The following is a 72,089-nucleotide window of genomic DNA, read 5'->3' on the forward strand; positions in this document are numbered from 1 at the left end:
GTCCCCTCACATCTAGTCTCTTAGAGGAGGTTCCAAGGTTGTGAGGGACCTGGTGTGAGAGGTTCTTCAGGGGTCAACTGTAGCCCAAGGCCGGAGATGTCTAAAATTGTAGCAGGCGGAGTCAGCCTTCTGCTGTGAGATTAACTAATATGAAGGTCAACCCTGCTCTACCTCAAAGGGAAGGCGTGGGCTTCATCTAGACTCTGCAGGATGAAGCAAGGCCTATCAGTGCTCATGGAGGCCTTGTGATGTCCAGAGTGGCAGAGTCTTCTTGGTATTAGGGACCCCACCCCCAGTCACTAGGCCCCAAGAGTATTTGTCATGGCATTAACTTCTGCGTCTGCTGCTTCTAAGCTCCTTGACAACCTGGATCAAGGGCTAATCTCTGACCTGTGCCCATAGCAAGAGAACTGGTCCCTAGAGTCCTCTGTTTGATATCTGACCCCCATACTCTCATTCTATGTGCACAGGCCTCCTGAACACCTGGCAGACAGAGTCTATGGTGTGGTCCATAGAGCCTGGACTGATTAAGGAATTCTTCCATGGCAGTGTCTCAACCTGGGTGAACATTTTCTTTGTACCTACCATCTACAGGGAACATTGACATTCCAAAGAACCAACAATAGGAAAAAAGAGATAGTGCTATTGGAGACAAATATTGGAAGAGAAGATGTAGGCTCTGCCACCATCTGCTTCATACCTCAACATAAGGGAACACAGTAGAGTCAGGCTCCTGTCTCTTTCTGCCCCATGCAGCCGCCTCTAGCCTTCAGTCACTGTGAAAGCTGACAGAACCTCTTGGGTTCCACTCTGTTGAAATGTACATCTACCTAAACTATATTAGAAGTCTCTGGTTTCTCCCCACCCTGCCCCTGCCCAGGGAGAGGCTTCAGGTTCTGTTCTTTGGGGATGAAGGACAGATGCTTTCTGATTCGGAACCTCCCAATCTACTCAAGGGTAGCCATGCCCATGAACTCAAAAGACACCTGCCACTGCTCACACGACAGGGAGAGGAGCATAGGAACACTTCACATGCAAAGAACCCAGTCCCAGACAGGTGAGACGCTGTCAGTCACATGACAAATCAAGCCACCCTAGGTGTAAGTCATTTGGACAACTGGCCACTGGCCAGATTTGGGCTGTCTTATCCATCCACTCTCCTGAAATGTCCCTTAGGGTCATTCTGTGGGCACTGGTTTTCAGAAGAATCTGATTAAAAATTGCGTCCAAGTCTGTTTTCTCACAAAAGCAGGCCACTTCCTAACTTGTGGTCCCCTTTCAGAAAGATTTGGTACTGGTCCATGTTTGTTCTCAGTCGTCTTCCAAAGCAGCTGTTTATTAAAATGCCAACAGCTATGATTAATTTCTGGTGCTATGTGGTGCATCTGTTTGGGGACTGGTGACATCAAACTGACCCCAGATGATTCTTACGGTGGGGGCTCTGCCTGGACACCCAGTCCCTGCATGTCTTCTCTAAGGCACATTTATTACTGTTGAATAAAGCCTGTCCTGAAGTCCAGTATCCAAATAACCACCCTTTCTGAGATTAATGAACGCATGGGCTCTTAGGAGGAAAGAAGCGCCAGGGGCCTGCAGGCTAATGGTTTGTAGCGCCCTCTCCATGAGGGCATCTGTTCATGGCATTCCAAGTGGAACTTGATTCATGGAGCCCCAAATCCCATCTGTAGGGGAGGTGGGTGGGAGGGGAACTCTGGTGAGAACATCTGTTTCCAGACACATGTTGACTCATGGCTACACAGCACGGGATGCAAAGTGACGTCTGGGGTTGGAACAGAACAAGCAGGCCATGCTTTTTGAGTGGCACCGGAAGAGGCGGGGTCAAGGTTGTGAAAGCGTCTCTGTACAGCTGGGTCTTTGGAACAATTTTTACTCGGGGGGGGGGTCACACGGTCATCCTGCACATTGCTTCGGGCAACGGAATGAGGGTCACTGTCTGAGTTAGGGTTTCTACTGCTGTGACAAAACTACCAAGACCAAAGAGCAAGCTGGGGAGCAAAGGGTTTATTTAGCTCACACTTCCATGTTGCTGTTCATCACTAAAGGAGATCGGGACAGGAACTCAGGCAGGACAGGAACCTGGAGGCAGGAGCTGATGCAGAGGCCATGGACAGGTGTTGATTACTGGCTTGGTTCACACTGCTTGCTTAGTTTGCTTTCTTATAGAACCCAGACCCACCAGTCCAGGGGTGCACCCACCCACAGTGGTCTGAGACCTCCTCGATTGATCATTAATTGAGAAGAAGCCTTACAGCTAGATCTTACACAGGCATTTCCTCAACTGAGGCTTCTTCCTCTCCGATGACTCCAGCTGTGTCAAGTTGAGGCACAAAACCAACCAGCACACTCACCAGATGCAGTGGAACTGATACTCCTAGCAGAGGGCAGAGAAGCTAAGGTCCAGAGAGGAAGGCTGGGGTGTGTGTGTGAGGGGGATCAGCTTTGGGTCTGGTGGGTTGATTGGCAGCGGTAACTTGCAAATTAATCCATCAATAAATACTCTGCTCCAGACCAAATCCCTGAAGCTGACATAATTTACTGAAATCAATTTTCAAATTTATCAATTGGGTATGTTGTCTATATGTTAAAATATGTTTCTATTAAAAGCTAATAAGATACGTTACAATTCTACCTGTGGGGACTGGCTTAAATGGTGTTTGGAGATATTTCAAAATGATTTGGAGGTGGGAGGCTAGTTTGCTTTCTGTTGTTATAACTGAACATTGCAGACTTAGGGGGTTGACTTTAAATAGTAGAGGTTCTGGGGACTGAAAGTTCAAGAGCTTGGTGTTGGTGTCCGCTTGGCTTCTGCCAAGGGCTTCTTGCTGTATCTGACTTGGTGGAGGGAATCCTATGGTTTAATTGTAAACGTGTGCTCAGGTTTCTCCTCTTAAGCCGGATGCCATTTTCCTGCCATCATCTGATGTTAAACTTCCCCCCCTCCAAAGCTCTGCTTCCGAATCTTTCTTGTGTAATATTTTTTTCTTAGATTTCCTACTGTGTCAAACAAATTGCACCATGTGAGTTTGGGGGTGTGGGTATTGAAATGAAAGTAGAAATATCTTTTACAGTTTGAATTTGGGGCATTATCACATGTTTACCTAAATGCAGCCATTCCCTTTCCAACTTCTCTCAATTCAAGTGTTTGATCCTCAAAACGGAATAAAAAGGGTTGACTTGTAATTCTGGAAACATTTATATTCAAATATGGCAAATCAGAAACATGTGCTTCCTCCATTGGATTTTCCTCAAAAGCAAATCTAATGGGTGCATGTGTAAAGGGCCCAGCAGAGTGAGGACTCCAGCCAAGTTTGTGTGGTCTTTCCTTTAGCCCAGCTGTCTGTAGCATCTTTTGGTCTTCCAGCGTCCCACCCAAGATGACTATGACCTGCCTCTGCTCCACACCTGTTCTTCAAGGGCCACTCCAAGCCTACGCTTGTCACTTGGGGGAGTCCCCACCCCCCACATTTAAAACAAGGGAGTTATTGCATATTCCAAAGGGTTGTGTGTCAGCTGGAGATCAGAACAGACTTTGGACCCTCCCCTAAAACTTGGCTTACATGCTCAATCTGCTCCTGAGGCCATGACCTAGTCCACATCCCCACTGGTCCCAGAAGATGCTCCACTTAGGACTAAGGCAAGCACCAGGTCCTGCCCCTCTCCCATGCTCCTGGGCTAGAGAACTCACTCTTTAGCTGCTAGCCACTTGTAGGATGTAGATTCAGTATCTATAAGTCAACTGGCAGCTAATCTTGGCATATGCTGTCCCAGTCACCAAGTGGCAGGGTGGGTGTAACCATGGGTCACTGTCCGAATCTGTGTTTCCAGGTTCTTGGTGCCTTATAAAACTGATGCAGATTGCTTGTAACAGATTGCAAACCCTACACACCAGTCGTGGACTCCTTGGGGGAGATACAACGGACCCCGGGTTATTTCCCAGGCCTTTCAAGATGGTATGCAGGAGGAGAATCTGGTTGCTAAGAGAAGGGTGTGAGTGCTTCCTAGATGGACAGGCTTGGGTTATGTAAGCCTGAGCTCACTGCTCATGTTCTTTCCCATGATGCCTCTGGTTTGAATCGTATATACATGCAGGTGCACATAGGCCTAAGATGGTAAGAGGGGCTTTCTCTAAAAGGTCACTCAGCTGACAGTTTGCCTCACTATACCCAAAACTAGTTCCATCCAGACCTGCCCCTTGACTCTCATGCCTGGATACGTTCCTGAATACGGCTGAATGGAAACTGAGCACAAAGGCAGCTGATACAGGTGTCTAGGGGAAGAGAAACTGAGTCCATGGTCTGAAGTGGGGTGCACAAACAGCTTCATGCAGGTGGGCCCTAGGTGCCCAGGTGCAGTATAGGCAAGGGTGTATTCGCAGGACAGGGAGGTGCTCTAGGTAGGACTGAAAGAAGACACATTTAAATTCATCTTTTTTTTAAAAACTGTACCTTTTTCAGTGTATACTAACTGTGCATAGTGTTGGGTTTCATAAAGACAATTTCTTTCAAATATATCATATAGTTTTTAAAGCTTCATTTATTTATTTTTGTGTATATGAGTGCTCCCTTGGCACATATACCTTTATGACAGAAGGGGGCATCAGATCCCATTATGGATGACTGTGAGCCACCATGTGGGTGCTGGGAATTGAACTCAGGACCTCTGGATGAGCAGCCAGTGCTCTTAACTGAACCATCTCTCCAGCCCGACAAATAAATCATATATTTTTACCAGAATGTTGGTTAGTTTTTGTCTGCCTGGCACAGGCTAGGTAGAGGGAAGCTCAACTGAGAAACTGCTTCCCTTAGATTGTTCTGTGGGCAAGTCTGAGGCTTTTATTTTTTTAATCAATGATTGATATGGGAAGGTCCAGCCCATTATGGGCGGCACCACCCCTGGGCAGGCGGGCCTAGGTTTCTTAGAAAGGCAGCTGAGCAAGGGGGCGGGAGCAAGTCATTAAGCAGTGCTCCTCTATGGTCTCCACCTCCGGGTTCCTGCTTTGAGGCTCTGTCTTCCCTCAGCCATGAACTACATAATCTGTAAGTCAAACCAACCCTCCCTTCTTCAAGCTGCTTTTGCTCGTGGTGTTTATCACAGAACAGAAAGCAAACCTATACAACGGTGTCCACTCCTTCACCTTGCTCTTTCCCTCCCCATCTCCCCTCATGTTAGATACCCCTCATGGAGGGCTGTGGGGGGAGGGGGACCCCAAACCGATGCCTCCCTCCTAGTGTGAGTTCATTTACATCTAAGCTGGCTAACCACATGTCCGGTGTGCTCCTCAGAACACTGGGAAACTGGAGTGAGGATGAGGTGAGACCTTGCCGTGGAGGACTGAGGTCCTCTCAGCTGCCATTCCCTCCAAACAGCAGGAGTGCACAGGGCCTGGGCAAGCTTGAGCCCAAGCCAAGTCCTGGCAACCCTCTACTTTTTCCAGGGAAACCAGAGGACAACAGTGTAAGTTTTGGAAATCGAAGGGTTCTTTGCCCTCTGCCTGTAGTCCTTCATGCTGTTTCTCGGAGGGCCCTGCTGTGTTCTCGCTCAAGCACAGAGGACAGGTACATCCCCATCTGGGTTTCATTTCCTGTCGAGTGATAGACTACCTGACAGAAGCAACTTCAGAGAGAAAGAGCTTATTGGGTGTGAATCCCAGCTCCGGCAGCAGGAACTTGAGGCAGCTGTTACATCACGTCAGTTGCCATGAGCAATGGATTAATTCATGCAACTGCCCAGCTCGCTTTCTCCATCCGCATCTAGTCCAGGATCCCCGCCCCAAGGAGGATGCCGCTCACAGTGTGCAGGTCTTCCCGTATCAATTACAATTATCACAACAATCCCGCACAAGCATGCCGACTGTGCAACCCCCGATCTAGACAATCCCTCATTGAGACTGTGCCTGGCAATTCTAGATTGGATCAAGTTGACAAGGCTGGGTCTTATCTAGCATCAGGTTGTTGTCACAGCTACACAAAGCATATTTTATTCTACACATTTGCTTGTGTAGGAGCTGCCAGGCAAGGGCAGATGGTGAGTGTGCCATTGTTGAGGACAATCGGGAAAGGCCTCAGGGTGCTGACTGGGTGACGTCACCCAGGCAGGTGGTGGGGACTCTGGGAGGCACTCTGTGCCTTTAATTTCGAAGTCCCTCCTTTTACATCACTGCGGGAAGGGAAGCCGGTGTCCTTTAAAGATGTCCTTGGATTTGAAATTTCACACTGTTTTTATTGCTTCATTAGGAGACCGTCTTCTGACAGTATTGGAAGACAACGCAGCAGAACTGGGAAATGTCAGCGGGCCTCCTTCCCGCCCTACCGTGTTTTCAGTTATGCAGATGGGGTTTACACGTGTGCTCCCAAGATAATTAGTCAGACAGGGCTTGGGGTTTGCCTCCACTTTTCTCCTTGATGGGGTGTTTATCTCTTAGGCCTCGGTTTCTGGGGAGCAAGGGCTTTAGGGAAGGCAGCCAAGATGGGTAGAGGACACACACTTTGTGGCTGCTTTCCCTGACAGAAGCCAATTTAGAAGCCTGTCTGACATTTTCTGCGAGCTTTGAAGGTCACGGAGGGGTTTGTAGGTCATGGAGGGGTGTTCTTCTGGGATGGGGGTTGGGTATAGCTGGAAGTTGGCCTCGCTCTTGTACACATAACTCTAAAATGTGCAGCCCTCCACGAGCAGCCACACAGTGATGCCTCTGCTCCCACAGCACTGATGGGATCAGGAGGAAGGACCTCGTCAAGGGCACTCCTGCTGTGGCGTGGTGCCCGGCGGCCATAGGCTCCAGGAGGAGTCAGATGCTAACGGTCACGGTCACTAGACTCCTGTGCTCTCATCAGACACACAGGGAGCCTCAAGTTCCCTGGAGCCTACGTGAAAGGCCAACAGAGTGAGGAGAAGAAAGAGAACAGAAGAGAAGGAAGTATTCGCCAGCTATCCACCCAGAATACATATGGAGCTTGCTCCACCCAAAAAACAAATAACATGATCAAAAATGTGGGGAAGAGATTGGGGTACACATTTCTCCAAAGAAGGGGTACAAATGGCCACGGGTGTGTGAGGAAGCAATCAGTATCCCTGATCACCTGGAGACTGTGGGGCCAAGAAGAATGAGCTGTTGCCTCACACCTGTAAAATGGACACTATAAAGCCACAAAAGATTGCAACTGTTGGTGTAACAGAGAAGTGGGGGGCTCTTGGGTGCAGCTGGGGGGTATGCAAATTGGTACAGCAATAATGGGAAATACTATGAAGGGTCTTTTAAAAGTTAAAGTAAAAAATTAAAACTGGATTACCTAAGACCTGGTCATCCCTCTTCCAGGCATATACCAAGGTGAGTAAATCAACACCAAGGAAAGACACTGTTGTCTCTATGCTTAAATCCTGCAGTATTGGGCATGCTGGGCAGATGCAGAAGCAGCCTATGTGTGCAAAACAGATGGATCAATAGAGAAGGAATTGTGGAGCATCTATGTGTGTGCACCTGAGTGTGTGCATAACTTCATACCATTCAACTTTCTGAAAAGGAGTTTGCCATCTGTATCACTCTGCTTTTCATAGCCACAATAAAATGATGAGGCAGGGGACATTATATTATAAAGCTTATTTTTTTCTTTTAAAAAAAACTGGAGCCGTGAAATCTAGGGATCTAGATGGCAATGGCTTTGTGGGTGGCAGTACCCAAGTTGCAGAAAGTGTCATGTAGGAAGAACCTGTAGTATCCTCCCTGGTGCCTCTCTCTTCATTCAAAGCCACTGGGACCTAGTGACAGGGCTTGACCTTGATGACCTCATCAAGCCCTGGCTCCCTCCCAGAGGCCCAACAACATCCACAGGAGAGCTGAGTTTCTACTCTCTCCACACCATTAGCCCCTGCGTCTATCCATCCCTAAGTTACAACATGCTCAAGTCACAGCCCTGGCACTCGCTCCTGCATGGAGGGGCTTGTATAGGGCATTACTACATTATTAGGCTGACACCAGACACAAGGCTTACACCACCTCACTCCTGGGAACAGCCTAGAAACAGTGGCATACAGACACAGAGAAGGACTGGTTCTCAGGACAAGGCTAGGGGAGAAGATACAGGTCAAATGGCATTGAAGTTCCATCAGTAACATGATCTGGTTCTGGAGTTCTATGCCTAGGAGGGGCCACCGACAGGGTCGCAGCGTTGTATGATGAAGAGCTGACCTTCACGCCCCCTCAAGCCGTGGGTACACAAAAAGGGAAGAAAAAAGTCAAGGACCTGTACCATAATGGGTCTCCCTTGGCTATCTAGAGAAACTGGAAAAAGAAGGAAGCGTTTAAGCAGGGTCGATTCTGTCACAGGTCAGGAGATGGACTCTGTGGTCACAGTGAGCTGGGGCCTGAGCCTTGCTGCCTTCTCTAGCCTCCCAGGCCACAGGCCTTCCAGGCTCATGCATTAAACCAGGACTTCTCAAGCATTTCCCTTCTCGATGCCCCCTTTCACTATGGGAACTGACCTCACTGACACACCAAGAGGCACAGCTGTTTCTGGTCATGAGCTCACCTTCGTGAGCTGCTCAACCCCTGTACCTGAGTGTATCCTCTTTCCGTCCCTCTAGCTAACTGGAGACCGTCAGTCACCTATCATGGCTCATGGTATAACTGGTATTCATAAAGAAGTCAGTGCAGGTTAAATTTTATAACAGCGTTAGTGCTGAGCACACTGCAGTCTAATGCCTTGAGTTGCTCATCAGCGGATCCTAGATGAGCTGACACCTGAACAGGTCTCCTTATACCTCCTTGGATACATGCTCCAGTGTGACCTTGGGATGCACACACCAGTGTGACCTTGGGATGCTATTTTATCTCACCTGCAGGGACCCTGTGTGATGGTTAATCATGACTGTCCCTGTGATAAGTTTGAGATCACCTAGGGGTTAGTAAGCTACGCCCCTGAGTGTGTCTCCGAGGGTGGACTGTGGAGAAACAAGATTGTAAGAAGCCCTGGGCTGACCGATTCTGAACAGGTTGTTGAGCAGTGGACTTAGGGAAGGCTGGGCCTGGTTGAGGAAGCAGTTATGGGGCCATGTCATTTGGGATTGTGTCTTGCCCTTTCCTGTCTCACTCTGCTTCCTGGATGCCACAGGGGAAGCAGCCTCCTGAAGCACACACGCCTACTGCCATGATGTTTCATCTCAATGTCAGTCCGTCATAATGGAGACTGTAGGTTGAAGCCTCTGAAGCTTTGACCCAAGCAAATCTCTCCTCCATTTAAGTAATTTCTGATTCTTTGTAAGTACTAACACACTCTTTTCCAAATAAGGTCAGTGCTTGAATATACATGTTGTGTGTGTGTGTGTGTGTCGGGGGGCGGGGGTGCCTGAAGTTGGAGATGACGTGGATCTCTTGAGGAGACGGTGTATCCATGTTCCAGGATTTTGACCAGGGGGAGTTGATTATGGGAAGGGGGCGCTCACTGCAAGCACTGACCCCACTCTGTCCTCTGCCAGACTCAGACGGTGGGCAGGCTTCTATCTAGGACAACCAGGAATGTTTAAGAGGTTTCCCTCAGCGGGTCTTCCTACATCATCTCTGACACACCAGTGAGGAAGTTTCAAAGCATTAGACTATAATGCATTTCACACTAATGGCGTTTAAAGTTTCATTTACACTAACCTTCTTGTGAATATCAATCACACTGCATGCCAGCATGGTCGGCTAATGAGGACTCTAGTCAGGCGAGAGTCAGCTTAGCTGGCTTTCTTGCCGCTCAGCTCCAGGCCACACTCGCTGGAGGGCTGGTTACTCTGTGTGTTATCACCAGCCAGAGCTTCTGAGGATGCATGCAGTCTGACTTCCCACCAGAGAGCTGCTGCTGAACTGTGACCTGTAGGATTGTGGAGAAAATAACTCATGCAGTCCTCGGGGTCCTGATGTGTAACACGGACGTGGTCCCTACACCATTACTGAGATAAGGGAATCTGATTTTGTAGACAGAGCTGGCATGTGTGTACTGCTCACTTGAGGTCCTTTCTTTGATGTGAAAGACGCTGCTGCACATCACGAAGGAGGAAAACAAAGAGAAGCCACACCAGGAATGGGGCTCTCAGCAGGAGAGATCCGCTGTGACCCCAGAGCTTCCCAAACTTCCCCTAATAAGATACACATTAGGTCCTGTCCAGAAGACAGATGACATCACCCATTAGATAAACAGCCAGTGAGAATAAAATAGCCGGCGGAGAACCTCCAGGAGATAGCTCAGCGGCCTGCCCTTCAACCCAGGCAGCCTGAGGACATCACCAAGGAGGATTGGCAGCGAAGACCAAGGGCTAACGAAGGGCACCCGGGTAAGTCACTTAAACACGTCTCACAGCTCAGGCCTATGCTGTGATCGAAGTCCTTTCACTGAGGCCTGTCCTGCTTTTTCTGTTTTTTTTTTTTTTCCTTAAGCTTGTGTTTCCATTCTCTCTGTCCTACCTGCTAAAATTTTGTTCGTTTTATTTGTCTTTTAAAAAACAAACATGCTTGTGATTTTTATTGATCAGTTCTAGCATTTGCTTTCCGGTTTTAGTATTTGCTCATTATCTCCTCCAGGCTTGGTGGAGATTCCTGCACACGCTGGTGGAGACCGACTCCTGGGGAGGGGGAGTGCTGTCAGCTATGGAGAGGTGAGGAAGGTGGCGGGGCTCCCTGGTCCCCAAGGCAGGTCCCCTTGGCCGCGAGCCCGGGACCTTTGCACACTTAGCCTTGCACAAGTCAGTGAGCCCCGTCCTATATTCTATATTATCTCAATTTTTAAAAAAATTATTTATTTTCTTTTTCTGTCACTAATTCCTTTTACTTTCCTTGGGGGTTCTGCGTGGGATTTGTCTGGAGGCAGCCTAGAGTCTACTGAGTAGGGAAATCCTGTGACGCACTGGCTGCCTGGTCGCTCCTAGGGCCAGAAGCTTGGGTTGGGCTCCTCAGCCATTTTGAGCCTGTTTCCTGTCTGTAGAAGCAGCGACAGACCTCGTTTCTAGATTAGGCACGAGATCACAGAGTTAGCAAAGGTAAGAACAGGAGACAGGACGCTTATGGTTCTTAGTCTTTTGAGTTCAAAACTTAGCTCCCTTCTCTTTAAGATTTTTATGCAAATTGTGTACAAAGGCTTACCCGAGGCTCTGGAAACCCCGTGGGAGGGTGCAGTGTAAGGGAAGCCCCGTGGGTGGGGTACAGGGCAAGGGAAGCCCCGTGGGTGGAGTGCAGGGCAAGGGAAGCCTCGTGGATGGGTGCAGGGCAAGGGAAGCCCCGTGGGTGGGGTGCAGGGCAAGGGAGGCCCCGTGGATGGGTGCAGGGCAAGGGAAGCCCCGTGGGTGAGTGCACCGCAGGTGATGGGGCTCATTTCTTTCTCTGAGTGCACATAATGGAGACTGTCTCCTGAGTTCCAGATCGTCGCCAAGTGCTCCTCTTCACGTATGAACTGAACCAGAACCCTCGATTTCCAGACACAGAAACAGACCGAGACAAGTTTAGTGTCTCCTCAAACTCCTCTAGTCTACAGGACCTGAGCCTCACTCTCTCCCCACTGGCCCAGCCCGCAGCACTTCTGGTGTAGTGTCTTGGGATCCAGGGTAGCTGAGAGCAGCTCTGTGTATCTGACTAGCATGCAGGAGTCCTTGGGGGAAGGGCAGGGAAGTACCCAATGTTGTTTTCAAGGTGGCATTCCTGTAACCCATGAAAGGGTTCAGATATGTTTCAAGAGTAACAGTTTAAATGCCTTGCTTGGAATTAAACTCTCGAAGTTCTTAAAACCATTGGAAAAACTGAGCATTAGTTAGGTGTTTAGTTGCTAAGAGACAGTCCTGAGGCTGGTGGCCCCATTCCAAGGATAGTCTGAGGTGCCGTGTGTGCTGCCGAGCTTGGAGGGCCTGGGCACAGAGGTGAGCACCCCCTCCCACCGACAGTGCCTTCTTAAGCCACAGTGGCCTCCACTGTTTCCTGTGCTAACTCCCTTCACCCTGTCCCTCCCACACCTTCAACCTGTCCCACCTACAGCTTCGACCTGGCCTCTGGAGAGATGAACTGTTAGAGTGATCCTCTCTCCCCTGGTTGACCACAGCTCTAGCCATTTCCTATTCCTTGCAAACAGCAAATCCTAACTAATCTCCTTCCATTACCGGGCACGCACTCAGAAGCACATTCATATCCTGCCTCATCCCAGGGGATACTCACAGTCAGCATCCATGTCCTCTGCCCCCCTGAGCTCTAAAACCTGGACTCCGCCTCAGCGCCACTTCCCCTTAGGGATCTCAGAAAGCCCCCCAATCCAGCAGACCTCTGGCCTTCCACACCTCCTAGGTGGAGGAACACAAGCTCTTGAGTGGAAAACAGGCACAACCAGCTGGACCTTAGAAATGAAGGCAGCTTTTAGCTCAGGGATTTTTGGAAACCTGGAAAAGTGGGCCCTTAACTACTGGAGATTAAGCAGGCAAGAATCTGCTGCCATCACCATTGCTGGCCTGCGGCCTCAGGCATGTGATTGACTATCCTTCTGTTCCACTTTCCATACCTATGTGTTGGGAAGGATGTTTTTGTGTTGATTTTATAGGGTGGCTGATGTCAGTTTTAACTGATTCTCGCCATGCTCCCAAAGTCACATGCTGTGTTAGCATCAAGCTTGACTTTCTGTGAGGGTGAGATCCCTACCAAGGTACAGTGAGGCCACAGGGTGGGGTGCAGTCTTCATGACTAGTGTTTGTGATAAGGGGGTAAGTCATATGTAGTCTGTCATACAGGGAGATAGAGCTGACACTCCCTAAGCTGTGGGGCACCAGAGACCAGCAGCTACAGGAGACTGTGGGTCTGTCCCTCGGAGCTCAGCAGGTGCCCATCCAATTGACATTGAGATGAGAGGCTTCTGCCTTCCAGAGTCAGGAGGAAGTAAGTCCCCACTTGCATAGATCCTGGAACAGATGCAGGCTGCAGAAAGGGGATGCTGGTCCCTTTCTGTCCTCATCCCCAGAGGCCAGGGGACAATCTCTTCAGTTCTTCATTCTTACCCCTGTAAGATGTAGCCCTGAACTGCTATGCCTGAAGACAGTGTCTTTTGAAGGAGGGGAACATGAAGCCATGGAGGGCCCCTAGTATATACTTCTGGAGGTCTGGCTGAGCCTCAGGGCCTTCTGTGCAGGTGACTGAGGGGTCCATGAGGAGCTATGGCCAAAGAGTCAGAGCACAGACTAGAAGAAACTCCAAGCAGTGCACTTCTGCTAAGGAAGTACTTAGTGAAGTTTGAAGGTGAGCACGCAGACGGGGTGGAGCATCATTGCAGGCTCTTGCACCCAAGGGTGTACCAAGCCTAGAGGAACAAAACCTGAAGGCCGTTGACACAGCAGTGTTGGGGGCTGTGCAAGCTTGGTGGAAAATTCCATCTCAGTTGTTGGGGAAGGGGCGCTCATTCCATAGATACTGTGCTGTGCCTCCGGCCCCACTGTGGCCACTCCATCCATCATGCAGGACAAACAGAGGACAAGAGACACCCTGAGCCTGAAGGCTCTTCTTTCGAAAACATGGCACCCCAGGAGACTAGCAAAGGGGAGGCACCAAGAGAGACAGACTGAGGAGAGAGGTTCAGACAGAAGGTGCCAGAGAAACCTAAGCAAGTGGTACAACTTGCTTGCCCCTGCATTCCAGGGGTGGCCCCACCATCTATTTCTCAGATTCTTTTTCATTTCTTTGGTGATGACATAGCTGCTTGACCCTTTTCAGGTTTGTGGCCTCAGTGGGGCTGCTTACCACAGGGAGGACCCTGGGACTCTGAGTTCACACAGAGAGAAGGACAAGAAATGGGATATCCTGGACTCATGGCAGCCCTGGCCTGGGGGACACCCTGGTATGTTCTAGTCCGAGGAAGTGCCCATTGGGGCAGTGGATTCTGTAACAAAGGGGCTGTTTGACACGTACACTCGAGACTTGGAACTTCAGTGGGTTTTCTCTTATCCCACGATACTGAGGTCCCGGCTGGAGGGACATGAGGGAGGGCCCATTGCCCCCAGGATCCTCTGCCTGCCCCTTTCGCCTCCAACTGGGACAAAAGACAGCCCACGCCTGCATCTTTGTACCCCCTTCCCATCACCCTTCCGCTGCAGCCCTGCTGGTCTCCTCTTCCTGGCAGCACATCACACTGAGGAGTTAATGATGCTTTGTGCAAAGGGTTTCCATTCCAGAGAGGCAAAGCCGCCATTAGACAGGCTGTTCCCATGGAGACAAGATAAACAAGGAGCTTTTCCCTAATGATCACTCTTTGATCAATGACACTGTCTCTGGGGCAGATGGTGTGGGAGCCAGCAGCACTGCTGAACATGCACACACATATACAGACATCACACACACACACAGCACACATACACATATACACACACAAAATACACACACACACAGCACACAACACACACACATATATACACAAAACACACAAGCACACATGCACAGCACACTATAAAAGGAACTCAAGTCTACCCTCCTCCAATGTGGCCTTTGGTCCAAGTGATTTCACTAAAGAATTTTGGAACTAGAGAGAAAGTCTAAGCCCAAAAGTATTCTCTGACATCGGAAAAGAAAATAAAATCGATTTAGGGATGTTTCCTAACACTTTCCACTTCACTCAAACAAACACTGGGTCCTTTCTTTGTTGTGACTGCTGTGGAGTTTGGACAAGGACAGGGTGGGTTCTCCTGTCACAGGGTGAGCATCTGAGCATGTCCAGACGTGCGTTTTCAGTTAACTGGTTCAAACAGCCTCCGGTCAAGGTAGTGACGTGAATGACAGCTTTCAAAGATGTCCGCAGCCTCATCCCTGAGACCTATGGGGATGCGAGTCACCCACGGCAGCAGGGACTTCGGGATAGGGTACGGTCCTGGATGAGGCTGATGTGGCCAGTTTAGTTGAAGGGCCTTAGAAGAGGTGAGAAGAGGGGTCAGGGTCAGAGAGAGAGCCTTGAAGATGCTACGTGACTGGCTTTGAAGATGAAGGAGATACCAAGCCGGGGGCATGGTCAACAGGGGTGGGGACAGTCACTAGAAGCTGAAGAAGTCAAGGAATGGACTCTTTCAGAGTCTCCACAGGAAAACAGCTCTCCTGGTGTCTGGATCTGGGACTTCCGACCTCCAGTACAATGGGAGGATGAATCCGTGGGTTGGGGAATTGGCTGGGTAAACAGCGTACTGGGCAAACTGAGGACCAGAGTTTGAGCCCCAGAGCATGTGTAGAAAGTCAAGCATGGTGGTACATGCTTGTCCCTCAGCACTGAGGGATCCCCAGGACTTGCCAGCCAGCCAGCCTAACCTGGCAGTGAACACCAGGTCTCATGAGAGACCCTGGACCACTCCTTAGGAATGATGCCCAGTGCTGACCTCCAGCCTCTACACACCCATAGAGCCAACACAGAAAAGAATGCGGTTTTGTTTTGGTTTGTAGCTATGTTTGTGATAATTTGCTGCAGAACATACTTTACTCGCACTGTCAGCAGATGTGTGGCACCAGGTCTGCCTTATCAGGAACATATTCAGTGACAAGAACCCAGCCAAAGCCCTTTGCATGGATTTGGATACTGCAGGCCCCTGGGCTCACTGTGCCCACAGATGCTGAGGGTGTGAGCCCTCACAGGAAGGACTGGGGTGCAATGAGAATTCTCTTTGCAGGGTTTCTAAGCCTGCTGTAGAGTTTCCACCCCATTTTTCCTGTTTGCTCTCAGAGCATAACAGATATGAAGTATTTCTGGGAAGAATGTGTAGGTTGCAGGTGCCGAGGGTCAGGACACGGGAGGCAGAGGGGCTGAGCGGGAAGGGTGGGGCACCTGGAGCAGGTTCTCTCTTAGCCACAGCCGCGCTGGAGTGGGAAGAGTCAAGGTCAGGAGGAACTCAACCTGTGCAGGGCTCTTACAGACATATTCACAGTAGTAGCCAAACTTAACATCTCAGCGACTGAAGGACCTTGTTATTAAATATAGCTTCTGTAAATATTAAATTATATAAAATACAGTTAAGCAAACTGTATTGGAAAAGGTCTTAAAAACTTAAAATACATAACTTTCAAATTATTTTACCACTTTTTGTAGCTGTACCTGTCTAAATGGTAAGGTGTACGTGTGCTTCTCTGCTGCGGATTCCCAGCAAGAGCCTGGTGTGAACTTGCTGGGAGATTTTGAGGTTGCTATTAGGGTCTCAGAGAAGTCCCACCAAAGACCACCATGCACGTCTGCAATCAGCAAGAGCGTTTTTACCCCAGCAGGCTGGAACCTGCCGTCCCACACAAAGGGAAGATGGCGAAGAGCCTTTAAAGCACAGCCGAGGGGAGGCCCTAGGGCAGTTCAGTGGAATCCTGTTAGCACATTCTAATGGGCTAGGGCTAGTTAGGGCTGGTCAGGGCTACACTTTTCCATTTTGGGACAGGCCTAGATTAGTTCCCGGCTTTATCCTTATTTGGTTACCCGCTGACTGTGGCTCGCTCAGGCCTCCTGGCCTGGACTGGCCTGGCACTGCCTGTACCAGGCCTCCTTCTTGCTGTCGGGGTGTTGGAGATTAACTATTTTTTGTTCATGGCTGTTCCTCAGAAACTGCTTGTTTAGTCTCGGGAAACTAAAATGGGGGCCTGATCTCTGAGAGAAGACTGAGCATCCTGTAATGGTGTCTGCTCAGTTCTTATAGCTGCCGCACGGAGCTTGCACTGGCACCTTGATTTCCATAGCCATAGGGATGATTGTGGGAACATGCTGCCATGGGTCCTGGTGTGTGATAGACCCTAAGGAGCATGTCCCAGGGTGAACTTGCTGGGTTGTTTGTCATGAAGAACTGAGTGAGACCTCTCCAGGTCATTTTGTGTGTTCTATGTATTGAGAGATATGGATGCCCTGGGGAGCCCAGGAGGGAGCCAGTAAAGACAGCCCTCACCTTGTGACACCACGAACAAGGACAAGATCATGGGGTGTGAGTGAGATCCAGGAGCTGCTCTTCTTGTCTTCGCTTTTCAATATTGGGCCACATGCCAGGAGAGCCCCGTGCTCCTCCAACTGCCCTCCCACCATCGACACGGGGTCCAGTTGCCAGCTACACGACATCAGTGAGGGAAACTGGAGGCCCAGAAATGGTCAACCATTTCTGTAGGATTACCCAGGATTGGAGCCAGGCCTTGAACTCACTCAGAGAGGTCATGCCAGGTGATAATTCTTTCTCATTCGTGGGTTTCCAGGCCATGGGCATATCAGGAGGTTGAACCTGAAGAGCTAAGCAGCAGAGGAGAAAAGAGAGGAGCCCAGGGCTCAGAGAGCTCGAGGGGTGGATCAGAGCACAACCCTGGAAGCAAGTGTATTCAGCGCATCTGAGCATGGCCTTGCTCTTTAGCCACGGCCCCGCTGTTTGTTTCTCTGTCTGCTGTCACAGAATAGCCTGAGTTGGACAGGGGCGACTGGCAGGATCTCTCCTCACTTTCCTCACCCCTGCAGGACTGCATGGTGGAAAGTTCCTGTTGGAAGCACAAGGCTGGGAACCTTGGGGAACCTTGAGGAGCCTAGTTCCTGGAGCCCAGGAAAAGCCATTTTGTGACCACATTTGGGGAGAAAGACACAGCTCCCCAAGCTCTGAAAGCACTTGTTTCCTTCCTTTGAAAAAACAGAATAAAAATGAGAGCTGATTCACTAGCAATGATTGAAGTATTTGTGCGGGTTCTGAGTCCTTAGGGAACTCCCTGGCCAATTGAAAGCATGCTGTAAATTATGGCTCCTCATATTAATTTTTAATTACCCCTGTGATCATTAAAATGAACTCTAAGACCAGGACTCTGGAATTTGAGCATCGGAGAAACAAAATCCAACGGATCAAAATGACTTCCAAAGTCTACTTTTCTTTTGATTACTGAGCGGAGGCGGAGAGGGAGCCCCAGGGGAGCCAGGGCCAATGGGTTTGTCCTTTAAAGCACTCATCGATATTGGATGGCCGGGCTGTCTGGCTCCAGGCTGCTCTTGGGCCAAGCCACACTCAGCTAGTGCTTCTCTGTGATGGAGAGACTCTTTGCCCTGAGGAGACCATAGCAGTTAGGTACCCAGGCAGCTGCCTACAGAACCACCCCGCAAAGAAAGGCATCTGCTAACCGAAGACCAGTGCAATCTAAGATCTAAGGGTGGGGCCGCAGAACCAAACATTCGAGGGGAAAGTTCTCTGAGCCTAGAGTAATCTGTGCATGCATGCATTCATTAAGCAAATGTAAATATTTATTGAGCCCTACTGGGATGGAGGGTTGTGATAGCATATGCACAACAGCAGAAAAAAAATCTTCTTCCTAAAGGAACTTAAGACAGGAGAGAGCAGAGAGTAGCGCTGGGATTAGATGACACACAGATTCAGTCGGTTATAAGATTAAAACATGTTCTCATCGACTGGCCTGGTGGTGTAGGATGCTGCGGCAGGTGGGTCAGGAGCTGGAAGCTAACCTGTGTCTCATAGTGAGTTCTAGGGTCACTGTTGAATTGAGTGAGAGAGAACATCCTTCCACTCCTGGCCAGTGGGAGGCTGCAGCAGGAGGATCACAAGTTCAAGCTGGCTGGGCTGAAGCAGGAGGTCAACACCAGACTGGACAACTTAGTGAGATGCTGGGAATCATGGAGCTGGCCGGACAGAACTGCCTAGAGAGGCGGACATCATGGGTTTCTGAGGTTTGAGTCCACGGCTCCTAGAATGCTGTGTGGCTTTCAGTTCGTGAGAACCTGAGGCACTCCCTCAGACAGTGAAGTGTTCAGGCCACTCGTGTTTTTCTGTGTTCCTGAGAAGTCAGCCAAACATGCAGAAGCCTGGCTAAACAATTAGTATCGGACATTAATCTTGCACACCCGGTCTAGTGTGCAACTGCCAATACATCCTGGCAAGCGCCCTTGTAATCTGCTTCGGTAAGTGTACAAAAAGTGCAGTTGAGTGAAATAAACTTGTCTCGGTCTCAGTTCTGCAGAGATCCCGTCAACCTGGCTTGGTTTTAATTCCCACCAATCATATCGAGAGACGCTGGTTTGGTAAGCACTGGCACTTGCAGTGAGACCTTCTCTCAAAATTAAAAGCAAAAATCGGGCTGGAGAGATGGCTCAGTGGTAGCATGCTGGTTTAGTGTGTACAACGTCCTCAATTCGATCCCCAGTACTGAAAACCAAAGCCAAAAGGCTCCACTAAGTGTTCTGTTAGCTGTTGTGATGCTTAAAGTAGGGTCCTGGGGGTTTGGTTTCCTTACCATATACACAGAGCATAAAGAATGGCCTTAGGGGTCACTGTTGAGGACAGCCACCTACCTGCTTTCTGTCCCCACCACAGACTTGTGTGCACACACAGTCCACGTGTTGGACCTGAGTACTCTTCGTGTATATGTGTGTGTGTGCTTTTGTAAAATTTCATTTAAAAAACATTTTTTCATTTATTTACATACCAACCAGTTTCCCCTCCCTCCTTTCCTCCCATAACCTACCCTTTCCTATCTACCCCCCCTCCCCATCCACGGGCTTGTGCAAAGCATGCCGTGTCAATTGGGGCAGAACCAGGCTCCTCCCCTTAGTTGAGGTAATCCAGTATGGATTGGGAACAGGTTACCAAATGTCGGCTAAGCACCACGGAGAGGTCCTGCTCTCACTGTTAGAGGCCTTACTAAGAGATCAAGCTACAGGACTGTCACACACCTGGTTTGGTCCGTTCCATGCAGGCTCCCTAACTGTTGATTCAGCCTCCATGAGCTCCTGCGAGCTCGGGATCTGGGTTCTCCTAATGTGATAGAAGACTTTGCTTCCTCTGAAGACATGATGCTGTGTTCTGTCTCTGCAAAGCTCTGGGAGCAGGCTAAAGGGCATCTGGTGCCCACTCAATGCCAAGGGTGAATTTGCAGTGTCTGAAGATTCTGATCCATGCCCTCAGTGCCCAGGGTGTACAGAGGCCTGATCAGAGCATATTTATTAATAAAATTTGATCTTTGGTACAGAAAGATTTGACAGTCTTAAGCAAGTCCCATGTATTCTGGATACTCCCCTCCTCATCCTTTCTTCTCCATCCACCACTGCCAGCTCCCCTTCTTCCTTACAAATCTCTCTCCCGTATTTACTATTTTTGCTTTGTTTAGTGTCCCACAGAGTTTAACTAGGGCCATCTGGGTGACTGTGGGTTTGGAACTAACTGGCAGAGCCTGGTGGGCTCATCAATGGGTGAACAACTGGATACTGCACCTCCCTCTCTCCCAGAATCTGCTAGCTGCCAATAAATCAGCAGTAAGTGCTTGGACCCTGCGAGGCCTTCTCTCTTCATAGCTGATTATTAGGTGGGCCTGGCTTGTGTGGGCCTAGTGCCAGCAGACACAGCTGCTGTGTGTGCGTGATTGCCATGGCCACGTCCTGCATGCAAGATGACACCGTGCAGCCCTTCTCTCTATCCTGGGCTTGTGTGTTCTTTCTGACCTCTCTTCCACAATGTTTCCTGAGCCTTAAACGGGCATTATGCATGTCTTGTTTAGGACTGAACCTTCAACCATCCTTTCCCGCAGCATCGTGTGCAGCTCTGGGTCTCTGTATTCATCTCTTTTCACTGCAGAGAGGCATTTCTGACTAAAGTGGAGAGAAGCCTTTGTGGATAAAAACACAGATATTTCAAAGGTGATTTGGTGCTATGCCTATTTTTCTAAGCAGTCATATTAGGTTCCTGCAGGGTTTGAGGCCTCTTTAGCCATGGGCTTAGGACTGAGCATGGATTTCTTCTTGTGGAGTGAGCATTTAATCCAGTTAGGGAATGGTTCCTTCCATATAACAGTTCTGTCTTTATTGTACCAATGGACATATCATGCCTGGCAGCTTGGTGTCATAGCATATAGAGTTTACAGCGTGGGAAAGACCAGGATGGTTTTCCTTGCACCCACCCATCCTCGGCAGCCTCTGTGGCACCATCTGGCACTATGAAAGTCAACCAGTTTGGAGGAAGCTTCCAGTGCAGCTCCAACTTGATTTCTCTACACTGTGCATCCAAAGTGTGTGGTGTCTTCAGAGTCTTATCAGACAGTCCCCATGGGCAACCATGAGTTATTTTAGGGTTCTGTAAGATCCTACAGAGGTATCCCACACCCGTCACTGGGGCTTTCGCTTTGTGGCCTGTTTGTTCCAGGCTGGCACCGTCTACCCATACGGGCATCTGTCTTTTAACTCTCTTATGCTCTACAGCTGGGATACCAGATAGTGTTTCTGAAGAGTCTCCTTGTGCCCCCCTTTGTTTTGATTAACCTTTTGGAAGTGAGAAATCAGATGGAGTTATTTGATAATTATCCAATTACTATTCCCTCATCCCTAGCAAAGTGCCCATACCTCCAAACTGAGGGAAGGAATGTAGAACGGGGAGATACATTATCTCGCTCTGGAAGCAAGGCGGCCATATGCGTGTGTTTGTGGAGAGCCTGCTTCGCTGAGCAGTCTCAACCGCACATCATTTCCTGGATCCCGTTGGTTCCCCTGGGAAACCCTTGCGGGTCGCTGTTTAAACGAGGAGAAAATTGGCTATAAATCAACTTAATTTTCAAAGATATTAATCCAAGGAGAACCTGATTTTCCGTGAGGCAGTGGCTCCATTAAGAAGAACCAACTGCTTAAGAGAAAAGAAATAAATGAGTCTCTTAAACCAGAGTCATGGAAACGTGTTCAATTACAGTAATAAAGATTTGGGAATGTTTTCCTCAAACCCACTTCTTTTCCATTTATTTCCCCAGTTTGGCACAGCAAGGAAATATTTTGGTGGGAGAAAGGGCAGGGGTGGAAGTTTCCACAGGCTTCTAAGAACCCAAAGGACCTAGGATCTGTGTCTTCCCGCACCACGAGGAGATGCAGGCTGTGGGGAACAGGGAACACAGGAAAGTAGTTTTGGTCAGAAGAGATGGAATTAAATGCAGGTTAAACTAAAACTGAGTCTACATTTTCAAGATCCGAAGACTTGAAAAATAGACACGCTCATTTGAGTCAAAGGGACCTTAATAGTGAAAGATTGAAGTGACCCAAGGGAGTTGTGACCCAGAGATTGTGTCACAGAGACATTTTTACCCCTAGCCTGAGTGCTCCTCAGGTGAATTAGTGATTTTTCTCATTCCTGGTGCCTAATGCCTGGGAGAAAGCTGCTTGGGGAAGGAAAAAAGAAAGGAAGGAGGGAAGGAAGGAAGGAAGGAAGGGAGGGAAAGAGGAAGGGAGAGATAGAGGGAGGATTGGAGAAAAGAAGGAAGGGATGGATGGATGGATGGAAGAAGAAAGGGAGGAAGAAAGGAAGGGAGGGGGAGAAAGGAAGGAAGAGAGAGAGCGAGAAAGGAAGAAATGGAGGGATGGATGGATGGAGGGAGGGAGGAAAAAAGGAAGGGAGGGAGAGAGGGAGAAAGGAAGGAAGGGATGGAGAAAAGAAGGGAGGGAGGGTTTATTTTGGCTCAGAGGTGGAGTACAGTCCATCACATCTGGAAGACCACAGCGGCAGAAGCAGGAGACAGCAGGTCCCAGTGTCCACAGTCAGAAAGCAGGGAGAGATGGATGCAGTTGCTCAACACCCTTCCTTCTTTTTATTCAGTCAGTGTAGACAGAGGCTGCTCGTTTGTTCCTGGCTGCTGAGACTAGAAACAATCACACAGACACTGTATTAATTAAATCACTACTTGGTCTATTAGCTCAGGCTTCTTATTAACTAACTCTTACATCTTAAATTAACTCACTCCTATTATTTTATATCTTACCAAGAGGCTCATGGCCTACCAGTAAGGTTCCTGGGCATCTGTCTCCTTCGGCAGCTACATGGTGTCTTTCTGACTCCGCCTTCTTTTCTCCTCTATCTCTGCTTGGAATTCCCCACCTTGTTCTATTCTGTGCTGACCTAGGCCCAAAGCAACTTCTTTATTAGTCAATGGTAATAAAAACATATTCACAGCATAAGAGGGATATCCCATATCAAGTCAAGGAATGAGACTGTGGAATGGTGTTGTCTATATTGGAGTGGGTATATCCACCTCAGTTAACCAGATCTGGAAACCCCTTCTGGCCATGGCCAGAGACTGGTCTCCTAGGTAACTCTAGATCCATTAAATGGACAGAATCCACCATCTATCTCTGTCTTGAAGTCTGTGGACCTGGCAGGCCTCCTCAGCACTCCTTTCTACAGGAGGCCATTTCTCAGACAGTACCAGTTCTCTTGTGGTGGCCAATGGTCAACTTGACACAACCTCCCATCCACCTTGAAGAATTACAATTGTGTTGGCCTGTGGCATCCCGGTGAGGGGTTGCATGGATTAAGTTAATCGAAGCAAAGCCGCCTATTGTAAGTGGCACCAGGCACAAGGCAAAGGTTCCTAAACTGTAGGAGCATGGAGAACCCCAGCACAAGGAAGCTAGAGAGCATAGCTATGTTTATTGTCTCTGCTCTTGACTATGGATGTGGTGTCATGAGCTGATGTTCAGCTCAACATTGCTCAGTGATGGACAGAAACCTGGAACTGTAAAGCTGAAATAGACCCACTTTGGCCCCTAATGCCATTGCCCAGGGTATTCTGTCACAGCAGCAGAAATGGGACCAGAACATCATTGTACACCGTGTCCCATGACGTGAGAATCCACGTTCCTGTGTCTCTGCAGAAATGGGACCAGAACATCATTGTACACCGTGTCCCATGACATGTGAATTCACATTCCTGTGTCTCTCAAGTGCTTCTTCTTAAACAGGGTTCCTCAGTACCTGAGCTGATCCAAAAATTTAGAACTGGATCTTCTCAGTGCAAGGTACTGGTGTGGGGGCAGGTAGCCTCATGTTGCTCTTGTTGGAGAGACCTTGGAGCCGGGGGGGGGGGATGAGATTCTGTGTCACACCAACCAGTCTGAGTTTGTCCTAGTTACCATTACTACTGCCACCACAAAACACCATGGTCCAAGCAACTTGGGGAGAAGAGGGTTTATTTCAACTTATACTTCCAGGTCACAGTTCATCACTGAAGAAAATTAAGACAGGAAGTCAAGCAGGGCAGGAATCTGGGGGCAGAAGCTGATGCAGAGGCCATGGAGGGGTGCTGCTTACTGGCTTGCTCTACCTGCTTTATTATAGAACCCAGGACCACCGTCCCAGGGATGGCGCCATCCACAATGGGGGCTGGGCACTCCTCCATTGATTATTAATTAATAAATGCCTTACGACTGAATCTTATAGAGGAAGTTTGTCAGTTGAGGCTCCCTTCTTGTTAACGACTGTAGCTTACATCCAGTTGACACAGAACTAGCCAGGATGACTGACCTCTTGCCAGCTTCACACACAGACATATCAGCTTTTAGTGAGAATCTTCCCTTTCTCATTTATCCCCAAGATAAAACATTGGTATTAATATCACAATGTAAACCATACATAACTTTAAACGTCCCACAGTCCTTACGAATTCAAACACTTTAAAACTTCATCCTCTTTAAAATACCCAATTTCTTTAAAAAACAAAAAAATTCAAAGTTTTTCAGCTGTGATTCCTATAAAAACCAAAATTAAGTCAAATAATTTCTTCAAGAGAGAAGAACCAGGTCACAGTCACCCAAGTTCTGTCGGTGTAAATATCTCAGGGTCCAGTTGTCTGGGGTCCACTCCTGGCCTTCTGGACTCCTTCCACGGACTTGGATCACTTCTCCAGGTCTGCCATCTGCAGCATGTATATAGCTTGTCTTTTAGGCTCTGGCTGGGTGACTCTTACACACTACCAAATCTAGCCGTCAGCACAAGGTACGACCTTGGCCATATCTGGGATATGGCTTCTGGATGCTGGCTCTCAGGAAACACTTTCTAGAAGGTTTCACCTCAGCAATGCTGGTCTCTTCTTAACCATCACTGACTTCTCAGTTTTATCCGACCAGCATCGAATAACAAAGCCAAGGCTTTACTTTAGTGGGTCTGGGGTCTCACTAATGGCAGGTAATTCCTCAGCCCCAGTTAACCAGAACTATAGATTCTGCACACTGAAATCTCAGTAGAGTCTCTGTTCTGAGTGACAGGGGTGCCTCTGACCTCAGAGCCTGAACCTCGGGCAGCATGACCTGGACTGCCTGCTCAGAGAAGCGCTGCCAGCCCCATAAAGGTGTCTTGCTCCCGGCAGTGGGAATGAGGCTACAGAGGGAAAGGCTTTCTGGAAGGCTTCTCACTGCCTGCTCTTACAACCCTCCCTTTGGGATGAGCATGGCGTTTGCTTCCAGATCAATACAGGCTTCTCTGGTGATGCAAATCTTAAGAATAGGTTAGGGATGGCGCCATTGATTTCTAAGTGAGAAGAATAAAACAACCTCGGAACACAGCCTCCCGCCACTCCAGACGCCAAGGCTTTCTCTGTGGTGTGTGTGCACAGAGGGCAGGGCAAACCAAAGTAGAAGCCTGAAGGGCCTCTGTGGGTGGAAGCCCTAAGTGCCCCTCCCAGATCCCAGCGCCAGGCTGCCTGACTCAGCCGTGTGTGGTGCAGGCTCCTGCCAGTCCTGGAAGAAGGAAAGGACCCCAGCGCCAGGTTGTCCGACTCAGCTGTGCTGGGTGCAGGCTCCTGACAGTCCTAGTAAAGGGAAAGGACCCCAGCACCAGACTGCCGACTCCGCCGTGTGTGGTGCAGGCTCCTGACAGTCCTGGAAGAAGGAAAGGACCCCAACACCAGGTTGTCCCACTCAGCCGTGTCAGGTGCAGGCCCCTGCCAGTTCTGGTAAAAGGAAGGACCCCAGCGCCAGGTTGTCTGACTCAGCGGTATGTGGTGCAGGCTCCTGTCAGTCCTGGAAGAAGGAAATGGATCATTTAGTGTCTGAGAGGACAAATGTCATGGCTTATGAATTTTGACCCCAGATTTCTGGGACATAGTTCTTGACAGAAATACTGTGTCAGAGCAAGGTTGAGCGACTCAGCATTAAGCCTTGGTGGAGGGATTCCCAACGAGTAGCTTCCAGCCAAGGGGGCATTGTTCAGCTGATTTTGCTAGGACTCATCCTTCGGGTTGGGACACACTGTCTGAGTGACTTGGGTATGAAGGACAAGCAGATGGGGGGTGAGAATAGGTAGTCACCAGGGTCCCTCCCTGCTGTTGAACTCAGCGGAACTGTGCTAGAACTGAGGCATGTCTCTCCATTTCTCTCACCCATGCATTCCTGTGCTTTTCCATGTGTTTGGGAACAAATGAAACCGGATTAACAGTCTCTTCTTCATCTGCCACCAGATCAGGCGACTGGCAGACGCTGAGCACACATGTTGACTCAATTTCTTGCTCTTTGGGAAGACACTTGTGTGGGCTTGACTTGGACAAGATGTCTCTCTACACTAGTGACTTTCTCATGGCTCTGAGAGAGTCACTGGCAGAAGCAACTGAGTGGAGGAAGGGTTTGCTTGGCTCATGGTTCGGAGGATTACAGTCCGTCATGGTGGGGAAAGTGAGGGCAGCACGCTGAGAGAGTGGAAGCTAGTCATCAAGCAGGAAGAGTTCAGGAAAGAGTGTGGATTCTTCTGCTGGGTCAGCAGCAACTGACATGGGCTGTTTGGTCATGCTTCCAAATGAGAGACACGGCTGCTCTCTTCCAGAGTGTGTCTGAGAAGCGGAGTCACCTGGCTTTGAGGAGTGGCACTTAGGTAAGGTACCCACACCTCAGTGGAAGACCCCACCTCCATACACATGTGGGCAGCAGCCCTGGTTGGACTCAGCAATTATTAAAAGATAAGAAGGGAGTGAGGTTGGGAGAGATATGTGCTGGAGGGCCAGGAGGAGCTGGGAATGCTGGGGGGTGGGACGATCAAGATACACTGAACACACGTGTGGCATTCTCAAACAATGCATGTAAGACAGTATTTAAAAATATTGCTCTAGTGGTTTCTTACTGCATTCTTGTAGCGGCGTAAACGAACGCAGACAGATTGTAAAAATATATATACAGCTTTAATGGAGAAATAGACTTACAGAACCACCATTCCCGCAGAGACCAGGAAAGCAGAAGCAGTGGCTGGGAGCACGCTTGCCAAATTTAGAGGCAAACATTAGCCCGAGGCGAACACGCCCCCTAAGGGGCCGGACTTATCCCTACACATTCTGATATTTTCCCTCCGGCCTTCAGAGGCTATTTGACTATTGCCCATATATGTGCACGTGTTGTTTATACAAAAGGTATCCCTAAGTGTGCTTGAACTCAAACTACTCTTTCTGTCAGAGTCCCATTCCCAGGAGCCCAGGGGCACTGGAGTCCCTGCCAGTTGTAGCTCTATAGCCTATCAACAGTGGTGGAACACTCCCTGCCTTGATGGGGAGGTGAGTGCTCCCTGATGACGAACCAGCTCAGGGATACCCAGGAGATCTTGATTTGAATGCCTGGAGTGGATGGGAAAGACTGTGAGTGAGGGCGCAGAGGGAAGAAAGAAGCCTGGATTTGTTACCTACTTGGTAGGCTTCTGTCAGACAGATTCTGATGTCCCAGCTTTCCCAGTGGAAAAATTTCGGCAAAGAGGCCGTTGGTGAGCTCCTCTGACTCCATCCACAGAGGACCTACATTCTTGGAGGTGGACATTCCCCAGAGAGTTGTAAAATGAGCCTGCCACGCTCCACTCACTGTGGGAGGGAGGGGACACTGCGGCTTTACCCTTGCCAGTGGAGTGCAGCCATGGACCTCAGCCTCCAGGTGCTGATGAGAGTGCCCTCCCTTCCCCAGCCTCCTGGTGTTGAGGAGAGTGCCCCCCCCTTCCCAGCCCCCTCACACTGTGTCTGGATAGTCTACAACTTAAAACCATAGCAGTGCAGCTTCTGCTACTGGATTTCATCCTGATCAAGGGTCAGAGCACTTTAGCTGTGAAGGACCATATGGGAAATGTTTTCAAGTCTGAAGACCAGTGGTCTATATGGTTCAGTTCTGGAGAGAGCAGCTCAGCTTAGATGTAAACAAACATCTGTGGATACCAACAGAACTTTATTCATGAGAACGGGGGTGAATATTTATTTTTGGAGGCCGTAGGTTGCTCGATCCCACTTTAGGGCTCACACGTGCTTTGCCACTGAGCTGTACCCCCAGAACTATGGCTTCTCTCCATTTTGAGGCAGAGTCTCTCTTCGTTGCTCAGTCTTGTGTTGAGTTCTCTCTGTAGCTCAGGGTAGCTTCCAAACTCCTTATCCTTATGCGTCAGCCTCCTGAGCCACCGAAATCACAGGCATGGCTTTAGGTGGGACACTGAGAATGCAGGCACGGGTGGCAAAGAAGAGTGGCCAAGATGAAGACAGACACTAGGTCCCAGCCGTGTGGGGACTCAGCCCACAGAAGTTCCTGTCTCCTGTCGTGTGAACACAGCATGGCTGGGGTGCAGAAGCTCTCTGGGAGTTCCTGAACTTCCCACCCGAGGCCTCCTTCCTGCTGTTTGAAGATTCTGACATTATCTCTCCTTCCTTGAGCTTGCATTAGGGTCAGGGATCCTGTACTGGCTAGTTTTATGCCAACTTGACACAAACTAGAATCATCTGAATGGAGGGAACTTCAATTGAGACAATGCCTCCATAGGATCCCGCTGTAAGGCATTTTCTTAATTAGTGGTTGATGGGGGAGGGCCCAGTCCACTGTGGGTAGAGACATTCCTGATTCCTGGGTTGTATAAAAAAGCAGGTTGAGCAAGCCAGGATGAGCAAGCCAGAATGAGCAAGCCAGTAAGCAGCTCCCCTCCATGGCCTCAGCATCAGCTCCTGCCTCTAGGTTCCTGTCCTGTTTAAGTTCCTGTCCTGACTTCCTTCAGTGCTAAACAGTGATGTGGAAGTGTAAGCCACATAAACTGTTTCCTCCCCTAATTGCTTTTTGTCGTGGTGTTTTATCACAGCAATAGAAACCCTAACTAAGGCAAGTTGGTACCAGGATAGTGGGGTGTTGCTATGATAGACCTGACCGTGTTTTGGGGACGATTGTGGAAAGACTTTGGGACTTTGGCCTTGAAAAGTCATTAAGTGTTTTGAGAACTCAGCGGGCTGCTCTGTAGGATCTTGGAAGACAAGAATGTTGAGAGCAATGCAGGCTATGGCGGCCTGGCTTGTGGAGTCTCAGAGGGCAGCAAAGACTCCATCAGACCTGTGGTGTGATGAATCTGTGGGTTTGGTCAGCTGGAGCTGAGAAGCTGACAGGGATCATTGAAGTGAAATCCTCAGAGGAGTGTTTCCCGAGAAAACACAAAAGCTATGTCCTAGAGGTGGCCAAGGCTGCACAGTAAGCTAGCAGCTGAACTTGGTAAGCATCACCCAGGTGGTGCTGGTTTTGAAGGCGTGGAGGGGCCTTGGAGAGCAGCTTGGCCCTGTGAGAGGCCAGGAGAAGTCATTGTGTAAGGCACAGCCAGATTTCCATTGGAAGCCCCAGGATTAAAGGGAGCTTGGAGAAAAGTTGAGACTTGGCACTATGAAGACAGCCCAGGAGAGGCTATTAAAGAAAGTGCAGCCCAGTTGCAGAAAAAGATCCCAACATTTTGGAGATGCCAGTGCCACGAGATGATTACCAAGAACAGCAGCAGCCGTGGGGTGGAGCCTGCCCGAGAAAACAAGCGGTGCATGTGGCATATGGTTGTCATGCCCGCCTCGACCAGCAAGGAAGATGCAACACCGGAGCTCTTCTCGCAGGCAGTTTTATTCAGGACTTTTTTACAGCAAGCAATCTCTCTCTCTCTCTCTCTCCCCGGGCAAACCTCTCCCAGCCCTTAAATAGGCATGGGCTACCAACCCCGGATTGCCACGTGGGCACTGCCCATAGGTCCACGCATATGCAAGCAGCTGACAATCATTTCGTGATAATAGCATGAGTCAGGCCTTAGCCATAATCGCCATCAGGTGCGGCTCCACGCAGCTCTCTATATATGGTAGAGCTGGAGAGTAACCCAAGCCCTCGGGAGGATCCCAGAAGACCATTAGTGAGTCTCAGATAATTAGGTGTTCAGTTATTCGCACTTTTAGAGCTTGGTTTTGCTTTGTTCAGATTGTGAGTGTACCCTGGTTCAGTTGAAAGACTGAATTTTAAAAGAGATTTCTCTTTTTTTTATGTTTTAAAAGAGATTTTGGATTTTTTAAAGGAGATTCAATTTTGAAGTGATCAAATTTGTAAAGCCTGCTTGCAAATCTTCAAGTCTGTAAAATGTTTTATGTCATGATGTAGAAGTTAATGTGTGATCTTGGAGATGAGCAATAAAGGAAAGATTGTGGCTTATTAGTGATGTTTGTGCATCAAGTTGACAAGGAGTCAATTGTTCTGGCTAGTTTTATGCCAACTTGACATAAACTGAGAAAATGCTTCCATAAGTTCTAGCTGTAGGGCATTTTCTTACTTAGTGATTGATGGGGAAGGGTGGGGTGTAGTAATATGGGGCGGCAGGGCTGCGTCCCCAGCACCCCGGCTGCCTGCTCGGCTAGCTTATGCCCTGAAATAATTACACACAAACTGTATTCATTTAATCACTGCTTGGCCCTTCTGCCCTAGCCCTTACTGGCTAATCCTGTTATCCCGATCAACCCATCTCTAATAATCTGTGAGAGCCGGTCTTACCGGGAAGATTCTAGCCTAGTCCATCCTGGGTCGGAGCTTCATAGCCTGCATCTGCCCAGGAGCCAGGAGCATGGCGTCTCTCTCAGGCGTCTGCTCCCCAGAGAGCTGTGGAGTCTCTGAGCTCACTTCCTCTTCCTCCCAGCGTCCTGTTCTGCCTACTCCTCCCACCTATCCTCTAACCAATAAAATGGGCCAGGGCAGTGCCTTTATTAGCCAATGACCTTCCTCCATCATTTCCCCTTTTTCGGTTTAAACAAAAAAAAGGCTTTAACATAGCAAAATTACATATAACAAAACAGTTATCAAGTAAAAGTTACAATAATCTTTATCATAACTAAGGAAAACTATAACTAACTATTCTTAACTCCATCAAAGACTCCAGAAAGATACAATATGACCTAAGCAAACAAGAAAAAAGCAACTTTTAAACTCTAGAAATGACAGAGACATCTCGCTGCCTAGACAGTCACTCAAAGTTCCTCTGTACCATTGGGGCATTCATCTTCAGCCTTCAGGCCCATGGTATCCAGCAGACATTTCCATAAAGCAGGAAAATTCAAAGTCAGTTCAGTCACTATCTGTTGTGTCCTGCAGAATGTCTTGCAGACTCTTTCATGAATCAGGAACCCCGAAAGATCATCTCACCTTAGGCAAGTTCAGTAGTCCTCTCTCTGTGGGTTCTCTGTGTCCAGTGTATGCAATAGTCCAGGCAAGAGCAGTTTCTTGCCCAAATGGCTATCAAACGCCATAACGAGCCTCTTCGATGCCCATCTTCCTCTTGAAGTAGATTGGTGCTGCCAGGAGCAGAGTGTCTCATTGTCATGAAAAGTCCTCAGTTATTAAAACATTAAATGTCCTATTCTGTAATCTTTGAAAGACATGAAGAATGTCTATCTAAAATATATCTCTATATATCTAGAAAATCTAACTAACATGACTACAAGCTTTACTATTATCGATGATTATCCATTAACAACCTATATTTCTTAATTATACAGTACATATTTAAATGAACTACACAATCACAATACCTTAATCAAAATCAGAAACACTTATACATATAACAAAATTGACCGTAAATCTCTATCAATAAAGCAAAATCTATACTAATGCAAATTATTCATACCTATATCATATCCCCCTTTAAATGTAAAAGAACGTTTATAAACGATATTTGGGAACATGGGCACAGTTTTTTCTCTCCAAACTGCTTCCTGCTGAATGGGGGTGTCGTTAATTAGGTCTTTCATGGTATAACCTGTGTGCTAGTTTCTTCTCAGTTGGCAGTTGAGCGAAGCAATTTTCTGAAGGTGTTCACACCAACCCTTCAGGAGGGCGTGGTCCATCATACCAAATCGGAGTAGAAGAAATGAACAGCGTCTCATCCTCTGTGAAAACAAAATAAGAAACTCCTTTCCAAAGTATCATATCCTTAGATCCAAATTGAAAATATCTATGTTGGATTAGTTCAGCAGTATTTATAAATAAATATCTTTTAGTAGCTGTTGCTCCTTCCTCAGCATTCAAACAATTCAAAGAGAGCATAATAGCATACAGTATCAAGATTCTCTGTGTATTTTCCATCTTTGTTCGTTTTATTTTAACCTCTATTTTGTTTATTTTTACTTTTAACTTTTTGCTTTTTGAGATAGGTTCTCTGTATCTTTGACCTGAAGTAACTCTGTAAACCAGGCTGTCTTTGAACTCTCAGAGATCCGCCTGTCTCTGCCTCCCAGGCATTCAGGATTAAAGGTGTATGCTACTACACCTTGAACTCACAGAGATCTGTTTGTGTCTGCCTTCTAGGCACTGGGATTATAGGCGTGTGCTACCACACACAACAACTCTCTTCCTTTTTTTATGTTTTTTACTTTAAGAACTTTAACTTTTAGTCTGTATATATTTTTAACACACAGTAAACCATTTAGAAATTTTCTTTGTCTTTGATTCTCTCTTTACTGTATATCTCTCTTTTTCTGGCCACACGAGTCTTTAATTTACCAAGCAATATGGGTAGGATTAAAGGCGTGGCTTTGTCGGCTGGATCCAGCCCATTCCTTAGCTTTCCAGCCTCATGGCTGAGGTACTGGCTGTAGCCAGCAAGCGAGCTTCAGCAGCCTGTGTTTGCAAACCGCACAAACCGCCTGCGTAAGAGTCAGAGTTTGTCCTGGCAGGACAGCCCAGAAAGCCGGCATTTTTAAACGGCGCTGCTTTTTTCCTGCTATGGCTGAAAACCGAAAAGCATGCGTTCAGCTTTTTGCCAACACCATTTAAGTGTTTCGTGGCAGGACCTCTTAATGAGCTGCAGACTTTGCAGCTAAAGCTGAGTCGGGAAGCCTCTCTTAGATGAGGTGCTTGCTTGCCTCTGGCAAGCAGAGTAGACCCGAGAACACAGCGAGTCTAGTTGCCATCAAACAAATCGTAGCACTTTACTCCAAATGCTCTATTCAAAAGCTCTGTCTCCCGCAGGAGCCAGACAGAGATCACAATGGCGGCACAGCCCCAGGAAGTCGCGCTTTAAAATGACACAGCCTTTTTTCTGCTACTGTTGCTGAATCAGGAAATCTCTCTACAGCACGCCACCAACAAACAGCAAAAATCTGTGTTAAACTCTCTTTCCCTTATTTTTAAGCCTTCTCAGGTTTTTTAAGTGGGTTTAGTTGTTCACACGTCTGGGCGCCAAATGTAGTAATATGGGGCGGCAGGGCTGCGTCCCCAGCACCCCGGCTGCCTGCTCGGCTAGCTTATGCCCTGAAATAATTACACACAAACTGTATTCATTTAATCACTGCTTGGCCCTTCTGCCCTAGCCCTTACTGGCTAATCCTGTTATCCCGATCAACCCATCTCTAATAATCTGTGAGAACCGGTCTTACCGGGAAGATTCTAGCCTAGTCCATCCTGGGTCGGAGCTTCATAGCGTGTGTCTGCCCAGGAGCCAGGAGCATGGCGTCTCTCTCAGGCGTCTGCTCCCCAGAGAGCTGTGGAGTCTCTGAGCTCACTTCCTCTTCCTCCCAGCGCCCTGTTCTGCCTACTCCTCCCACCTATCCTCTAACCAATAAAATGGGCCAGGGCAGTGCCTTTATTAGCCAATGACCTTCCTCCATCAGTGGGTGGTGACATCCCTGGGCTGGTGGTCTTGGATTCTGAAAGATAGCAGGCTGAGCAAGCCATGGTGAACAAGCCAGCAAGCAGCATTTCTCTATGGCTTCTGCCTCAGTTCCTGCCTCCGGGTTCCTGCCCTGCTTGAGCTCCTGCCCTCACTGCTTTTGATGATGAACTGTTACATGGACCTGTGATTAAAATAAGCATTTTCCTCTCTGTTACAGAATATTTAACAAAGATGTGCTACATTTGTTTGTCTAAAGATGTATTGTTTTTATCTTGCCTGCCTAAGGCACCTGATTGGTCTAATAAAAAGCTGAACAGCCAATAGCAAAGGGGGCCAGGAAAAGTAAGTGGGAGGAGGAATTTAGATTTGAGGAAAGAAAGAAAGAAAAAGAGACGCCAGAGAGATGCCAGGGCCATCTAGACAGACATGGAGGAAGCAGGTAAGTAGGACAAACAGAGTGAAAGAAAGGTAAAAAGCCCTGAGGCAAAGTGTGGACAAATAGAAACAGGTTAAATTAATTTAAAAGAGCTAGAGGGACAAGCCTAAGCTAAGGCTGAGCATTCATAATTAATAAGTCTCCATATCTTTATTTGAGAGCTGATTGGTGACCCAAAGAAAAATCTAACCACAAATGTAGGGTTCAGGTTTCTACATAGGGCCTGAGAGCTGGGAAAACAAAACAAGACAAAGCAAAACACCAGATATGGCTCCTTTAAGAGGCACTGCTATACTACAGAGCCCTTGAGCAGCTGGAAGGCTAAGTAGAAACAGCAAACTAAGTAATAACATCTGCCGCAGTGTGGGCACCAACTTCCTAGAGCTGGGGTGGTCAGTTGAATGCAGCTCCCAGTTAAATGCAGCTCTTGGCCAGGCCTGGGGACTTAAGGCTGCCCTCGTGGACCTGAGGAGGAGGCAGAGCCAACTGCCAGAGCCTCACAGTGGAGGACCGAGCTGCTACTTAGCAGTTGAAGGTTTGGTTCACGTGGTCAGAGAATGCTACAGGTGCGCAGTAAAACAGGTCCAGACCAGAACCACCTTTAAACAGGTTATAGTGTTCACAGATGCCTAACAAAGAAAAAAAATGGGTGTAGGCAGTCAAAGGAAAAAATAGTTTTAAAGTAAAGTATTTAAAGAAAGAGTGACGTAATATAAAAAGAATAAGCCACATAAAGACAGGAAACACACAGGGAGTCTGGATCCTGTATGGTGCTTTGTTGACTGAATTTTTTGAAGGCTGATGAGCAAACAGCAGCTGCCGAGAGACCTAGGGTCATAATAAGAACTGCCGGATTAAACCAGCCAAGATGCTTTAGGGATGTCTTAACTTTAAAATGGAATTCAGACTAGGGGAGAGGTTATGCTTTTGTTTCCATGGGAAATGAAAGGCTGTGGACTTTGTTAAAGTTAACAGAGACAAGATTTGATTGGGGAGACCCCCTGAAAATCTTGGCTACAGACATAAAGAAATAAACCTAGAGAAGCTACAAGACAGAAGACATATATGCTGATCCCTTGACAGGGGAGCAGCTCCAAGACCGGATGAGATGAGATAGATCTTGTTGACTTTTCAGAGCAAAGGGACCAGGCACCAATGAAACTGGGAGGCCCAGGTGAGCCAGCCTTTCAGGGCACCTCTGTTGCAGTTTCCTCAGAGTTCTGTGTTCAGAACAACTTCAAGGCTGTGGGCTGCAAGGGTCCAGTGTGACAGTCTCTTCTGGCCAGGACTTCAAACAAGCCTTGAACATTCCTATTACATGGAAATTGGACAACAAATATCATAAGTTGTTTTTTTAGGACTTGACCATGATCTCAATTTTCTCAGAGTTTCCTGGGAATCCTGTCACCTCCAGACAGCAGGAAGCAATCTAGAGAATACAGCATCCACATCTCAAAAAGGTGACGTGGGTGATTTTTGGTGGGTTACTGATGTTTGTCTTCATTCATTGGGGATATAGGAATAAAGGATAAAAAGATAACTAACTATTCATCTCAAATATTTAACACTGGTATAGAATTTTGTATATTAATACAAATTAAAGCTTAATTTTTGTTATACTGTATATTTGTTTCTACTCTGGTTTAAAGTGTTATACCTATTAAGCTCATTTAAAAATGTAATATTAAGTTCTAGTCCTTGACAGCTATTCTTACAAATTGTTTAGGATAACTAAGAAATACAGACTAACAATCAAACATATAGTGATGTTAAGTATGTTTTCAAGGGTAAACAGACATATTTTAGATAGATAGGTGATCTTCAAATGTTTTGGAGACCTACAGAATATTGCATTTAAGATGTTTAATAACCTAAAGCTTTTCATGACAGTGAGATATGCCTGTTCCTGGCAGGAAGGATGATGGGTATTGAAGAACCTCCATATGGAGTTTGCTTTCATTGTGGAAAAGCTAGTCATTTGGGCAAGAAACTGCCCTTCCCTCAACTGCTATGACACAGGCTGTCACACACAGGCCCTCACACACAGGCCGTCACACACAGGCCCTCACACGCAGGCCCTCACACACAGGCCCTCACACACAGGCCGTCACACACAGGCCCTCACACACAGGCCCTCACACACAGGCCCTCACACACAGGCCCTCACACACAGGCCGTCACACACAGGCCCTCACACACAGGCCCTCACACACAGGCCCTCACACACAGGCCCTCACACACAGAATGTCACACGCAGGCCCTCACACGCAGGCCCTCACACGCAGGCCCTCACACACAGGCCGTCACACACAGGCCCTCACACACAGGCCATCACACACAGAATATCACACACAGGCCCTCACACACAGGCCCTCACACGCAGGCCATCACACGCAGGCCCTCACACACAGGCCGTCACACACAGGCCGTCACACACAGGCCCTCACACACAGGCCCTCACACACAGGCCCTCACACACAGAATGTCACACGCAGGCCCTCACACGCAGGCCCTCACACGCAGGCCCTCACACACAGGCCGTCACACACAGGCCCTCACACACAGGCCATCACACACAGAATATCACACACAGGCCCTCACACACAGGCCCTCACACGCAGGCCATCACACGCAGGCCCTCACACACAGGCCCTCACACACAGGCCCTCACTCACAGGCCGTCACTCACAGGCCCTCACACACAGGCCCTCACACACAGGCCCTCACACACAGGCCGTCACACGCAGGCCCTCACACACAGGCCCTCACACACAGGCCCTCACTCACAGGCCGTCACTCACAGGCCCTCACACACAGGCCCTCACACACAGGCCCTCACACACAGGCCCTCACACGCAGGCCCTCACACACAGGCCCTCACTCACAGGCCGTCACTCACAGGCCCTCACACACAGGCCCTCACACGCAGGCCCTCACACACAGGCCGTCACACACAGGCCGTCACACGCAGGCCCTCACACACAGGCCGTCACTCACAGGCCCTCACTCACAGGCCATCACACACAGAATGTCACACACAGGCCCTCACACACAGGCCCTCACACACAGGCTGTCACACACAGGTTGTAACACACAGGCTACTACACACAGACTTCTTGCTCTTTTTGTTTCACCCGATAGAAAAGGAGGATCATGCCGTAACATCTTAACTGCATTGGTTGGGGAGAGGGGACCTTAGCTTCCTACTCACCCGACAGGAGACCATTTTGTGAAATCCATGAACCAAATTCTGATTCCTGATGCAACTGTTTCTGGGGGGGCACTTGGGGTTACTTCTCAGAAACATCCAAAGGGTGTTTGGTTAGTTGGGTGGTTTGAATATCCACAGAAAAATGCAGAAGCATGCATCATGCTTCCAGGACAGAGCGGTGAGCCACATCCTATGCCAGCTGTCATTCTAGGCCAAAGTCAGTGCCATGGAGGCAGAGGGCATCTGGAGGGTCCATGCCAGCAGCTCCCCTGATAGCCTGGTGTGCCAGGAAGGTAGAGGAGCGGCATGGCCTTGAGGCTGAGAATGCTGCCGGAGATACAGCTAGAGTAAGGAATTTCAGTGTTGTCATGGAGCCTCTTTTATAAAGGGTTCCAGGCAGAAGGCAGACACATCTGACTCTTCCACAGGTTCCTGGCCTCATAGCCAAACTGGTGATCAGACTGACTGGCTCTGCCTTCATCTCCCTCAAGAGTGCTGGACTTCCAGTATTTGAAATTCCAGACCCTGTGCAGAGGGAACACTTCCATAACACCTGGAATTCCCCCTCCTAAGCAACCTCCTTTCTCCAGATAGCTGCCCTGCTTGGAGGACACATACCCATCGCTTCTTGTAAGCTTCTGAAGCATCTTCCTGGCCTTTTCCTGTGGTCCACTCCCTTCACACTGCTCACAGAGGCATCTCTCCAAACCAGTGACATAGCCTGACATTCTTTGGGACGACTCCTCGCTGGCACCCTTGCTGTTTCTAGAAGCCCTGTTGTTTTGTTTTCCTTCCAGAACCCAGTGGCCCTTCTCTACCTTTGTTCCAGAGATTAAACTTTCTAAGTCTCAGAAACCACACTTTGTTTTTAGTCTGGGCCTATCTATAGTGATATTTCATTTGCATTTTAATAAATAAAGCCTGCCTGAAGATCAGAGAGTAAAAGAGCCCACTGGTCAGCCTTACAGACCAGGCAGTGGTGACACACACTTTTAATCCCAGTAGCCACATTAGTTTACCATAGAAACCAGTCATAGTGGTGCATGCCTTTAATCCCAGCCCTAGAGAGGAATAGAAAATGGGAGGAGACAGCTCTCAGACACAGTCTCATTCTGAGATTCCTGGAGGCAGGATCACCATTTCAGACTGAGGTAGAGGAAAGAGCCAGTGACTGGTTGTTTTGTTTTTTTGACCTTCAGGTTGAACCCCAGTTTCTGCCTCTGGGTTTTTGTTAATCGCGCTGCACCTATCAAATTCAGTGCACCCCATCCTCTCCATCCACCAGGCACTGTCCCCAACACCTCTGTGCTGTGCTACGAAGCATGTGCTTCTCTTTGTCTAGTGCTTTCTCAGATTGTTCCAGTCATTCTTCTCTGCACAGCCCTCCATCCTATTCAATACTGCAGGCCAGAAATAAAATGAACACAACACAGGAGAAAACATGGGCGCTGGAGTTAGTGTGTGAATACCTGGGCTCCTTCACCTCATGTGAGACAATTTTGATGTGCACATTGGGGTCCTTACTTCCTTAGGAGGCTTATCTCCTTCCCGCATTCTCTGCTGACTGCCTTTCCTCCCTGGGAGTCTCCCTTCTCCACTATCCAGCTGAGCCCCCTGGGACTCACTCCCGAAGCAAAGGCTTGCGCTGGCGTCCCTGCCTTGGCTCTCTTTCTAGAGGAACCCGTCTGGACCCTGGTCAGGCTGTTGACATTCCCACTCCAAGTTTCCATGTTTCCTGTTTTCATTTCTGACACTGCGGCCCCAACAAGAAGCAACTCAGAGAGAAAGGGGCTTATTTCATCTCACAGCTCTGGTCAGACTCCATCGCTGATGGAAGTCAAGGCAGGGACTTCAGACAGTGAGTCATGTCACTTCCATGGCCCAAGAGTGAATGCACACAGGCTCACTTGCTTCCATTCGCTTGTCCTCCTCTTGAGTTCTTATGCAGTCCAGCAGCCTCTGCCTAGAGAATGCTGCTTCTTCAGAGGTCTGGGTCTTTCCACATCAGCAAACTTAAGACAACCTTCCAAAGGCCAACTAAATACAGAGGATCCCTCACCAAGACTTTTTTCTAGTTGATTCTAGGTTGTGTCAAGTTGAAAATTAAAGCTGACTACTCCATGGTGCTTGCACAAGCTGCGTGAGGGCTCTTTCTTGGACAGTCCGCCATATTGAAAACTGCATTGATCTAAGGCTTCTGCCTGGTGTGTGGCATGATCTTAATCACAGTGGGTGAAGGAAAGAGGCACAATGATCCATTTATTGTTTAGTAGCTGGAAAAGGAGGTCACTGTAGGTTTGCAGGCACTGACTGGTTTAGACACCCAAATACTCATGGCTTACTAACTCTGGGGGAAAGCTGAACAGCTGTGTGAGAGGCTCCACATCTTCTGTCTTCCTGACCATGTGATCTGTGAGGTTCCCATGGGTCCTCCGTGTAGCTGGTAGTGGTCGAAAGGTGGATGTTTGTCTCCAAATCACACTGGCATCTCCACTCTTCTCCTGCTCGGGATCCCCACAGCCTTAGCTGGATCACACAGACAAATGGGTCCTTGAGGCCTGCGTGTTGGCTGTGCTTAGACTGGAAATACCTTCACACTTGCAAGGCCAGCCACAAAAGAACTCCAGGTGGGTTCTTGCTCACTTGTTTCTGCTGCAGATTTCTATTGTGAGCACTTTTTAAAGAAAGAAAAAAACAACCAATGTTATTTATTGATCAAAATGCCGAGCACAACTTTCTCCATTTATTAAAAATTACTCCTATTACTATAGAAACGGCACCCAAACAAACACAAATTACCCACAATTTTCTATTGTCAAAGATCACTCTTGAGATTGGACATCGAAAGCGAATCCCCAGGGATACTGGGAAAATTGCATAATTATCTACAAAGCGTGTTAATGGCGAGAAAGAGAATGACTTTCACCACGTTTGCCACCCCTGACCTCAGCACAGTAGTTCCTGGTGTAGTGATTGCAGGCACTTTCCCACTGATGGGCAGAGGCAGCTGCTGTGAGAGCTGAGGGTGTTTCTGGCAGTTTCAAATAATTAATTCTCTGAAATGGGAAATAGTGACAGCCACTGAGTAGAGGGATGGGGAGACAAATTAAATGAGGAAGATGGCTTTTACCCTCTCCATTTAGCCCATTGGATGGACACCCCAGGACCAGAGATTGTCCTTTTTAACCTTGGGAATGTGGCTTGGGGACTGGGAATGACAGGCTCCACGACAGAAGGCTGTGTGGTTTGATGGAACCTGAAAAATTATAACCAATGAAGCAGCCACCTTTAGATAATGAATATAATTCCAGAGGAACCAGGCTCAGTGGACCAGAAGCAGGAAGGAATGTTTACTCACAACAAAGAAGTAAAATAGAGAGCCAGAATTTTCCTAATTACTAAGACCTCATTGAAAAACATCTTCCACTCCCAACTAGGCTTGCATGCTGAGGCAAATAATTTCCATTGTGAATTGGTCGATTCTAAAGTTCCAAAAGCAACAATTAAAGAACATTGTTCCACATTAATACTTACAAGGGGGATAACAATAATGACTGTTATTCAGATTTGACAGTGTGAAGCAAAGCTCTGTCATGTTTCCTGTCTGTTGTTCCATGTGTTTACTTGACAAGCAGGATCATTCCAGAGGGGAAAGAAATGACATCATTGGCTAAACAATGACTCTGGATTGATTTTATCAATACTGTCATGGTTAATTTTAATCGTCAACTTGACTGAGTCTGGGATGAAATAAGGGACACACTTCTAGGCTAGTCTGGGAAGATATTTCTTGGAATGATTAAGTACGGTGGAAGACACTCCGTGAACATGGTAGCACCTTCTGGTGGCCCAGATACAAAGAGATTGAGGGAAAAGCTATAGCTGTTGTCCATCTGCCTCACTTCCTCCTGGTGAGAGTTGAGCCTACTCTGTTGCTGCTGCCAACTTGAAAGCCAGCTTCTTTGGGCTTCCAGCGTGGAGTGAAGACCAGCAGCTCCCTGGAAATCCTTCAGGCATTCGAGAGCAGATTTGGAACTGCAGAGACACCCAGCCTCACGGTTCTTTTCTCTCCAGCATGCAAATGGACCTTGCTGGGCTATCCAGCCTGAATTGTGTAAGCCCATCTAGTATGTGTTCATTCTAATGATTCTGTTCCTCTAGAGAACCCTGATAATCCAAACACTGATCAGAAATCAGTTCTCCGCGAATGGAAAATTTTCTTTTCTATCATAAAGTGTTCTTATTGATGTCAAATGTAAATTTTGTATCCTTCTGAAACTCAGGGAATCTTTGATCAAGTTCACTTTAAAGAACTACGTGACTTAGAAAGTTTTTCATGAACTGGCTCCTTAGATTTCTCTTCTCACTCATTATCTGCTATCTGGTGCTGTGGCAGATGTTAGCTTCATAATGTAACGTCTTAGCGAGTTGATGTGGAGCAGGGCAGCAGCAACTCCTCCTTGGTTGGCATGGTGGCCTCATTGCTGAGGGGAACATCAAAGTAGACAGTCAAAATAATCTCAATCAACGTCATTCAAAATACTCAAGTTTTTGAAGTTTTACACAAGTATTTATACAAAGAAATATTTTTCTGGAGTCCTCTGGTTCATGCAAATGAGAGTAATCAAAGTTTCAACTACACAAGATTCATGGAGAAAATCATCTCTTGGGATGGCAAGGATATTGGAGAGAATGGGGAAGGGACGGAGAAGCTGGTCCAGCATTATTCTAAACTGATGTGCGGTCTTCCAGAACACACGCAGGGCCAACATGAAGATGACATGTGGTTCCTGTTTGGAAGTGAGAGCAAAAACAGGCATGACTCCTTCTTCCTCAAATGTGTGAACAGAAATTGTGAATTCTAGTTTTCTTGTCGTGAGAACTTGAATGTGTGGGAAAGGAACGCTGTAGAAGAGCATGAGGGACCCTTTTGGGGAGTGTGTTCCTCTGGTGTTGGTTGCACAGCTGCAGGTAACCACTGAATCAGGTATTTATTTATTTATTTATTTTGTTTTTTTTTCATTATTTTCTTCATTTTTATTGTTTGTTTTCATGGTTGTGAATATTCTAGACAAGTGTTCAACCATTGAGCTACAACTATGCTTTTAACTTGTGTTTCTTTTTCTGGTAACTTAAAATGATGTTATTTGTTTATTTATTTATTTATTAAAGATTTCTGCCTCCTCCCCACCACCGCCTCCCATTTCCGTCCCCCTTCCCCGATCAAGTCCCCCTCCCTCGTCAGTCCAAAGAGCAATCAGGGTTTCCTGCCCTGTGGGAAGTCCAAGGACCACCCACCTCCATCCAGGTCTAGTAAGGTGAGCATCCAAACTGCCTAGGCTCCCACAAAGCCAGTACGTGCAGTAGGATCAAAAACCCATTGCCATTGTTCTTGAGTTCTCAGTAGTCCTCATTGTCCACTATGTTCAGCAAGTCCGGTTTTATCCCATGCTTTTTCAGACCCGGGCCAGCTGGCCTTGGTGAGTTCCCGATAGAACATCCCCATTGTCTCAGTGTGTGGGAGCACCCCTTGCGGTCCTAAGTTCCTTGCTCATGCTCTCTCTCCTTCTGTTTCTGATTTGGACCTTGAGATTTCAGTCCGGTGCTCCAATGTGGGTCTCTGTCTCTGTCTCCTTTCATGGCCTGATGAAGGTTAATATTCAGGAGGATGCCTATATGTTTTTCTTTGAGTTCACCTTCTTATTTAGCTTCTCTAAATTATATCTCAATGTCCTTTATTTATGGCTCAATGTCCTTTATTTATGGCTAGAAACCAAATATGAGTGAGTACATCCCATGTTCCTCTTTTTGGGTCTGGCTTACCTCACTCAGGATAGTGTTTTCTATTTCCGTCCATTTGTATGCAAAATTCAAGAAGTCATTGTTTTTTACTGCTGAGTAGTACTCTAATATGTATATATTCCATACTTTCTTCATCCATTCTTCCATTGAAGGGCATCTCGGTTGTTTCCAGGTTCTGGCTATTACAAACAATGCTGCTATGAACATAGTTGAGCATATACTTTTGTTGTATGATAGGGCATCTCTTGGGTATATTCCCAAGAGTGGTATTGCTGGGTCCAGAGGTAGGTTGATCCCGATGAATCCGGTATTTAAATGAGTGCAAATTATTCCCCGCTAAAGCTGCTAAGAGGTAACATGCTGGCTCACAGCCTCCTGTGTCCTGGACCAGGAATGGTTACCTGCAATGGAGCAACAGCTCTGGGCCTAAAATCTTTGGAGTGGTCACCAGGCACACACCTGGCTCCAAGTTTCTTCCCTTCTTGTTGCTGTCTGCAGGCTCCCTGCCCCCAGCCCGGCAAAGCCCATATCCTCCTGAGGAGATGTCATGGTGTCTTAGTTACTTTTCCCACTGACAAATGCAACCTAATGGGAAAAGGGTTTATTTTGTCTCACCATTTGAGGGAACAGTCCATTGGTGGGAGATCCTAGTCACAGGTGCTGGAGGCAGCTGGTCACATTGTATCCACAGTCAGGAATCAAAAAGAGATGAGCTCTGATACTCAATCCGCTTTCTCCTTTTTATACAGTCTGGAACCCCAGTCAATGAGATAGAGCCAGGCACTTTTAGGATGGGTCTTCCCACTCCAATTAACCTAACCAAGATTATCCCCAATTAGCAGGGGCAGAGGTGGACCTAATCTAGACAATGCCTCCCAGGCATGCCCAGGGACTTGTTTCCTGGGGTGATTTCCATCAAGTTGGTAATTGATATTAACCAATGAATTAGAGATGCCTGAGTCTGAATATTTGATCTCAATTTTTATCTTTTCCCACCTGTTATTGTTTCACCCTTTGTTTCTGTCGTTTTTTAGTTTTCTTTTGTGTATGTGTATGCATGCATATACTCAATGTGTATAACTTGAAAAATAACCTCAGGTGGTGTTCTTCAGGAACTACCCATTATTATTTTTATCTAAATTTTTTTTCAATAATTAGGTTTTATTATTACTAATTGCTTAAGTAAAAAGGAATTTATTCTTCATATTAATGACAGTTTTTAAAGACAGGGTTTCTTGTTGGCCTGGAACTCCCCACACAGGCTCTGCAGGCATACACTGAGTGTCAGGGGTCTGCCTGATTCTTTCTTCCTGGCCCTGAGATTACAGAAGGCACACACCACCATGCCCAGATTATGGCGGCCTGGCTTGTGTCTGGTAGTTACACTCACGTTTGACTCTGTCTGACTCCCACTGTGTGCCCGGAGCCCTGGATAAGACAGATGGGTCCTTGTTCACCTAAGAACTCTTCCAAGTGAGATAGAGTGGGTTCAGGCCATGGTGAAGGATCTGGAGAAAGTGTGGACTGCCAGGGAGGTATTAGCCCTGAAAGGTGCTCTCTAAACATCCTTTATGGAGGCTACTTCTGAGGGTCACAGTCATGTGACTTGCTGCCACCTGCGACAGGGACAGGCAATGGTGTCTAGAGATGCTTTTCACTCCATGACTAGGGTCACTGCTATCGAATCTGGGCAGTCAGAGGCAGGGCTCCTGCTGAGCATCCTGCCCTATGGAGGACACCCTCTGGTCCACACGGTCAGGAGTGTCCAGGCTGAGGAACTGTGGTGGTGATTCTCCCAGGGCACTTGGTGCTCCGAGCGTTTGTGTCAAGCATAAAGTTGGCTCACATCTCTGTAGACAGACTGACAAATACATGGATATGGGAATGGGACAGAGACTTTTGAACAATCTGGATGTTCTTAGGTCCTTCCTGCACGGTTGGCTGTGTTATCAACACAGTTCCATTTCACCGGCTGAAGCCAGCCAACTCGTGATCAGACTGTGTGGCTAAAGATTATGCTGTCAGGAGAGAAGGAACAATTTCTTGAGAATTCCCTGTGGGCTCTGCACTGCATCGGGCTCTCTGGAAACAGAAATGCTTTACATAGTGTTGCCAGTGTTAAAGGACTCACATTTTGGTACGAGACCATCACGCATGAGTGAGCTAAGCAGAAGGTTCCTGTCTATTGGGTTGGTTTATCAACAGTTGAAAGAAAGGTTTCAGGCCCGTGGCTCAAGGAACAGGCACAACACACAATCGGCTTGGGCTTTGATTGTAGAATTCTCTTTTCTGTTCCTCACAAACTCGGAGGCTAATAGGATGTCAGAAGCCAGCTAGATCCCTCCATTCCTTCTCTGAAGAGGCTCATAGGCCAAGGCAGTGCTGGCCTCTAAATGTGTTGACACAGAGCCAGGCTTCGAGTACAGTGGGAGCTGATTTAAATAATAATAAAATACTAACTGAATGGGAAGATCCATTTGTGTTTTGGTTTTGGAGATGAAAGAAACCTGCTTTCCCTGTAATTGCTGTCAGATTTTAAGCAATTCTCTTTTCAAAATGTTCTTCTTAATGCAACCGTGACCGTCCTGAACATCGTTACCAAGCAACCTACGGCCTAGGGTGGTGGGGATTGAAGAGAGACCAGCATGGAGCCCGTTCATTCTGCACTCCACACCTCGCCAGCCTGTGGGCATTGGGTGCTGCCAGCTCTTCTGGCTGGTGGCTAGCTCGGGGCAATGAGACCCAGAGACTAAAATAAGTAAACAGACGCGTCAGTTCCCACTAAGCAGAGGGGTCAGGCTTCTCTAGGCCCTGGTCTGCCTCTGGGAAGTTTGGCTTTCACCTCTAGAAGAGCCCACTGTGGGGCACATGGTGGCCTTGGGACTGGACATAGCCGGAGCTCCAGTGTAAGGACTCCAAGTGGCCCCAGGGGTATGAGTGGCCCTGGAAGGTGCCTGTTGAGGGGTTCTCATCAGCATGCCCCCTCATTCTAATGTGGCATTATTCCAGATAAAGTCACAGGAGAGTTTGCCATGCTGTCCAGCACCCTGAAGCTTTTGCTTAAAGACTGATTTCTGCCACTTTTCGAGGTGGAAGTCCTGTCCTGATCACACACGCCATGCGTTTCGATCTCAGTCACCAGGTTCTCTCTTCTGGAACAGTCCTTCCGTCTGACTGTAGCCACTTGTTCATTGCCCTTCTTATTTTCGCCAGCTCCACATGCCGGAGTCAAAAACAAAAACCCACAGAGCATCAATTACCTTTTCAAAAGCCATGCACTGTGAAATGAGGTAAGCCAGGTCCCCAAGAACAAAACAGTGCAGCCACGAGTGTGCATGCATCAGGCTCCAGGTTTGCTCCCTCATTCCACAAAACAGCAACAGGAGCACTTGGAGGTGGGTGGGGGAAGTCTGGTCTGATCGGGGGTGGTGCAGGGGTGCAGAGCAAGGCTCTCGTGATTCACTATTGACGTTTATACACTCTATTCTGTGGAGGTATTGTTCACACTTTTTTTGTGTGTGTGTGTTAGAATTAACGCTGAGCCTCATACACACGTGGCCAGAGACGAATTCTATCACTGAGCCCCAGCTTCAGCTCCAGCCTGTCTCGGCCCTCTCTCATTTTTTTATTTTGAGACAGAATCTTGATAAGTTGCCCAGGTTGGACCTAAATTCACTCTTTAGCCCAGATAGGCCTTAAGATTCTTCTGTCTTCCCCGCCCCAGTTTCCTGGTCTGCACCTCCAGGAACCAAGTCATCTCTCCATTTCTGACAAAAATAAAGAATGAACGCCATTAGCAAACATGGAAAACCCTAATCTTTGGAGCCCCTGTGGTATCATGGGCTTGCTTCCCAGTCTTCTGGATGTGGCCTAGTCTTGCTTCTTTCCAAGGAATGGCAGGGCAGACCTGTACCAACAAGGGCTGTCCCGCTGCCCCGAGAAAGCCTGACAGCAGGCATTCAGCAGCTGTTTACCCGACTCTTACTTCTGCTGATCAAATTGCTTCAGTCCAAATGTTCCAGTGCCTTGGACAGATTAGGGCATACCGGAAGCCCCTCCATAGTTACAGCTGGGAGGCAAGGGGTATTGTTTATGTCACTGCCCACCCTGGAAGACGAGAGATGAAGAAATACCCAACCATTTGTATCTCTCTAAGCACTGCATTCTATAACAAGACAGACCCCACCAAGAACTTCCCGGGTAGCTCAAGCTCCATGGGCCCCATGGGAACGTCTTTCCTAGCAGGTACTGGCAAGCGGGGGCTGCTGAATTACTGCAATGTTATTATTTTTATCCCCAAAGAAACATAAAATCATGGCTTGTTGTTTCTCCACTCAGACCTTCAAATGGGGACGTGGCCTTTATCCGCATCTTTTCAGGGTTATACATATTTTCTTAGCACAAATTAGCATTAATTTATGTTATGAAAACATGCAGCCCTTTACATCCAGAGCCTTCCCACGTACTCCAGCAAAGCCTTTACATCCAGAGCCTTCCCACGTACTCCAGCAAAGCCTTTACATCCAGAACCTTCCCACGTACTACAGCAAAGCCTTTACAACCAGAACCTTCCCATGTACTCCAGCAAAGCCATGGTGTTTAGAACTAGTAACTCCCAGACATAATTCTAGGCTCCCGGGACACACAGAAAAACCTTCACTTGAGAGTCAAGCTGAGGAAATTGACATTAAATAAAACCACAATGATGCCCCCAGAAAGGCCCAGTAGGGTGTTAGCCTGGGGTACCAGCGAGACAGAGGCCCCCAGATATATTATTAGGAGAAGCTTCCCAAGGGATTGGGGCAAGAAAAACTTTAAGGATAGAGGAAGCACCAAGCATGCCGGGACAGCAACACAGAGGCATGTGTGTTGTGTGTCACGTAGCCGTGTGAGGGCCAGCTGCAGCCTAGGGAGCCAGCATGCCTCTGGGACTAGAAGGCAGGCCCAAGGCTTTGATTCAGTTCTGAGCACTGTGGGGACATTATCAGGGAGTGGCATGCTCAAACAAAGAACCAAATTTCTGAAGGATGTCACAAAGTGCCCCAACTGAGTTCATGGTGACTGTGGGTACAACCCCAATTTAGCCATAGCCTGCCTTGGGGCCAGTGGGTAGAGGAAGACCCTCCTCTGGGTGGGTGGAGTGAGGAAGGTCTGACTTCTCTGGATGGATGGGTTGGGGAAGGTCTTCCTCTGGGTGGTTTCCTACATAAAGTCTTTCTCTGAGTAGATGCTGTGGAAAGTCTTCCCCTGGGTGGGTGGGCTGTGGAAAGTCTTCCTTTGGGTGAGTGGGCTGTGGAAGGCCATTCCTTGGGTGGATAGGCTCAAGGAAATCTGTCCTCTGGGTTTGGTCCAAACCTCCAGGACTGAGCCCCAGCGCTGCATCTGTAGGCCAGTCAGGAGCAGGGGACTCCAGTGCCCTCCCCAGCTAGCAGGGATGTGGTTGGTACCCAGGCCTTGTTGATGTCTATCTATGTCTTTTGACAGGTAGTTGAGCCAGAATGGGGCAAAGAAAGAAATTTCTAAAATGTATAATCACAGCCGTCTTGACTCTGGGGTTCATGTCTGCAGAAGCTGGAGGGGATAAGCATTGTTCACCATGTCAGGTAACAGAAATAAATGGTGGGCATTGCCGTCCTGTGAGGGAGCCACTGTGCTGTGGTTGTCATTCCCAGTGTTCAAGGAATATTTTCCGCCTCTGATTGCTGTTTCTCGCCTGTGAAATGGGAGCAGGTAGCTCTCCCACTTCAGAAAGCATGTGCAATGTGAGAAAAATCATTTCTAATAAACCCCAGAGCCCCACGTGAGCATGTATGTAGTGGGATTCTGCTGTCTCTTTGTGTGGAGACAAATGGCCCTGACTCAGGTGGGTTCGCCAGACTTGGGGCATGAAATCCAGGTCATGGGAGCAGAAAGCCAGTGAGCTTGAGGCCAGTGCGAGCCATGGGTTATCAGTGGCCACAAAGCCCCACGGAGCAGGAGGCATCTCCCAGGCAGATCTCCTATACCCAGTCCTGCCTGTGTTTTGTTGGTGTCACACATCGGTGGTGTGTGACAGTTTCCCACTCACGGGTTTCTGTCGTTTGGTGACGTAGCTTGAATCTTGAACCTTCTAGAAGGGGGAAGCTGTCTAGTCTGGGGTCGTTTTTAAAGTCCCTGGTCCCTGGGTCAAGTGTTTCAGGATACTCCCATGACTAAGATGGCCTTGGATCCTGGCCTGTGGTCAAGAGTAGAGTCCTCAGGTTTTTAAGTGTTAGTGCATAAAGGATGAAGCCACTGGTTGCCACTCCTGGTCTATATGGTGCTCTGCTTCAACCCAGAGTCTATCCTGGGCTCAGGCTCACTCACCACTGATGCTTTTCTGTCGGGCAAAAGAAGACAAGAGTACGATGCTTCATTAGCTAGGCTGAAGGGAATAGCCTTCCTTATTGTCCTCGGCTTCCAATAAGTCGCTCTCCCCACACTGCTATTGCTTTTGCTCAGTGGTCCCGAAGTGCTGTCTGTATCTCTGAAGGAGGTTGGAAGTCTGGGTGGGCCAGCCTGCTACCAGAACCTGCCTATGCTTGGGCCTGCTGGAACTGTGGAGACGCTGAGTATAGACTGACTTGGGAAATTCCTGCTCCAAACTTTACCTAGGTGGCTCGGCTCATGGGTTACCCTGGCAGTTAGTAATGTCTGTGACAGGTGGCAGGGACGACAGGGCCCTGTGCAACTGAAGGTGTAGATAGGAAGATGGGAGTAGCCGCTCAGAGGAGGCTGTGGTGGGCAATCTCCTGGGAGCAGGACCTACTGCCCTGGGTAAATGGTGTCCCACGAAGAGGATTAAAGAGGAACTGGCTGGAATCATGTGTGGGCTATGCCTGGAGTGGTAAAGGGGAAGTGGGACCCAGGACCACCTACAGCGGCTTTCATTTCTGCAGACTGAGGCTCAAGCGTTTCTGATGGTCTGGAAAACTGCCCACGTGGTTCCCAGAGGCCACCAACCCCACGCCAACCCCAGCAGCACTGATGGGAGTGAACCAGTTCCCACCAGGGCGACCTCGCTCGGAAAACTCCCTAGCTGGACTTTTTTAATTTCTTCACCAGCAAATATTGATTTATCCTATTTACTTTTACTGTGCTGGGATCTGCAAACTCAGTGATTCAGAAGGGAGGGCTGCTCTGGTTTCCCTCTTAGGAGGAGAGCCCCTGCCTTCTCACACGGGTGACTCTGTGAAGGAGCAGGTACTCTGGTCTGTACTCGCTACAGGCATCACTATCTCCTACATCCTGTTATGAGTAGTCTCTGCTCTCCAGTCATCTCCATGCTTGTTTCTGGCAGGTTCCCTGAGTAGGTTCTTTAAAGATGCAAGGACTGAAGGGAAATGAGGGGCCATCTTTTCTGGTCTATCCATTGGCCGAAGCATGTCCCTTGCTTGAGGCCAGAAGCAGTGGAGGAGATGTGAGGCGTTGGAGCCGAGGATGGGGGTGGGAGTTAGGGAGCTTTTTAATCAGTCATGTGTACACTTCTCCAGGATGGCCACGGGAGAGAGGACTCTGAGTTTGAAGACCTGGGACCTCAGAGCTTAGTTATTCCCTTTATTCTGACCTGAGGGACTGTCCGAGTCAGGGACAAAGAAGAGACACAACAATGCTAGACTTAAGGTGACTACGTGAAGTTATGTAATACACAGATGTAACCCCAGTTCTCAGGGGTTTGAAGCAGGGGACCCTAAGTTCAAGACCAGCCTACTACAGACCTTGTTTCAATCAACAGCACTAACATGATGACTAACTGGAGAGAAGACCACAACGCTCGAGAGAGAACACCTAAGAGAGATTGTGCACTGAATTTATACGTGGTCATGACCATGGTCCACGGACTCATGGATCCACAGAAACCTTGTTTCTGATCTTTGCAGAGCGTGCCTGTTGGATGCCCACATTCTTCTGCTGCGTTCACAGGAGTAAACACTGGAATAATTGAGTGTTTGTGGTGCAGACAGTCTCTGCACTAATCAATGCTCCTGTGCTGCCTCTGGGGAAAAACATGAGTAAAAACGAGCACACATGATTAATTCTGCCCACCGCCATGATGCTAATTGCCCTATTTCCTTCACTCAGGGCCAGAACAACTGATCTACATGGGCAGTCTGCCTCCCCCAGGAACGGCTCAGCCGAGAAGGAAGCAGTAGAGAGTCACATGAAGATGGCAGAATCAGTCTGGGAGGCAACTCAGTTCAGTTCCCCAGAAGTCATGTGAAAAGCTGGGTCAACACCCCCGAGCCGTGCTGCTGTGAGCACAGGAATTAGACTCACAGGACCACATACTCACAAAAACACAGGAGAGGAGGAGAGGCTTCCTGGGAAGATGAGAGGTTCCCATGGGAGAAAGAAGGGGGGTCAAGAGAGGGTCATGAGAAGTGAAAATGGCCAAAGTCTGTTATATACACATGTGAAATAGAAAGTTAAGAGGAAAGTTACAGTGACATGCCTGGTCATCCTTCGTGACATGTGCCTGTAACCTCAGCACTGGGAGGGCAGAGATAAGAGCCTGCTTGAGGCTTCCTGACCAGCTGGCTTAGCCTTTGTGGCTTGCTTCATACCAGTGAGAGACTTTTTAAGGAAACAAGGTGGACAGCATCTGGGGAATGACAGGATTGACCTTTGACCTCCACATGCAACTGCACACACACGAACATAAAATAGACACATGCACATGTACACACAGAAAGTATAGAGCCTCAAGGAGTCGGGTGAGACAGGATGAGAGGGCTCTGCTCAGAGCTAGCCTGGCCTCTGGGCCTCCTGGGACCCCCTCCCTTTTGGCACACTTTCTTGAGGCTCGCTGTGGGGACTATGCATTTGGGCTGGCCCTTGCCTTGACCCCAACAATCATTTTGGGACTTGAACACTGTCCTTGGATGGAGAGCTTTTGTGGGGACCATTGTTAGAGTCAGCTGGCTGGAAGTGTTTCCTTCCTCTTCATTTTACTCTGGGGATACCCGGATTGTGTTTTCTTTCATGTAAAGGCAGCAATTTCTTCTGATGAAATCAAGTGTTCTCTGCATGGAAAACTTGCCTTATGAGATGAAATGTTTGAATAAAAATTATATATGCACCATAAAATGCTGATGGAGTAATTAATTTATTTCTATTTTGCATGTTTTAAAGTCTTTGGGGATTCCTGTGTTGAGTCAGACCTGATTATAGTGTTTGAATTTGGTGAAGGAACAGAGAAAATCGGTTGCTAGCAATCGCTGAGCAGGCAGAAGCAAGGAAGCTTTTCTGCCCAGTCCCAATGTAAGTACCAAATTGTTGTGGCCCATTTTCAGCATAAGGTACATTTAAAGTTTATTGGTGGGTCACATACAAGTAGGAGGTACAAGGTCTTCTCTAGCTGGCGACTGGCATCTGCTTGCTTGGGCACATCTTAGTTTGTCTTAGGTTTGGAAAGTTACTGCATGACCTCAGGAAGTTAGGGGTCTCTTGCTGTGTCCGGTAAGAGAATTTGGGGCAAAGACTATGCTGGATGAAAGAGAGGATTATAACTCCTTGAAGAACTCAGATGACGGGAACCTTAAAGGGCAGGGGAATGTATTTAGGAATATGAAAACCACTGCTTTTTGCCAAACTGGTGTGCCGGCCATTCTTGCCTTTTGGTAGGCTGATGCCCGGCTTTTGCGAAGCTGAACTGTATCTGCCTGGCTTTCACTGCTGTGTGTCCAGAGCTTGGGTGCTGGAAGGGGCCCGGTGGAGGGACTCCTTCCTGTCTGTGTGTCCTTCTGCAGCTTTTGGTCTCCAGGATTACTGGCTTACGGATACATCAATGTCATTTACTTGGAATAAAATAAAGCGTGGAGTAGCCTTTTCTTTACTGTGTCTGTAACTGCAGTGTGTTAAGAAGCCAAAGACAGCCACAGAAGGGGAAACTTGGTCACCACAATGCCTGCTACTGGACTTTTTAAAAGATATTAGTGTGTGTGTGTGTGTGTGTGTGTGTGTGTGTGCATGTTCATCTGTGTATATGCACACATGTGTGTGCATGAATGTTCATGTGTGCATACGCACATGTGTGTGTGCAGCTGTACAGGTAAATGTGTGCATACATCTACGTAGAGCCTAGAGATTCGTGACACATGTCTTTCTGAGTTGCTTTTATTCTTTAAGGTGGTGTTTTTCACTGAACCTTGGGCTCAACAACTAGGCCAGCTGGCCAGCAAAACCCAAGGATCCTCCTGACTCCACCTCCTCAGAACTGAGAGTCCAGGTATGCATAGCTACGTCTGGTCTTTGGGCTTTTGAACAAGAATGTTCAAGATAAGAATTCAGGTCCTTACACTTATGTAGCTGTCTCTCGTCCCTTAATATTGAGCCCTTGGACTCAAAAGGCAATTCTACAGCTCAGAACTGTCTTGACTGAAGGTCTGTTCCATCTCTCTTTGGAAACCCACCCATCCCCACCTGATTTCTTAAACACATTTGTTGGACAGATTGACCCAGAGGGAACTGGGGTGGTGCTTATGGCTCAAGGAATGTTGACTCAGTAAGAGCTCTGTGTGTGTATGTGTGTGTGCGTGTGTATCCGTGTGTGTGTGTGTGTATTATGTTCTCACTCCCTGTGTACCCTGTGTGTGCATGTATATGAGTGTGCACGGATGACCATGGCTATGCTGAGGCCTCTCATAGACTCAGACTGTGCCAGCATATTTCCGGCTTTTTGTGCTCAGCTTGGGAGCCACTCAGCTGCCCTTGTGTGCCTCCTGACATGCAGGGCTGTGGAGTGCCGTCAGCAGAGATGCCTGGTGTGTAAAGAGCAGGAGAAGGATGCAGATTCAGGCTCTTGAAGCCCTAATCCTGCCAGTGATGTCGCCTCAGGTTGCTATGGTGATGATTATGCTATTTGAGGATTATCGTTTCCTATGAAGAATGGGTGCTTAGACTAGACCAACCCTGAAGGAACAAAAGATCCTGTTCGTAAACAATCATACTGAAAAATTTAAACATGGAAAAGCACACATCCACCTACGAGCGTGTGAGCCGACAGAGCCCTTCCACTTGCAGAAAGCACTTCTAGGTTCTTATGTTCAAAGCTTGTTTTAAGACCAAAAAAAAAAAAAAAAAAGATTATAAGCCATCATAACAAAAGAACAAAAATGGGATTAATTGAGAAATATTGACAGCAGACAAGAAGAGTAGAGTAAATACAGAAGATGAAAATAGTGGGTAACAGAACAGAAAAATATTAGTGTCTTTTAATGAAGAGACCACTTTGGATAGAATACAACCTGGAGAACAAAAGTATTTTAATTATTTTAGTACGAGGAAGGAGCCGACTATCTGTGATGTGTAGAGGGCACCCACGTGGTTGAAGATGGAGCTTCCCATGGGGGTCAATTTGAAGCCTATATCTGTCAACAAATTGTCTTTGAAAGTTGAGTATTCTCTTCTGTGGAATGTGCTGGATTGTCACATGGGCAAGATAGCTTCAGATTCATGGTAAACAGAAGCAATAGCTGTTACATAGTGCACAAAGTTGGGAGGTAAGCGCCTTTGTGGGTCTCTCAAACAAAAGCACTTCTGGCTACCCTGTGTTCTGGCCACCCTGAAGCTGGGCACTTGGAGCTTGAGTGCTGGTGTCATTTGCACGGGGCCATTTGGAGTCCTTTGTTGCGTTCTGTCTCTAGATCAGAAGATATTTAATACAATAGGGCCATTTTTTAGGGAAATTCAGCACTTATTGACAGCTAAACTGAGACCCACATGTATGAGCCAGCAATGCCGCAGTAATGCTGAGTAACAAACCTTCCCATGAGGTCTCAGATGATGAGGGTCAATTTCCTGCCATGGGTTGGGAGGCAGGCAAGGTGCATGCGTGGTATCTTGACTGCATAAGAACGGACTCAACTTGTAGGGGTAGCACCAGCCAATCACCTTGCTTGTAGGGCGGGGTCACCTGAGGATATTTTTTACTAAAAAATATTGCTGGTGTACTCTCCCCCGCCCCTTCTGCTTTCCTGTTCTCCGCTGGAACCTCTGGTTCTGTAAGTCTCTTTCCCAATTAAAGCTGCATATATTATTACAATTTCTGTCTGCCTTCATTTAATCCGCTACATCAACTCTTTCTTGGATCCAAGCCTCAACTTCTAGACTGGTTGAATCCTGCTGTGGGTGTCTCTTCTCATCACTGGGTTAGTGGCTACCCTAAACCTGGTGGGTGGCCACAACAGGAGAGCCTGAGACTTTTGACACTTGGACTTGGGCTTTGTCTCTGTTTCCCCCCCTCTGGCAAATTTAACTTCTTTATTGATTCTTTGGGAGTTTCACCTTATGCACCCCCTTTCCACTCCTGGTCCCGCCATATCCTCCCTTACTCCTCCAGTGCATCTTCCAAGAAAACAACAAAGAAAGTAAGCAAGCAAATAAACAAAAACAAAACAAAGCAAAACCGAAAACAAGAACAGAAAACCCCTTTGCTTCTCCTTTTTTTCCCACCTCTTGAACGCCTCTTCTTTCTTTTATTCTGTTGCCTCCAGGGGCCTCAGTGCATCATACAGTAGAGCCTTTGGTTCTGTCAGCTTTACTAGCAAATGTTCACCTCCATAAGCCACTGGTCTGGTTCAAGTCCCCGGGTTTCTGATCCATCATCATCATTGGGATCCTCCCTGAATCTCCTCTGGGATATCTTGGGACCACCCCAAGTCTTGGAGATCCTGCAGGTATTGTTCCACAGGTCCAGTCTTTTTCTGAGCTCTAGCAAGTCCTAGATGGTGTAGATATTAGGGTGCACTAACACTAACTTTGTCTCTGTTTTAAGCTTGGTGGTATCTATCAAGGGAGACCTCTCCTACAGGGAGTCATGCAGACTGTGGCTCTGCCCTGGGAGTCCAATTCCTGGGCATAAGCATAGACCAGGTCAGGTTAGAATTTGTTTCCTTCAGCCACATCTACAGGAGCAAAGGATGGACCCTGACCTGAAGCTTCCTTCTCTTCACCCTCTACACAGTCAAGGGAGGGAAAATCAGCACCAGGTCGTACTACACACGGATGCAGGAAGACGTAGGCTAGAAGCAAATGCTCCATCTTTAGCACCTGGCAAGAACCAGGTATCCGTTGTGAGAACACAGGGAACAACACAGACCATCTTTACCTGCCAGAGAGTTACCAACACTGTATCTGGCAGGTGAGAAGAGCACAAGAACGGGCAGGTGGAGCTGGTGGGACCCTCGTGGGGATAGTGAAGGACCTTAGAAATGACAGGGTTTAAGGCAAGACACAAAGGAGGTGCAGCCATGTAACAGTGGTGAAAATGCTTTGGACAGCCCAGTGGGTGCCAGGACCCACTAGCCAGCTGGGCACACTGGAAAATCAAGAATTGAACCACGTGTAAAAAAAAAAAGTAGCTTTAACAAAAGCAGTGGTATTCATCTGCAGACAGACATCGGCATGCACTATCCTCTTCGGTGACCTTTGAGGAGGGGCCACTTCTTAAAATGTTCTTGAAGCTGCTGTGTGCTGCCCAGCCACTACAGAGAGAAGGTTGCTATTCCTGGGGTGTCTCATGCCCTGTGTAACACAACACACCCCTCCCTTTCCTTCTTTTTGCAGATAAATTAAACAAAGAACTTCACTGTAAAGAACCTGGAAGAGACTTGTTCACGGTCCAGTCATCAGGGGCAGGACTTAGAGGGACTGTCATTCACCCAGGCTGAGCCATCCTCATAGGTAGCCCGTGTTCACTGACCGTCAATATTTGCAGAGTTTTCTTGATCCAGAGTCACTGTAGGCTGAAGAGAAGCCGACAGGAGGCTGTGTTTTTCTGTTGTAGTGTCCACAATTAGCAGATGTGTGTGTATGTGTGTGTGTGCGCATGTGTGTGTGTGTGTAGAATATGGTCTTTTTACATAGCTGTTGTGAGCTGTAGCTGTTGTCACAGGAGGTAGCATCCACGGGCTGCCCAGCTGGCATAAGTGGACCTGACCATCAGCCCAACACAATGCCTGTGTTGAGGTGGCAAAACAGCCCTGCCTCAGAAAAACAGAGCTGGCACCTGAATCATGCCCCCAGCTTAGAGTCGGCATGATACACAGGGTGATGCCATTGGGTCTGAACCCTGTAACAGACAGATACTGTGCCTCCTCCACATTGCAGCTCAGGAAAACGAAGCTCACAGATACTTCCTGATGAGATGCAAAGTCCTAGGGCCTGGTGCCCTCAGCCACTGCTCTACTGAGGGAGTGAGTCCCCTGGCTCCTCTGTACCCTTCCCCTCCTGCCACTCTGTGCAAGAGGGAGTCACACAAAAGAGGGCTGAGTGAAGGAACAGCTTCAGAGCGGTACTAGGGGCACTCTAACTGCGTCCTAGGAGACAAGAGGAAGCCGACCCCAAAGGAGACGTAAGCAGGACACAGTGTCCAAATGCAAACATTTGAAGATTTGATGCTCTTCCTAGGGTTCTGAATGCTTGTTCTACCTTCCCATGCTTCCTTCAGGACCCTGGAAAACTCCATCCCACAACCTCAGAGAAATGTTAGGATCGTACAACGCGCTACATAGCCTTTCCTTGCTAAAATCAAACGGGGCCAATCATCTTCCACCTTGTGTTGCTTAGTGCAAAAGCACAAATAAGCCTGAATCTCAGAAACTGCTAGTGCATGGGTATCTCTGTCACCTGCTGCCATCCATGAGGTGTTTGCTTGCTAAGGACCCTCACAGCACAGTCTTCCAGGACTAGCTGACTGCATTGTCACACCGAAACCTACCCCGCTATGTCTCTTTGGATACAACATAAAGTCATTGTGTTCAGGATCTAATTAACTGTAATTAATTGAGGGAAAAAAACCTAACAAAATGGGCCTAGGAGAAGAAGAAAACCACAAGGGAAATGAAGATGGATTGTTAAATTGTGCGCTGTGAGGCCCTGATGGAAGCGTCATATTTCCCTGCTCTAATAACCTCGGTTAATACGCAGCGATCAATCACACCATGGCGGGTGTATTTTAGCTTGCCGGTTTATCGATATGAGGTGGTTTTAATGTAGATGGTCCTGACGTCTTCCCGATACAGAGCAGAAGGGCGATGGCCGGTTCCTCATCCCTGAATGCCTGGGACGGCGATGGCAGATCAATACGTGTCGGAATACCCCGATGCTTCTGCAAACCACACTTGGGCGACAGTGATTAAGCTGTGGGGGCTTGTCTGTCTGAACCCAAGACGGTTCTATCGCAAACAAAGACCTCATTGATCAAGCGTATTTCATTTTTAATATTCATGGGTTAGCCACACGCTCAAAACACACCATTACTATGCGCATGGGAAATGAGCCCTTTGCCCAGTTTTGAGGCATTTGTTTCCTCTGATCAACACTAGAGGAGAGAGGAATGTTCTGTGCCTCCAACCACTTCTGATCCGTCCCACACCTAGCCCTGGTCCTCCCTAAAGGCAGTCCTACTAAGATCCTCCCAGGGGAGCCATGTCCTGAAAAGGGTGTCAGTACTGTGAGTCTTCAGTACTCCTCAGTTTTCAGTCCGACTTGAGCCTCATGGGTGGACAGGTGGAGGGAGACAGCACCCGCCACCCTCCTTCAATCCAGTGCCAGAGCACGCCATCCATTGCTGCAGGCAGTGCCTTACTTGGTGTTCAAAGAGGATGTGGGCAGGTGTCCCGAAGGCTCTGTCTCCCTTGCCATGTAGAACAGTCTCTTGGATTTCCACCTTCTGCTCTCAGCAGGATCTTCACCTGCCAAGGGTCTCAGGAATGGGCAGCTGAGGAGCTGGGAACAGACCTGGGCAATGCAGAGCCCGAGGAAATTGGAAGAGACTCAAAGTTGGGCTGCGGGCTGGATGGCTGAGTGCAGGGCATGGCTCAGGGTAGGGTGTCCTCATGTCTGCTTCCTTGGAAGCTCACTGGGTGTGTCTGGGCTCTGAAGTGAGAGAGACCTGGCTCCATGCCAGTTACCTAGGGCGGTGACCTGCTGGCTTATCTGTGGGAAGTACATTTGCCTGATGGGATTTTGGAGTCCAGCCTAATGGTGCAAAACGACTACACATCAGCATGGACAGGTATCGAGACAGATGCCAAGAACCTTTGCTTCCTCTCTCTCCTTGCACCCCAGTCCCAGGGCCCTTCCTCCAGGAAGCCCTTAGTGCATGTTCAGTGTCCATGACTGCCCATCCCAACACTATGACTTGTGACATGGTGCCCTTGTGGTCTCCCGTTGAGACCTTGTCTCTGGGTGTCAGATACATGCACTCTTTCTGCATCTTGTTTGCTGAGAATGGTCGTTCACCAAATGGAGAAATAAATCTAAAGTCTCAGATGGAAAAATTAGGGGGATTGTTTCTTCAGGAGATATTCCAATCATAACGTAAGAACATTTTATTTCAAAGAAAGACTGCCTTCCGTTTCGATCTGCTGTTTAAGTACACACACCCCACACCCAGAACCGTTTCTGACAATCCTCTCATCAATTAACTTTCCTCCGGCGATGCACACAGATATTGCGCTAACACGTGCCATAAATCATGCTGGGGATCTGCAGGACTGCGGTGGCGGCTGACAAATCCAGTCTCCTCATTCTGAGGGAGGCAGGGAGCTGACATGCGGCCCTGGAAGTGTGTGTATGTATGTATGTGTTGGTGTGTGTGTGTGTAGGCCACATGTGTATGCATGTGTAGGTTGCACGTGTGTGCATGTATGTGTGTGTGCATGCAAAGGCTGCATGTGTGTGTATGTGTACCCTGCACGCACGCACACACACGTGTGTGTGTAGGTTGTATATGTACACATATACGTGCTGATGTGCTGTGTGACAAAAGCCAAAACCTAATGCATGTGGGGCTTCAGGACACCCAGGCTCTGGTTTCTCCCTCCTTAGGTCCTAGTGGTAAGAATGATAGCTTGGAGCTGGGCCACCTGACTCAGCATCCTGGCATGACCATGGCCTGTGTCTGTGGGTCCAACAAAGACTTACCTGCCCCACTCTTCTCATTTGAGAGCAACAAGCAGGTCAAGCTGCTGTGGTACCCACAGGGATGCAAAGGCATAAGCAGATAGTTTTGAAGAACCAAAGTTCCTCCATTTTGCCCTCTGCCTCTATCTTGTGTCTTGTGTAAGCTGTTTCCTGTAAAACAGTCCAGTCCTCAGAAATGGCTAGGGGCAAAAGGAACAGGGTAGCCATCTGGAAAGTACAGATAATGCAGAATGTCCCAGGTTCCTCTCTTCTTGTCCCCTTAGGTCACTGCCCCTGCCCATCAAATGGACCCAGCCCCTTTTCATGCTGGAATGAGTGTATGGAGCCTAGCTGAGAGGTTTTCCGGTAGACCTGGGAGCCTGCAGCCACAGCGTGCAGTTCTGACTGAAGTACTGTCAACCCAGCTGAATCCTCTGCACCTTTCTGCGACCCTTGACCCTCAGGGTAGGTGGGCTTCTGCCAATGTCAAGGTCCCTCCTCCATAATGTCATCCCAGGCTACCTGCAGCCCCTGACCCCATAATCCCTGAGGAGGCAGCTGAGTCCCAGCATTTCTGTGCCTCTCCCCAGGGACTCATTTTCCCTCCCCTCAAAAGTCCACAGCTGAGATCAATTCACCCACTTTCTTAAAGTGACTAAGCGCATGCAATCAGCTTTATTATCTTTTTTAAATTGTTTTTTTTCTCCGCCACGCAGATAGCCAGCTCTCCTGACACCAAAGTGACTTGGCAGAAGCTTAAGGGAAAAAAACAACAAAAGCCAGGGAAATAGAAATCCTGGACTGTGTCCACAGCAGCTGTCCACTGTGGCCACAAGGGTCATTCCTCTCATCACTATGGCAACCTCAAACTCATATTTCACTGGTGGCCAAGTTTGCTTTGGGCCCTCTTAAATAAGCCTACCTTTGCCCATGGTCTCTTATGTCAGCCAGTTTAGAACATCACCGAAGACGTTTCCAGAAGTATTCTGAAGGATTCTTCTTTCACTGTGATCTATCTCCAGAGCCAGCCAAAGCCAGATGAACAGGAGAGCTATGGAAAGCCCGCATGGTGCGATGGTGATTTTAGCTCTCTCTGGGGGTTAATGTCAGAGCTACATCAGAGGCGGGGTGTGCCAGTATTTCTGGAGGAAGTGGGAATCACTCGAAGAGGCGACAAGAAGGCCACAAGCACAGACTAAAGTGCTCACCTACTGCCATGGGAGCATGAAACAAATTGGTCACTTCTATCAGCAGTATGCCACGGCTGTGCAAAGTTACACAATTGCCTTGCCACTCAGGACTCTTAATTCTGTGCCAGTACCTTAGAGAAGTAAACTGATTCTCAAATGAAACAAGGGCATGAATACATACAACAGTATTGTCCCTTGTTATCCTCAACCAGAAACAGCCTAAATGCCCTTCAGTGTGTGCCTGGATAAGCAGAGAGTGTTATGTCTACCCAGGGGAATATTATGCAACAAGAACAAGAATTGTGCTGATGTAGGAATCACTGATGCATTACAGCGAACGAAAGGAGCCAGGCACAGAAGGCATCTGCTACTGAGGGGCCTGACTGGTGAAGGGGAAGCAGGAATGTGAGTGATGGCAGACAGGGTGTGGGCCGCTCTGTGTACCGTGAGGCGGAATGAGCTGTACACATGCAGATGTCAAGCTTTACACACCAAATGTGTTTGGGTGTGTGTAAGATTTTAAAACCAGAGGACAGAGAGGAAAGACAAGATTTGCCTGGCTGGTTGGTCTTGCCAGTCTTTCTGTTAGGCAGGATGACTGGCACAGGGGCTGTGTCTACTCTAGAGCCTGGGCTGTGTGGTCTGCCCTGAGGACTCAAGGACATAGGAAAGATAGAAGGCATTCCTGTGCTGCCAGATTCCCCGGAGAGTCTCTCACAGAAACTTTCCAGCATGGAGGCTCTAGGGGTGAGGAAACCATGCTGAGAAAGACATGAACTGGAGCAACCTCATATTTGCACAGAAAGATGGCTCATCCCTTCTCACCCCTCCCCAATAGCTCATCCCTTCTCACCTCTCCCCCATGGCTTATGCCTTCTCACCCCTCCCCCATGGTTCATCCCTTCACACCCCTTCCCCTCCTTAGTTACTTGGCCACAGAAAACTGCAAAGTCTTGAAGTTCTACTTTGGATTTAATTGAAACTGCCAAGGTCATTCACTGGCTCTCCCAGCTAGTTGCGAGGTCTGTTCAGTTTTTATGGAATCTCATTAAAGTTCACTGCAGATATGTTAAAAACTTGAAGTGTTTTGCAGAAAGTTTAAACCATATGGTATGACTTATTCCAAGCAGGACAAGGACACCTCAGACTTTCTGCTTTGGACAGGCTGAAGTTGGGCTGGACCCAAGTCCAGTGTTCAACAGGGACCTCTGTGGAATGCAGGTTCAGGAAGTGAGCCATTATCCTACATCTGAGACCTGATACCCACCTGTGTGACATTTTCCGGATAGATGTGCATAAGTGTCCACTCACCTCAGCTAGAACGTCTAAACCGACCACAGGCAAGTCCAGCTCAGTGAACTCATGAGTTTATTGGGGTTACGTGCAAGAGAGTAGGTGAGGGGGCCACTGAGCAGCCCGACTACCTTCTTTCCTCTTTAGGTACATTCTTCAACCTCCATGTAGTTGACCACGTCTGAGGGACGGTGTGGTGCTGCCCTTCCTGTCCCACCCGTAGAGAAATTATTTTCACTTGGATTAGTGCAGGGTCAGGCGACGTGTGTCAACTAAAGACAGCTCTGCTACTGTGTTAGAGTTTGGACCCCAGTTAGCCCACGGGGTCGTACTCAAAGGGGTCTCCTGTACTGTGTGTGGGGTTCTCTTAGCTGTCTTTATTGCAAAGGAGTGTGGAGAGGGTAAAATGAGGCTCCCCTTTCCCCACATGCATGCAGTCCAGAGGCTTCTGGGATCGCGTAGAACACACAGGAATCGTCACAGGCTTGGAATGGTGACATCACTGTGTGGCTAAGGACAGTTAGACAGCTGCTTCCTGTGATGTTCTCACCAAGCCCAGCAGCGTATGTACAGACCACCATGCCACTGGAGGGAAGGCTGGTAGAGCTTGTGTCCTGGGGCTCTGCTTTCTACTGGTGGGCACAGCAAACCCCAGTGTGGGCCTCGTTGGGAAGCCCTGATAGGGTGTCCGTAGCCTTGATGGGAAGCCCTGAGAGGGTGTCCGTAGAGTACTCTCTAGAGCAGACGCTCACCAATTGCTGTGGGCATCTGGAGCAAAGAGTCCTCACTTGAGGCCACTCTTTACCCAGACTTTAATGTGTTCCACATCATCCCTGGCCTCACCCCATGTGAACAGATAACACACTATGTCTGGGTGCTCTTGCATGTTGTCTCACAGTATCCACAGCTGGGAGTGAAAACTGGTATAGATGGCTCACTTCACCATCAACTTTCACAATTGTAACAATAAGCAATTGTGTTCAGAAGCCCTGTGTTCCCCATTCTTTATAAAAGGGGGTGTCAGCCTGGTCGTCAGGGTCGCTGAGTCTGGGTACCATGTACAGGGGTCAGCCTCCACCTGGCTGAATATGTTGGAGATGTCCTCACTGTCCCTCCAGGGCAGAGTTGTCAGACGTGTACGTGTGGCCTGCTGGCCTCATGGAGGTTCAGAGGCTCTGAGCAAAGCCTCCATGTTTTCCTTCTCTATGATGGCTGTTGGAAGCCCTTGTTGCATGAGATACATCTTTCTTTCCTTATTTTGTCTCAGTCAGGGACCGGGATACCTGGGAAGCAGGGAGTATGCCCTAGGTTGCTTTTCTGTGGCTGTGGTAAAGACATAGATCCAAAGCAAACTGGGAAAGAAAGTGCTTAATTGGCCTTTACGTTACATCATCCTGGGAAGCCAAGGCAGGGATTCCAAGACAAGGCTGAAGCAGAAGCCGTGGAGGAATGATGCTTCCGGGTTTGTTCCATGGCTCACTCAGCCACCTTTCTTATAAAACTCAGGGTCTCCGACCCAGCAGTGGCACCACCCACAGTGGGCTGCATCCAGTGTTAATCAAGAGAATGCCCCTGCAGACTTGCTTATATGCCGACCTGATGGAGGCTATTCTTTGGGTGAGGTTCCCTCTTCCTCGAGATGCCCTTTCATCCTGCTCCTCCATCACAGGACCAGTTCTCCAAACCTGCTTCAGCCTGGACTGGCTTTTCCTTCTGTTCTGTCTGGGGCCCAATGTAAAGCATTCTGCTTCCCTAGAATTAGCGAAGGTTTGATGATGCTGGAAAGAGCCATTTGCATGTCTCCTGCTGGAATCACGTGGAGATTAGAGTTCCATCAATTACAACATAGACACTCGTCTTAAATGTAAACACCCACATGCAATTTACTCTGTGCGGAAGTGTGTACACAAAACTGATACCAAACAGTATTAAATGATCATTAGCGACAGACCGCCGAGACTCGCAGGCTGCTGCCTCTTGGGCAAGAGATGCTGCCGAACTGTCAAAATACCTGGCACTGTCCTCAGCACGTACACGCTGAGCTTGGATCTCTTCCGCGGTTGTGAATATTTTCCGCGGCTGTGAACTGCAGAAGAAGCAGAGAAGAGAGTACTCTACTGAGTCCGGGATAAAATCTACATGGATAAATGTGTTGGAGACAGGGTCATTGCTCCTCCAGAGCTAAGTTGGCAGATGTGGGCAGGGATCCACTAGCTTCAGGCAGGATCAGGCTTTCTCTCCACCCTTCCCTTCTGGTATGACATGCCTCTCAACTCCATGAGCCCTAGAGGAGGCTAGTCCCTTTGTCTGCTTCATATACTCTGGTCACACCTGGAAATCCACCTGTCCCGGGGTTATGGTTTTGATGGTTTCCCTCTGTTCTATGTTCCCAGCATGAGATCTGCCAGAGCAGCCATTGTTCATCTATGAAGGCACCTTCCTTTCACCCAACCTTTAACTACTCACTCATGTGTCAACCCTTAAAATTAGAAATCCATCGGCCTATTGTCCATCTATCATTCCATCATCTATCCACCCTCCCATCCATCCATCCATCCATCCATCCATTCATCATCCATCCATCATCCATCCATCCATCCATCCATCCTCTATCCATCCATCCATCCATCATCCATCCATCCATCCATCCATCCATTATCCACCCACCCATCCATCCACCCATCCATCCATCCATCCATCCATCCATTATCCACCCACCCATCCATCCACCCATCCATCATCCATCCATCCATCCATCCACCCTCCCATCCATCCATCCATCCATCCATCCATCCTCCATTAGTTAACCCACCCACTAACTCTCCATCCATTTACCCATCCCCTTATACATTCACTCACACAAGCCCCAATCATCTGTCCACTCAGCCTCCAGTTCATAAAAACCACCTGTACATTTACCTACCATCTACATACCCGTTAAATACCCACCAGACCCTTTACTCATGTAACCATCCATATAGCCATCCAACATCCACTCAATCAATCATCTATCATCCACCTACCTACCCATTCACATACTCATCTATTCATGTATCCTTCCATATAGTTATCCGTCTTATCAACCTATGTGTGCGTTCATCTATTCATCCATACACCCATACATCCATAAAACTATATTCAACACAAATGTTATTCACTACCAGGCTCCTTTATGATAAAAGCAGAAATGAATAATAAGTGAAAATCCTTGGACCATGTATGTGCCTACATCCATTCCCAAATTGCTGGTGAAAGTTTACCTGAGGATTGGGACTCAGAGGCCACATAAGGACTCTATGGTGATGAGGCAGTGACTCAGTGTTTTGTATACTTGATCTGGTTGGCACTCCCTTTCCTTGTGGTTCTATGCATTCTCTAAGCTGGGGTCATGAGACTGAGGAGGTTGCTACTGTCCTAGCTCATGGTACAGAACACATGATCCCAGAGAAACCTGCCTACCTCTAGAGCCTCCTCAGATGGAGCCTTAGGATGGACTGGGCTGACTTAGCAGACACTGTGAGCAGTGACAGCCTGGGGTGAGGAAGGGATTCATTTCTGTTCTTGCTTCCCTGCTATGACCGCAGAAAGGGGTGTTCATGATCAGTCTTCTCTGGTGAACGCACGACTTCAGATATTCTGCTTGTGACTCGGAGAAGGGACGATGTGGCTGCCACAGGAATGGACAGAGGCCCAGGCTAGGCCTAGGTAGTGGCTTAAAAAAGTGTGTGTGTTCAAATTTTGTTTAATCATTGCTCATACACGTATGTGGGAATGACACTGTGCACATGGGGAGGTCAGAGGTCAGCTTGTGGGCATCAGTCTCCTTTTTCTGTCTTGTGTTCATGGGATCCAGCTCAGGCCATGAGACGACAGCAAGCACGGTTAGTGGCTGAGCCATCCCGCTGCTCCCATGCATGTAGGCTTCTTTCTCTGTCTTTGTACACCTGGAGGGGATACAAGGCCCCCCTCTGCTGCAGATCTGCAGGCAGACATGACCCCCTGCAAGGCTGGTGTCCATTGTCCATCAGGCAGCAAGTAACATTTCTCTTTCTTGACAACACTGAGGAGAGGTCATGCACATGCATGCACACACATGCACACACACATGCACACACATGTACACATGCACACACACGAACACACACACACACTGCATACACATTCAGGTCTTTGTGTACACACATACACTCTTGTGTACATGCAGGCATCCTAATATGAGCACACACATGCACAGACACGCACACACATGCACATGCATACACAAACACTTTTATTCTTTGGTTTGATGAGTTGTCCTCACAGTTCTTCTTTCTCAGCACATCAGGCCATCATCCCAGGCCCTACCTGATGGAGAGGTCATCATTCTATCTTTGAGCAGCATTTTGATAAAAAAATAAAAGCAAGAAAGAAAACAAAAACAATAAAACACCCATTCCAGACAAGCAATTCCCTTGTTTATTGATCTGCCCTGTCAGGTTCTTTTATGCAGACACAGGTTCTATGATAAAACTTCAGTCTTGCCTTTTATGGCAATAAATAATGCATTGTGCTTCCCCAGTGTTCCCGTGTTGTGCGGGCCTGCGCTGGCCTCGCGGCTCTGAGCTGGTCCCTCTCCTTCGAGCTGCAAGCTTTCAGAGTCACAATCAATTTTCCCTTTCTGAAGACAGTGGCATGATGGCTCACTGGGGGCCACTGTCTCTAATTGCCAATTAAACTCCACAGTGTGGGTTTCTCTGCCTTCACTCTCAGTTCAGGGACCCCTGTCAACAGGTAGATAGGGGCTGCTGCCTCAGTCAGAGGGGCTCACATTGCTCCTACCTTAGAACCCCTTTTCCTCCTGTCTCTGGGGCCCTATAAATAGGGAAAGGTATGGTAGTTAGAAGGACAAACAAACAAATTTATCACCACGCTGCTGGGTGATAAAGGCAATGAAGAGAACAGAGGTGCATAAGCCCCCAGCCTTTGCCACACAGACCTGTACCCCTAATGGAGCTTCCAGTCAGCCAGTCCATCACCACAGGACCTTAGTGGCCCTCTCCTTTCTGAGGTTAAGTTTCTCAAATTTTTAAGGCAAATAAAAGCAAGACTGGTATCTGCAGTGCAGGAAGATGTCCAAGTTCACAGTGTCTGAGAGTGTCCCTGGGCTGTCCTCTCCTTTATAAACCCACACACGTGAGGAGTTAAGACACATGCTTCTCTGAGAGGCAGGAAGAGGGTAAAAACTAGAACAAAGGTACCAGTGTGACAGAGCTGGGCCTTGCATCCTCCAGGGCCTACAAGACAAAAATATGTATGATGCAGGCTGCCTAGATGGCTCAGGAGTTAAAACTCTGCAAGTGATGGCCTGAGTTGGGTCCCTGGGTGACGGCCAGGGAGATGGGGTCTGTGGAGCCAGGTGGAGAAGCCATGTGGAGGGTGAGGGCGTGTCTGAGCCAGTTGCACCCTGGAAGTCATTCACATGGATGGTGGAGGATTCAACAGCCGAGTCCTTCTCCATCAAGGCCATGTGCCAGGGCCAGTGAAGTGGCTGACGCCCAGTAATGGCTTCTTGGAGATAGTCCAGTTCCCCAGGGCACCATGGAAGCCAAGCAGAAGCCCACCGTGCCCCACCCAGTTCATGAGCTAGTGGGCAGACCATAGGGGGCGCTGGTTGAGTGTGCCCTAGGGAATCCTGGTGGCTGACTGGGGAAGCAGGAAAAACCCATGTTCTGTGATGATGAAGGCAATCCTTCGGTGTACCAATCTCTTCCTGTGGTTGTAAAATGAACAATTCATCGAAGATTATTTGAAGGCAAATCGCTTTAAGTGTAAGAAATAAAAAGACAAATTGGCAATTGAATTTTGTGAGAGTCTATAAGTGGGTGATTTGCATGGGCGAGGGAGCTAGGAAGACATAACAAGCTCTATTGGCAGGAAGGGACATTGTCGTACTAGAATTGCTTAGGGAGTGTGCTCAGGCACACGGCTCCCCGGCAAAGCTCTTTGTAGCTGAGCCGGCAGCAAGGCTGGTGACCTGGTTCCGTGAGGAAGACCCAGCTGGCATTGTCAAAGCTGTAACTGACGCTCACATGGGTTCGTTGAAGGGGACAATTGTTGATGCATGTTAGGGTTGTCTCTACTACTCAGAGCTCTCACGTCAAAGCCTGTGATGCTGTTAGCAGGGACACTGCATAGGGAAGCCCAAGAAGTCATTAGACTTACCCTGCCGTAAGTCTACCTACCCCAAAAGTCTTTCCCAAAATGGACGTTCTCTTGTGTGGGAAGGAGGCCTGGAGCACAGAGGCTGGAGGCCAGAACTCTCACTCATGGGAAAGACTCATTCTAGTATGATGTATGCCGGTGAGTGGCCAAGACTGAGCAATCAATGTGAGCATAAAGTCAGGCAGGGTCTGGGTTGACCTTGTCAGGCTGAGCATTATCTACTGTACCCCAGGGAGTGCCATGGAGGTGCAGGTAGATGCAGGGAGGTTCAGGGAGGCCCAGGAAGGTGCAGGGAGACCCAGATAGGGGCACATAGGCCCAGGGAGGGGTAGGGAGGGGCAGGGAGATGCTGGGAAGGGCATGGAGGCCCAGGGAGATGCAGGGAGGCTCAGGGAGGCCCACTGAGGCCTAGGGAGGCCCAGGGTGACGCATTGAGACCCAGAGAGGCCCAGGGATGGGCAGGGAGGCTCAGAGAGGCCCAGGGAGGCCCAGGGAGCGACAGGGAGATGCAGGGATGTGCAGGGAGGTACAGGAAAGTGCAGAAAGGTGCAGGAAGGTACAGAAAGGTGCAGGGAGGCCCAAGGAGGCATAGGGAGATACAGGGAGGGGCAGGGAGGCCCAGGTTTTGATAAGGTGCCTATGAAATTTTCCTTGGACAAGGCTATGTTGACCAGTTTGTTGTGAGCTTCCAGCAGCCATGACCTTCTCTAAGCTCCCCCCACCTCCTCTGGGGGTGTTTCTAGAACCTAGGGAAGCATAATGGGACCAGGAGGTGAAGAATGGGGTTCCACACTGCCATCTGTGCACAGGAGCCTCAGAAGGTGTCAGGATAGGAGCAGTTCCTGGGGACCTGGGTAGAATATGCAATTTGCCTCAGGGCTGCCTTCCACCTCTGCATTCCTCTACAGGCCTCTCAGGGGCTTTGATGGCCCTAGCCTCCTCGCAACTTCTGCCCCTCTTTGTCTCATCCCACTTCACAGGCCTTTGAGAAGCAGGCCTTTTGATCAGATCAGTCTGAAAGCTTCACACAGACATGAGGAGGAACCCTGCTGGGCTCCTGCACCTCCATGCCAAGGTCAGGGACCAGGCAGGGATGTGCAGTTGGCTGCTGGCTCTGTGATCCTTGGCCAGGGCGAAAGACTTTGAATCCCCGTCATTCTTGGTGATCCTTGGCCAGGGTGAAAGACTTTGAATCCCCGTCATTCTTGGTGATCCTTGGCCAGGGCGAAAGACTTTGAATCCCCGTCATTCTTGGGCAAACGGTGAGATGCCAAACGGAAGAACGTTTCTGTGTGCTGGGCGACCTGACATGCTGGCTCCTAACACACCTCTGCTTTGATTTCAAGCATGCACACATGTGCCTCTGTTGGGAGGGGGTCAGCTTGTGGAATGTTGCTTGACTGGCATCCTTGCATGGTTATGCCATAGCTCAAGCCTGCCATACTGTCAGGTGTCCTGTCTGTCCCCTCTCTGTGACTCGCCTCCATCTTGTACAAAGGGTCCTGGATCCCGAAGACCCTGTCCGTGTCCTGTGGCCACCAGCTACTTCCTCTGGCTACAGTCAGTTCCAGGTATTCCTCATAATGTTCTACCTACTTCTGGTTTAGAGTCTGTGAGGGGCGCAGGTCACCCCAGGACAGTGAATGAATGTAGCAACCCACAAAGAACTGCCACAAGTATGTCATCTCCAGGAGTGCCAGGGCGCAGGACAGCAGAGTTCTTCTGCAAGCTGAGCATGCTATGGCCTAGACTTTGCTCTACACACGGAACTCTAGATATACTTATTAAAGTCCTTGGGCAAGGGAAAACCCAAGAACCAGGACCAAGGGTGAAGAGAGGAGCCAAAGCCATGGAAGGGGGCTACAGAGCCCTGTGGGAGTCACTAGGAAAGAGTGGAAAGCACTGGCTAGTGTCCATGGCACACATGGGTTGTTTTCAACCATGAGACAAAACTGACTGTAAGGAAAAATTCCTGGCAGCCAGAGCCACACGGAAAGCATGGCTTCTGTTTGGAGAACACGAAGTATTTCAATAGAGTTCAAATTCCCTGGACAGCATCAGAAGTGAGTGTGTCCTATCAGCCCCACATGGTCAGAAAGAGGGATTTTGACTTTGCCCTTCCTTCCAGGGCTAGTCATTTCTGCATAGGATGATAGGTACCCCAATATCTGGAACAAAGCTTGGCACTATCTCGACACTCAGTAACTGTTTCTATAGAGATTGAGTGAATGAACCCAAGTCAGCAGAGGCCAGAGATTCTGCCTTGGATGTTGTGAACCAGCCACTGTCTATGTCCCAGAAGGCTGGCCAGACTATAGTTTAACAATACAGCCCACTGGGGAAACATTTGGGCTAGGTACCATGAAAAGACGTACCGACAGTCTGTTCAAAATACCATACGCAGGTGTCATGGGCTGCTAAGGTGCCTTCGTGTGCTGGAAATTCATGGGATTTCTGTCCTCGTCACTCACAGAACAGTGTCAGAGCTTGGCTCCAGTCTAGACAAGCAGTGTGGTAAGTATCTGTGGGATGGACTTGATCATTTGCCATGCCAAGGGCACTTCTCTCCCCTCGTGTGTCAGAGTGGGAGATCCAGGAGGGGTCACAGCCCATGGATGTCCTGGCCTCTCTAGAAGGCAGCTGTTTGCCCCCACACTCCCAGGCATCTCAAGCAAGGAGGTCACAGCCTGGCTTACCTTCAGTGGAGATGGACAGGAAGAGCTGGGGGATGCAGCCATTCTCGGTTGTCACTGTGGTGGAGGAGCTGGAGAGCAGCCCTGGAACTGCTGTGCTCCGCCTGGGCTGAGCTGGCACTGGGGTGAAGCTGGGTGGCGGCAGGTGTCTTCTGCCTCTTCCACAGGTAAGTGCACGTGCGTGTTTCCCCACTTTGGTTTCCGGGTTTGTTTTATTGGGCTGGAGCTTACCAAGAAGGAAGAAATCTGTGCACATGGATGGGCTGGCTCAACTGTCCGATCCCAGTGTTTTCAGCAAGAGGGCTCCCACGTGAGCTCCCTGGCCTGGGGCCGAGTCCCAGTTGAAAACGCATATCAGGAAGTCCTGGGAGGCTAGAGTGCCTTCTCTGGAAACCGCAGGTGAGAGTTCTGCATGGAGAGAGCTGGGATTGAACATCTGGTCAGGGGTCAATGTAATGCCCAGAGGTTCAAAGGTCAAAGATGACAACTAAAAAGATGCCCTGAAAATGTCACTGTCTGCACACTAGAGCCACAGGCTGAAGCCAGGTGCCTGCTTGGGCCTTGAAAACTGGTGGCTTGCCACCCGAAAGGAGGGAGGGATTCGTGACCCTGAGAGGTACTTACCTGTGAGTTGCAGGAAAGATTTGCTGTGACTAGGAGCACACTGAGCCTGATGGGAGGTGATGTTTTCCTGCACAGTTGTTCAGTCCTGA

At 48.5% G+C, this 72,089-nt stretch overlaps 1 long non-coding RNA gene across 1 annotated transcript; it reads left to right on the forward strand.

Moving 5' to 3' along the window:
• The first annotated feature begins 10,204 nt into the window (after positions 1 to 10,204).
• LOC121440778 lies at positions 10,205 to 51,256 on the forward strand. Its single transcript, XR_005973385.1, has 3 exons — positions 10,205 to 10,326; positions 10,574 to 10,647; positions 51,174 to 51,256. It is a non-coding gene; the product is annotated as an uncharacterized LOC121440778 (long non-coding RNA).
• The last annotated feature ends 20,833 nt before the right edge of the window (positions 51,257 to 72,089 follow it).

This window comes from Microtus oregoni, unplaced genomic scaffold, assembly GCF_018167655.1.
Source record: "Microtus oregoni isolate MIOR12 unplaced genomic scaffold, Mior012 000071F_ref0000514, whole genome shotgun sequence".
Classification (NCBI taxonomy): Eukaryota; Metazoa; Chordata; class Mammalia; order Rodentia; family Cricetidae; genus Microtus; species Microtus oregoni.